Here is a 72,089-nt window from a genome sequence, read left to right on the forward strand (position 1 = left end):
TCTTAGGATTCCAGGCTACTCGTGAAAGTAGCTGTGCAAAACATTTAGCAGATAAGAACCAAAAAGCCCTGTACTGAGCTGGGAGGCAGGTCTGAATTTTACCTGCTAAATTAATGTCATTTCACTAAATTTCACCATAAAATGGGGATAACAAAAGCTTTTACTCTTCTCGCAGGATTGCACTCTCAAGTGAGAAGACAGATTTATAAAAATACTGAAAAATAGTTTATGAAATATTACTTTTATTATTTATATTATCATTTTGAACCATGCCATTATTACTTTCTTTTAAAGATTATAGGGTTGGCATGTGTCCAGTACTATAAGTGGGTTCCTATGGAAAATTTTGATAAGCAGGGATTTAAGAGATGATGCAAAGTTGACCTAAGCCAACTTTGGCATTCAGCATATGACAGGTTCTTCATGTAGTGTGTAACTACATGGTAGTGTCCTATACTTACAGGTAGGTTGGGCTTTTATATCTCCTCCCCTGCAAGTTTATTGGAGGTACCACTGCTCTAGGCTTTCCAACTGCTACTGTACATGAAAGATTCCCCTGAAGACAGACACAGTGATATTCTGACTACAGGATGCAAAAATAACGGGACTCCAGACCTCAAGCACTACACAAATGGTCTTGTTAGATTCATAAATGTCGTTCATGCAAGGACAATGGGACTTGTACAAATCTACATATCAACTACTGATTTGGAACTCTGTGCATTTTACCAGTTGAAAAACATTTATATCTTTATGCTTAATTATTAAATCCTTCCCGGTAGATTTCACTTATGATATTTGAGGTACCAAGTGATCAAGTCTCAAGTATGGACCTCTAATTAAGATACCCCTAAGATGTAGACTAAAGGTTTTGCACGTTTATATATTACATGGCATAATGTATTTAACATAAAATCCAATGCTGACTAAAAATGAGTGTCATTTTGTCATTAGATAAATGAGACTGTATTCCACTCCAAGTACTATTACCAAGGTCTCAAACACGTTTTTCTGTTTTTAAAAAAAGTACCTTAAAATAATACTATCTGTATGACATGGCAGATGTTAAGTAAACTTACTGTGGAAATCATTTTATAATATATGTAAATTGAACCATTATGCTGTATATGTTAAACTTATACAATGCTGTAGGTCATTTATATATCAATAAAACTGGAGAAAAATTGGGGTGCCTTGGTGGTTCAGTGGTTAAGCAGCTGCCTTCGGCTCAGGTCATGATCCTGGGGTCCTGGGATCAAGTCCCCACATAGGGCTCCCTGCTCAGCGGGAAGCCTGCTTCTCCTTCTCCCTCTGTCTGCCGCTCCCCCTGCTTGTGCTCTCTCTCTGTCAAATAAATAAATAAAATCTTAAAAAAAAAAACTGGAGAAAAATAATACTTAAGACATTGTAAGACAGAAACATCATTCATTTTAATAAATATTTTCTGAGTGTTTACTATGTGCCCAGCACTATGCTAGGTCCTGGGGTGATAAAAATGGGGCATAACTTAAGTTCTTACAGTCTAATAAGGAAACGGGTGTTGAACAAAGAAGCACCAAAACTATGGTATGATGTTTGCTATAAAAAATAAAAAAGAATGCTATGAGATCCTTTAAAATATCATCCCAAATGCACAAGCTAATCTTACACCTAAAGGAGCTAAAGAAAGAATGATCTTATTTAGAAAAATTATCTTATGAATTAGAATTGCAGATACAGAGTTATCACAGTTAATTTCTTTCACTTCTAATGTTTTTACATTAAAGATGAAGATAAAGAGCAAAAACACGTCTAACTAGGAAAATAATTTTATGTTCTATGGGATGGCCTGGCTGACTGAAACTGTAAAGGTTAACAACCGAATGTCACAGGAATTAAAGACACTTCCATTGAGTCAATAAGTCAATACATTACATCCGTTCCCCTGAGGAAATCCACTTGCTACATGGACAATTCAAGACACACTAACATTTTTCTGTGGTCACTGAGGAAAATGACCACAACACAGAGAACTGAGTTTAGGGTTTTAAATTATTTTCTTCTGATTTTTTTCACTGTAGTGTTTATACATTTCAGCAGAAAACATCAATATGCTTTAAGTGGAAAACAATTGAAAGGCAATTTCTGATTGTGTGGAGTGAATTCTGATCAGGCTGAGACCTGATTCATATACTCATTTAATTTTTTTATAATTGATTTGAATTGCCTTTTGCTATCACTTAGTATTGTAAGTGTGATGCTTTTCACTGCAGTCTTAGAACTCTGTTAATTTTTTAAAAGATTTTATTTATTTATTTGCCAGAGAGACAGAGAGATAGAGAGAGAGAGAGAGAGAGAGCACTCCAGGGAGCCCCACGTGGGGCTCAACCCCAGGACCCTGAGATCATGACCTGAGCAAGGCAGACGCTTAACCAACTCAGCCACCCAGCCGCCCCAGAACTCTATTAATTTTTATATGCATCTTTATAGAATGCATATAGTACACTCTATTAAATATAGATCATTTGAATATTTTTATGTTTAGTCATTGAAATACAGTATAAAAAACAAGAGTTTACTACTGAAAAGAAAGTTATTAGATGATGTCTATCCATTTTACTTTTTCATAAGATGGTGAATAAATGAATAATGCAATTCTCAATAAAAGAAGCTACATTCATGTTTTTCTTATGGTCTTTAATTACTAAAATGCCTTTTCATACACTTTGATTCATTTGACCTTTAAAGATCCTAGCAAACAATATTGAAACCAGCAAATGCATACAAAGGAAAAGCTAGCAATTATATTCTGATTGATTCCAAACCCCTTCTTACCATTTTTTTCTCTCAACCAGTATTATTAAGTCCCAGTAGAACAAGAATGCATAGAAAATTGTCATAGAATTTGAAATATTTAAGATACCAGTGCAGACATACATGGACACATACAAAAGCAGCATCATTTCCTGGTGTATTTCCCTGACACCTAAGATAACACCACCGCAACACTGACATCAACAGTTTCAGTGGCGCTATATTTTGACAGGTCTGATGATTCAGCAAACTCAATGGCTCCAAGAATCTGTATAACTCCTTTACCTTTTTGATCTCTTGATATATTGAATAATATTTATTGAGTGTCATGTGCCAGAACTCTTCCAGATGTCGGGGTTAGAATAGTAAACAAAGCAAGCACAATTTTTTCCCTCATGGAACTTGTGGATTTTTTTAATCTCACGGGACCACAGATAGATAAATCAATACACAGATACATAGATGGATAGATAGATGAATGATGGATAGATATAAATATAGATGTAGATATTAGCTATAGATAGTTTGATACACATACACCCACACAAAGGTGTTGACTGATACTTGTTCTATTGTCTGATCTTTCCTGTATCCACAGAATTGGTGATAAAAATCACTGATCTGGAGCGTCTGGGTGGCTCAGTCTTAAGCATCTGCCTGAAGCATCTGGCTTTGATCCCAGGGTCCTGGGATGGAGCCCTGTCTCAGGCTTTCTGCTCAGCGGGGAGTCTGCTTCTTCCTCTGCGCCTACTCTCCCCCACTCTTGTGTGTGTGTGTGCGCACGCGTGTGCACGCACGCACGTGTGTTATGTGTGCGTGTGTGTGCATGCTTGATCTCTCAAATAAATAAATAAAATCTTTAAAAAAAAATCACTGAGCCAAAACAGAAGTTGCTAAATACGCTCATAGTTTAAAGAAAATACCCTCTTTGGCCACCAATTTGGGAACAGACTGTGAAACCATTTTTTCTTTTTTTTTTTTAAGATTTTATTTATTTTTTTTGACACATTGAGAAAGGGAACACAAGCAGGGGGAGTGGGAGAGGGAGAAGCAGGCTTCCTGCAGAGCAGGGAGACCCATGCGGGGCTCAATCCCAGGACTCTGGGATCATGACCCCAGCTGAAGGCAGATGCTTAACGACTGAGTCCCCCAGGGGCCCCTGTGAAACCATTTCTATCCTCTTTCTCAATCTATAGGAGAGGATTAGATATGGAAAAAATTTTTGTGGGAGTCGGTGTAGGGTGTCTGTTAGTGAAAGAATGAATACTCTTTTCTCTTCCTTGGTCTTCTCTTTCTATGCCAAGGAAAGGGGAAATTCCAAAAGGACATTTGAAGACTGGAAATGCCTTTCAAAAAGGAAACACTAGCATCATGTTCCTTGGCTTAGATGCTTGATGAGATGAGAACAGCATGTGGGCCTGCTGTTCTCATTAGAAACATGCAAGGAGACAGATTTCTTGAAATTGCTCTTGAAGTTTGGAAGCCCACAGGAACATAGAAATTGTGTCCATTTCTGATCTAGAGATTTCTTAAGACAAGGACCTTGCTAAAATAACCCATGCTAGCAGTGTGTGAAGTGACCATGGTGTAATGAGCTGGGGCAGAAAAATATAGTGAGTAAGAGCCTCCATTCCAGTTTGCCCTTGCCTTTAGAGTCATGGAAGTAAGGACCTCAGTGGTTCTCATGATTCCTCACAAAAGCATATGAAGATTAGAGGTGACCCTGGTGACTCCTGGAGCAGAGCAATTGAAAGTCCAATTGAGACAAGGGGTTGGGGCCTGATAGAGGGGCTATAGTGAAATTTGGTTGCCTTTCCCTGAGGATAGTCTTTATATAGAGAGAGAATGAGCAGAAAAACTCTACTTACATGATGTTTGCAGGTATATTGAAAAGAATTGCTCACCCTTTACAAAAATTCTGCTACAAAGTGTTACAGCATCATATATTTAACATTTATAGTGAAAACTTAAATTGTATAGCACTTAGCAGTTTTCAAACTATCATATATATCACTTCCCTTGGCATAGAAATATTGCTTTTTCTTATTTATACTCTGTGTAGGGGGGAAAGATCCCCTTTGCAATGTTTTACAGGTTAAGAAACTGAAATTTATAAAACTTAAATGATGTCATTAATATAACTAATAAGTGGCAATACTGACAATGGAGTTCATATCTTCCAATGCCTTCAATAGACCACAATGTAGTACGCTACTTTCAATATACTACAGTGTTTCAGTAGGCCTTGGAAGATGCTCTTTCTTCCCCAGTCTCCCTCAAATTCCATTTTAAAACTTAACTCTTCTAGAAAGTGTTTCCTGGTAATACCACTTGACCTCAAATCGTGTATTCTCCAAGCATTTTCTGTACTTCTGTGTTGCATGCAGTAACAATGGCTATTTATTAAGAGCCTACTAACTACTGTATGATCTGGCAATTTCACTCCTGGGCATATATCTGAAGGAAACAAAAACACTAACTTGAAAGGATATCTGCACCCCCATGTTCATTGCAGCATTATTTATAATAGCAAAGACATAAAAGCAACCTAAGTGGCCATCAGTGGATGGATGGATAAAGAAAATGTGGTGTATACGTATACAATAGGATGTTATTCAGCCATAAAAAATGAGAAAATTCTGCCATTTGTGACAACATGGATCTTGAGGGCATTATGCCAAGTGAAATAAATCAGAGAAAGAAAAATACCATAAGATCTCACTTATAGGTGGAATCTAAAAACAAAACAAAACAAAAACAAAAAAATAAAATAATTAAACCTAACTCACAGATACAGAAATCAGATTTGTGGTTGCTTGGGGGGGCGGTGGGCAAAGGTGGTGAAGTTTATCAAAAGGTACAAATGTACAACTATAAAATAAATAAGTCCCAAGGATGTAATGTATAGCATGGTGACTACAGTTAATAATACTCTATTGTATATTTGAAAATTGTGAAGAAAGTAGAACCTAAATGTCCTCATCATAAGAAATAGAATTTTTTTTAAATTTTTTTAGGGATTTTATTTATTTATTCATGAGAGACAGAGGGAGAGAGAGAGAGAGAAGCAGAGGGAGAAGCAGGCTCCCAAGGAGCAGGGAGCCCGATGCGGGACTCGATCCCAGGACCCTGGGATCATGACCTGAGCCGAAGGCAGATGCTTAACCATCTGAGCCACCCAGGCGCCCTAAGAAAAAAATTTTTTTAACTATGTGTGGTGATGCATATGAACTGGTGATCATTTTGCAGTATATACAAATATCATATTATGTCAGACATTTGAAACTAATATTATATGTCAATTATATCTCAACTAAAAAGAAAATAAAGCAGATATTGAACACCTTCTTTTTCTTTTAAAGATTATTTATTTATTTATTTGACACAGAGAGAGAGAGAGAGAGAGTGAGAGAGAAAGAGCACAAGAGGGGGGGCAGCAGGCAGGCAGAGGGAAAGGGAGAAGCAGGCTCCCTGCAGAGCAAGGAGCCCTATGTGGGGCTCAATCCCAGGATCCTGAGATCATGACCTGAACTGAAGGCAGACACTTAACCCACTGAGCCACCCAGGTGCCCCAACATTGAACACCTTCTTACAACACAGATCAGTGGGTTCCGCCCTAGGAATTTCTGATTTACTACGTCTGGGATGAGGCCCTAAACTTTGCATTTTGATCAAGGTCTCAGATGATGTTGAGTGGTTGTTCCAGGGACCACACTTTGAGAACCACTGCTCTACAGAATTACTGTTCTCCATGAATATTTTGAAAACCTGTTTTCTGAAAGCACCTTTCTGAAAGCACCCAATTACTTACATTTTTCATTTCTTATGGATTATTACAGAAGAGAAAAAGACCCTACATCATAATCATCTCCTGACTACTTTGATTAGAGATCTGGGTCTCTATACCATTAGTTACTACTAATAATGATCAAATTTTAATAAATGCTAGTTTTGAAGGCTTATATTATCAAACCATTATGTAGCAGATGATCTCATTTTATTATATTATAATCTATCAACTAGGTAGTATTATTATCCCCACTTTACAGATATGAAAACAAAGCCACACAATAGTAAGAAGTAGGGCCAAGATTCACACAGAAGTCTGATTGACACCAGATTATGAGGTTTTAATCCCTCCCTTTAATTTCTTATCAGATAGTAATTTGTGGAGACCAGAGATGTTATTCTGGTGTTTGCCACAGAGTTTAATGGAACAGAAATAATTAATCAATATATTTATTGAGGATTTTAAAAAAGAGCATACTATGTGCGAGGTGATGTTTTCAGCACTATGCATGCACTGATTCCCTGGGAGCTCATGGAAACCTCTTGAGGTGGATTCCGTTGCAGTTCCCATTTTGTAAATGAGGACACCAAGGCACAGAGAGGTTACCCAACCAGTCCAATCATCAAGAAGTAGTAGACAGAAAAGCTGGATTATCAATGCAGACGATCTGGCTCCAGAGAACCTTCATTCCTACCCAGTTCACTGTACACTCCCTGTGAATTATTTTACTTTGCTTTTGATTAGACATCATTTGATGTGTTGTTCAATCTTTTTTCATGTCTCACTCTTACAGTCTTTCTGTACTTCTATATAAGTAAGGTTCATTATGGCAATCTACAAACGGAGGGAGTTTAGCAAATAATTTGAAAGAGAATGGTAGGTCCATAAGCATGGAGACTACAATTTAGCCATCTTTTCCAGATCAGAGGTCTGACTAAGCTCCCTTTCCTTTTTCTTCTTCTTTGAAACCCTAATGGCAGGAAATATTGGGCATTAATATGAAAAAATATCATGAGGTTTTTCTTATATATTAAATTTGCTTTTCCAAACTGATGTTGAAATTGTTTTCAGGAATGAGAATGGCTTTGAGCTGAGAAGCCATAACCTTTCCATCCAGTGTCCTTGGTCATCAAAACACTGATTTTCAAGTTAGTGTTAGGGGAGAGGGTGACATTCTGTGACCAGAGATTAGAAGAAAACAAAGAAGTCCACAGAAGAGGTTAGGCCTATTTCTAGCCTCTCTCTATGTTATACATGCATGTTATTCCGTGTTACATATACATGCTTGCCAGAGTGGAATCGCTTAAGCAAACATGATTCCTCCGTTCCCCTGATATCAAACATTCAATGGCTCCCCTCTGCCTGGGACAGTGTTTTTCAAATCTGGCTTAAATCAAAATAACTTGGAAAACTTGAAAAAAAATGTAATTTCCAAGGCCACAGATACTGTGTATTTACCAGGCTCGCTAAATGGATTTTGAAGTTCATTCAAAGCTGAAAAACACTGGCCTATTAGAATCAAGGGTGGTGTTTTCAGCTTTGCATTCAAAACTCCCCTTCACATTGTTCTGTTCTGGCATTTCTGGGCTTTTCTTCTGATAAGTCTATATTTGAATCATCTTTATATTTCCAAAACCTTTAGTACATGCTTTACACAGAGCATCAAGTATGTTTATAAATTGACCTTGCTATTTTCGTGTTCTAGTCCACTAAGCTAAGTAGCCATCAAGGTGTTGTGGGAAGTGATATCGGTCCGTGTCTTTTGCTTACTCTGCTACTTCTCCTTTCTTCCCCATCAAATGTATTGCTGCCTGAAAAATGAAATATGAAGGTGACATTCAGTTTTTATTTAGTCATTGAACTTCAGAGAATGGTCACAGTAGAGTGGAGATGTAGAAGGCAGAAATATCCCTCATGTCCAGAATAACAACCCCTAAGGCAGGCAAAAATCATAATCCAGTCACCTCCTCCATCATTTCACATTAATGATTACAGTTCTGAGGTTTAAAATACTGATTCTTTGCTGTTTCAAAAAGCCCTCAATTTCTCCACATTCCCAATTCCATCTTAGATTCAAAAAGAAAGATGTAGAGCCAGCTACTACTTTCTCTCCCTTTAGTCTAGAAGAATGCCAGCGTTCCTAACTCACACCAAATGGTTCCATTATTCTTATTTGCCTGTCTGTCTGTTGAGACCTTATTGCCCCTTGCTCCCTTGAAAAATAACGTCAACATCTATACAATCACTTAACTGCTTCCTACTCTCTGTGTATTGTGAAAATTCACTGATGGAAACAGGAATTCTGCCAATATGAAAACAAAAATAGCACAACATGTACTTTAATATTTGACAAGTTAAGTTGACATGATATGAATATGAATTAGCTAAACCAAGGCATGTGCTCGTATGTTTGTGCATGTATGTGTGTACATTCATTGCACTCATGTGTGTGTGCCTGTGCATGCGCAGGGACCAGAGGATGCTGAAATCCAGCCTGTGTTCCACGTGTACTTTGGTGCAGTGGTGGATATGCCAGGACAAAGGGCTGCCTTTTTTCCTTGCCCAAAGGTTACATCTGATCACCAAACCATGTGTCTAAGGGGCCACCTCTTTTCTGATTTAGCCATTAATAGAGGGTAGCTTTTTCTAATGTTCACAGAAACCCATATAGACTAGCAGTGCCTGTGTGTAAATATATGTTCATACATATGTTCATATGTGTGTATGCATGTGTATGTGTGTGTATGAGAGAGAGAAAGAGACAGAGAGAGATGATTAAACCATGCATTTGTAGACTTGGAGGGCTGGCATTCACGCAAAGTGTTTCCACCTACTGTGGTATGAATAAAAGTTAAGATTCTTCTTCCTCTTCATGATCTTAGGCACCTATGCAAATATCCCCTCCCCCCCACAAATACTGCTGATAATTATCATCATTGACCCAAGGGAATGGAAACTCTCCCTTGCAGTGGTAGTGGGGTAAACATAAAGGAGCAATGGGATAATAGTTGGGAGATTTGAATTTTCTCTTACCCAGCTCTAACACTCAGCTGTGTGACTGTGGGTGAATTCTATAACCTATCAATGTCAATATTCTCATGTATCTACATGAATTCCTCAGGGCCTATTTTGCTGTGCCTATAAAATCCATCTATGCACATATATGTGTATATGTATTTGTCTTCAAAGAAAGAGGAAGAGTGGCTTGCTTGGTATTTTAACATCATTCCTTTTCCTTGTTTGGGCTCCTCTAATCCCATCTATAATAAAACCATTTGCTGTCTTGTAACTTTTCCTCTCTGGGCTATCTTAGGAAGAAAGGCTGCTTGTTCTTTTTTTTTCTTTCTTTTTTTAATAAATTCTTTACTGGTTTTCACTACGTGGAAATGGATGTGAGTTGATTAAAAATAGCAAATACTAGGAAGATTAACAACCTGGAAATCTCAGAAAATGCCAGTTGAAACTTGGACAGTTCAAGAAGCTTTATCTGTCTTCCTTTCCCCCTCATTTCAATAAATACTTATTGAGAGACTGCAAGATGGCAGACATTACTCTAAGCTCTGGAACTGTGGCAGGGAACAAATTAGACAAAAATCATTGCTATTATGAAGTTTACATTCTTTTTGGTAGGATCAAACTATATATATATATAATATATATTATGCATACATATATACATGTATATATGATACATATATAACATCTGATATATATAATATGTATTATATGATAGATTATATATTACTTGATATTTAATATTTGATATATATTATTTCATAGTATATAATACCTGATATATAATATAAATATAAAAATAATGTATGATATATATTATATCAAACAGCGACAAGTGTTATAGAGAAAAATGAAGCAGGAAATGGGAATAGGGTGCGTGTATGTGTAGAAGTTGTAGTTTTAAATAGAGTGGATGGGAAATGCCTCACTGAAAAGGTGATATTTGAGCCAAAATATGAAGGAGTGAATTCTGTGGTTATCTGAGAAATCTGAGAAGGGCAATCTAACACAATGGACTTGAACCAGAAGCATGACTAGCATGTTCTAGTAACAGCAAGGAAATCAGTGTGGCTGGAGCTGAGTGAATAGTGGAAAAGTAACAAATGTCAAAGAGTTAAGACAGGGGCCTGCTGTGTGGGACCTTGTGAATCACCACAAGGGCTTTGGATTTCACCCTGACTGAGAATGGAAACTACCAGAGGACTTTGAACAGATGAGTGATATGATTAGAGTTATAATTTTGAAAAGATTACAATAGATACTGTGCTGAGAACAGACTGAAGGGAAGAGGATTGAAGTACAAAGTTCAGTTAAAAAACCATTGCTATGATTTAGATGAGAGAATGATGGTAGCCTGGATCACAGCAGTAGCAGTAGAAAGTAACAGAGTGATCACATTTTCTGTATATTTGGAGGTATGACCACAGGATTTGCTTATGGTTTGGATGTGGCTGAAAGAAGAAGAATGGCATACAGGATGACTCTAGGGTTTCAGGCCCGATAGCTAAAAGTTTGTAGTGTTGTGTGCTGATACAGGGAAGGCAGTGGGAGAGGTAAGCATCTCAATGGGAAGATCAAAAGATTCAGTCTGGACATGTTAGGCTCAAGATGCCTATTGGACATCTCAGTGAAAAGGTCAAGTTAGTAATTTGACACATAAGTCTGTATTTCAGGAGACATCTGAGTGGGCTAGAGATACAAATTTAAGAATCATCAGGAGATGGGTGGGGGGGGGGGGTGAACTAGGTGACGGGGATTCAGGAGGGCACTTGTCATGATGAGCACTGGGTGTTGTGTGGAAGAGCTGAATCACTCTATTGTACACCTGAAACTCATATAACACTGTATGTTAACCAACTGGAATGAAAATAAAAACTTGAAGAATAAACAAAAAATTTAGGAATCATCAGAAAATAAATAGCAACGAAATCATTTAGACTAATTCGATCACCAAGGGAGGAACTGGAGATAAAGAAGTCTAAGCAAAGACTGAGTCCTGGGACACTACTATGTGTACAGCAAGGGAACAGAAGGAGAGACAAGACCACAGGAATGTGTGAAGTTCTGGAGGCCAAGTCAAGTAATGGTTTTAAGAAGGGAATGATCAATTGTGTCAAGAGCTGAGGATGGATAAGTTAAGAGGCACAGGGATAACTGGATTTAGCAATGTAGCGATACTGGCAATGTAGACAATGGCACTTTCAGGTCAATGGTAAGGATGAAAATGTGTAGTTTAATAAGTAATTACAGAAGGAACAGCCGTGTAACCCACCTAAAGCAAGAAAGAGAACATTGCAGCACCCTGGAAATCCCGTGTAGACCCTTGCTGATCAAAAACCTTTCCCTGCCCCTTAGAGCTAACCACCATCTAGACATTCTCAGTTGCTTCCTAGAAAATTTCTATATCACAGAAGTCACGTGACTATGTATCCCTAAACGACAACTGTTTAGTTTTGCCAGATTTTGACATTTACATAACTGTAATCACACTGTATATATTTGTGTCTTGCATTTTTCACTGTTTTTGGATTAATTCATATTGCAGTTTTTAGTTGTACTTGCTTTATTTTTACTGCCGTATGGATATACTGGAATTTATATATTGATTCTCTGTTGATATTTGGGCTTTTCTAGTTTGTGCCTTGCACCAACATCCGATTTCAGTCTTAGCTGTGGTCAGCAGTAGCACTGCATGATGAACTGGAAGCAACCCAGATGAATCGGTCCCTACAGCCATTTTGGCATTTTTTTTTTTCCTTTTGCTTCAGGTCTTTTCCCAAAGCCTCAGTTGATTGCTTGGCTTGCTAGCAGGAGAGTTCACAAGAGGAGCTAATTTTCCCGTGGTCAGTTCTCAACCAGTGAGGGACAGCAGTCTCTTGGAGGGACAATTTTGAGGTGAATTCTATGTACTTCCTCATAACACAAGTGAGCCCCAGTTAGGAAGAATACCGCGCAGTTTAACAAAGCAAACTATTAGTTTTCCCTTTTTCCTTGTCTTGTTCTTGCTTCTTCAATTTGTATTTCTGAGGATCACCTCTAAAATGAACTACCTGAATTCAAATCTTTTCTCAGAATCTGCTTTCAAGGCAACTAAAAGAAGGACAAAGCTTTTTTTTTTTTTTTAAGATTTTATTTATTTATTTGAGGGAGGGAGAGAGAGAGAGAGAGAGAGCGTGTGCACAAGCAGGGGGAGGGGTAGAGGGCAAGGGAGAAGCAGACTCCCCGCTGAGCAGGGAGCCCGACTCGGGTCTGGATCCCAGGACCCTGAGATCGTGACCAGAGCCGAAGTCAGGCGCTTAACTGACTGAGCCACCCAGGCGCCCCTAGACAAAGCTTTTATAAATAATGCCACTGTGCATATTCTTATACATACCTCTTGGGATACATGTGTACAGACCACACTAGGGCAGGACTCCGCTAACATTTCCTGTGGAGGGCTAGGTAATAAATATTGTAGGCTTTGCTGGCCATATACGATCTCTGTCACATAATTCTTCTTTTTGTCATTGATTTGTTTTCACAAACATTTAAAATGTAAAAGCCTTCTTACCTCTTAGGGCAGATTTGACCCAAGGACAATAGTTTACCAACCACTGCTATAGGATATAGTTTTGTGAATGAAATCACTAGTCAAAGTGTAATCACAAATCACAAGGCTCAGCTATCTTATATACTGTCAAACATTTCTCCAAAGTGGTTGTACACTCTCAGTAGCCGAGCTTAAGAGTAGTTATTCTATAAACTTGCCTACATTTTGTATTTGACAGAATTTTTAATTTCAAGCATTTTGGGGGCAGGGTAGTATGACCACAATGTGGTTTTATTTTGTATTTCCTTAATGAGTAGTCAGGTCGAAAAATTTTTCATATGCTTAATGGCTAATTGTTTTTCTGTTCAACTAGTACTTGTTCAAATCATTTTCTGGTTTTCTTCTGGTGTACTTATCTTTTTCTTTCTGATTTATAGGAGTTCTTTATATATTCCCGATATCAATCCTTTTATTCATTTGTTTGTGTTGTAAATATCTTCCCTCATTCCATGACTTGCACTTTCACTCCATTAATGATATATTTTGATAAAAAAGTTCCTAATTATATTGAGGCAAGATTTATCTATCATTTATTTTATAGTTAGTGAACTCTGTGTTCAAGAAGTTGCTCCCTATCTCAAGGTCATAAAGATATTCTTCTACGTGATCTTGCAGATCTGTAGTTTTTTTCTATCACATTTCATTCTAAAATCTAACTGCAAGGTGTTGTATTTTTTTTTTTTTTTTGGTATAATGTGAGGTAGAGATCCAGTTTCATTTTATTTTCATTTGGATATCAGTTATCCTAGCAGCATTTGTTTTAAAAAATTATTCTTGCCCCACTCCTGAGCTATGGCAGTCGTGTTATAACTTACTTCTCTGTATATATGTGGGTGTGAATCTGATCTCTAGTCTGTCCCACTAGCCTGTTTGATGACCCTGCACAAATACAATACTGTACATAGCAATTTTAAAATCAAACTGTCAGGGGCGCCTGGGTGGCTCAGTTGGTTAAGCGACTGCCTTCGGCTCAGGTCATGATCCCAGAGCCCTGGGATCGAGTCCCGCGTCGGGCTCCCTGCTCAGTGGGGAGCCTGCTTCTCTCTCTGCTTCTCTCTCTCTCTCTCTCTGTCTCTCATGAATAAATAAATAAAATCTTTAAAAAATCAAATCAAATCAAACTGTCAGTTCCCACAAACAAAGAAAACTCGGATTTTGATGATGATTGCATTGGATCTATGGATTAAATTTTGGAGAAATGTCAGTTTATAATATTGAGCATTCTCATATAGGGATATGGTCTATTTCTTTTATTTATTTAGGGTTTCTTTAATGTCTTTCAATAATGTTTATAGATTCCCATGTAGATTTATTTCTTGATTTTGACATTGTAATGTTATTGTGGGTTTTATCTTTTTAACTTTAATTGTTGATTTGCTTATTGAAAGATACAGAAATAAAATTGATATGTATATATTGACATTCTGTTCAGAGACTTTACTAATTTCATATTATTTTTTTATTATGATAAAATACACATAATATAAAATTCACTATTTTAACATTTTTAAAGTGTACAACTCCATGGTTTCTAGTATATTCACAATGTTGTGCAACAATCAACACTATCTGGCTCAGGACATTTTCATTATCCCAAAAGGAAGCCCTGTACCTGTTAGATTCCACCCACCTCCCACAAACACATACTCCCTATAACTACTAATCTGTTTTTGGTCTCTATCAATTTGCCCATTATGGACATTTATAAATGGAATCATACAATATGTAGCCTTTCATGTCTGGTTTTGTTTGTTTAGCATAATACATTATTGTTTTAAAGATTTTATTTATTTATTTGACAGAGAAGGAGAGAGAGCACAAAGAGGCAGAGAGGCAGGCAGAGGGAGAGGGAGAAGCAGGCTCCCCACTGAGCAGAGAGCCCAATGTGGGGCTCGATCCCAGGACCCTGGGATCATGACCTGAGCCGAAGGCAGACGCTTAACCAACTGAGCCACCTGGGTGCCCCTAGCATAACACTTGAAAGTCTCATCCATGTCATAGCATGGATCATTCCTTCATTTCTTTTTGTGGCTTGAATAATATTCCATTTGTGGACATACCACATTCTGTTTATGCATTCATCGGTTGATTGACATGAGGGCTAGTTCCATTTTTTGAATATTGTAGATAATGGTGCTATGAACTTTCATATATAAGGGTTCCATGGATATATGTTTTCATATTTTATGGGTATATATCAAAAACTGAAATTACTGGTTCATATGATAACTCTAACTTTCTGAGGAACTGCCGACTGTTTTCCAAAGTGCATCGTTTTACATTCTCACCAGCAATGTATGAGGACTTCAATTTTTTCACATCCTTGACAGCAGTTGTTATCATCCAACTTTTTCGTTATAGCAATTCTGGTGGACGTACAGTGGTGTCTCATGTGGGTTTGCTTTACATTTCTTTCATGACTAATAATATCGAACACCTTTTCGTATTATTTGATGGTTATCTGTATATATTCTTTGGAGAAATAACTATTTATGTTATGTGCTTATTTTTAAATTGGGTTATTTGGCTTTTTGTTGTTGAGTTGTGAGAGTTCTTTATATATTCTGGATACTAGATCCTTATCTGGTATATGATTTGCAACTATTTTCTCCCCTTCTGTGTGTTCTTTTTTTTGCTGTCTTGATAGTGTCTTCTGAAGCATGCAAGTTTCTTATTTTGATGAAGTCTTACTTAACTATTTTGTTTTCCTGTTGTTGCGTGTGCTTTTGGTGTCTTATCTAAGAAACCACAGCTAAGTCCAAGCCAAGAAGGTTTACCCCTATGATTACTTCTAATAGTTTTATGGTTTTAGCTCTTACACATAGGCCTTTTTCAAAAAATATTTTATGTATTTATTTGAGAAAGCGAGTGAGCACGAGCAGGGAGGAGAAGAAGAGGGAGAAGCAGGCTCCCCGCTGAGCTGGGAGCCTGATGTGGGGCTCCATCCCAGGACCCTGGGACCATGACCTGAGCCAAAGGCAGACATTTTAACCAACTGAACCACCCAGGCACCCCACACATAGGTCTCTGAGTTAATTTTTATATATCATGTGAGGTAGAGGTCCACTTTCATTTGATTGCACAAGGATATCCAGTTGTTTCAGCAACATTTGTTGAAAAAAACTACTCTTTTCCCCATGGAATTGCCTTAGCACCCTTGTCAAAATCAATTGCCATACATGCGTGGGTTTATTTCTGGACTCTCATTCTATTCTATTGAACTATAAGTCTGTTCTCATGCCAGTACAAGATAGTCTTGATTAGTGTGGTAAGCTTTGTGGTAAGTTTTGACATGGAGTAGTGTGAGTCTTCTCTTTGTTATTTTTTGTTCAAGATAGTTTTGGCTATCTGGAGCTTCTTACGTTTTCATGTAAATTTTAGAAGAATCTCATCAATTTCTCCTAAAAGGCTATTGGGATTTTAATGATCGCATTGATTCTGTAAATCAGTTTGTGGGGGCGGGGAAGGGGAGGTAATTAGTTCTTCACAATATTAAGTCTTGAATCCATGAATAGGAAATGTCCTTCCATTTATTTAGGTTTTTAAAAATTTCTTTCAGTGATGTATTGTAAATTTCAGTATTCAAGTCTTGTTTTTTTTTTTTGTTAAATTGATTTCCAACTATATTTTATTCATTTTGATGCCATTGTAAATGTAATTGTTTCTCAATTTTATTCTTGCATTGTACATTATAGGTATGTAGAAATACAATTGAATTTTGAATATTGATCATATATCTTCCAACCTTGCTGAACTTCTTTATTAGCTCTAGTAGTTTTCTTGTGGATTCTTGGAATTTTCTATATATTAGATATTGTCATCTGCAAACATAATTTTTCTTCTTTCCAATCTGGATGTTATTATTTCATTTTCTTGCCTAATTGCCTTTTCTAGAACATCCAGTACAACAATGAATAGTGGATGTGAGAATGAACATCCTCATCTTCTTACTAAATCTTAGGGAGAAAGCATTTTCTTGCACCTTTAAGTATGATGCTAGCTGTGTGTTATTCATAGATGCCCTTTAGCAGGTTAAGGTTATTCCTTTGTGTTTTTTTTTTTTTATAGAAGTGGATTTTGTCAAATGCTTTTTTCTGAGTCTGTTGAAATAATCGTATATATTATGATGTATTATAGTGATTAAATTTTGCATATTGAAGTCATCTTGCATACCTGGGATAATTCCCTATTGATCATTTTGTATAACCCTTTTTAATATAATGTTGGGTTTGGTTGAATTTTGCTGAGTTTCTTTGTCTATATTCATAATTTATAGCGGTCTGTAGTTTGATTTTCATGTGATGTATTTTGGAGTCTTGTTATCAGGTAACACTGATCTCAGAATGAAATAAGAAATGTTCTCTTTTCTTCTATACTTTGGAAGAGTTTGAGATGGATTGGTGCTAATTCTTTTTTAAACTTTATTTATTTTTTTTTAAAAAATTATTTATTTGACACAGAGAGAGAGAGACAGCGAGAGAGAGCACACAAGCAGGGGGAGTGGGAGAAACAGGTTTCCTGCTGAGCAAGGAGGCCAATACGGGGCCAAACCCAGGACCCTGGGATCAAGACCTGAGCCAAAGGTAAACGCTTAACGACTGAGCCACCCAGGCACCCCCTTTTTTAAACTTTAGATAAAATTCACCAATGAAGACACCTGGACCTGAACTTTTCTTTGTAAGAAGTTTTTTGATTACGAATTAAATCATTTTACTTGTTATAAGTGTATTCAGATTTTCTGTTTCTTTCTAAGTTAGCTTCAGAAGTTTGTATCCTTCTATGAATATATCCATTTCATTTAGGTTATCTAATTTTTTGACATATAGTCATTCATAGTATTCTGTAACAATACTTTTTATGTTTTTTAAGGTTGATAATACTGTGCCATGCTTCATTCCCAATTTTAACAATTTGAGTCTTCTTTATTTTTTTCTTGGTCGGTCTAGCTAAGTGTTGTCTATTTTGTTGATTTTGCAAAAAGCCAACTTTTAGTTTTATTGATTTTCCTCCATTGTTTAACATACTCTATTTCATTTATTTATGCCAAAATAACTTCTTTACTTCATTTTGCTTGCTTTATGTTGTTTTTTTTTCCTAGTTTCTTAAGGTATGAGCTTAGGTTATTGATTTGAGATCTTATTTAATATAGTCATTTGCAGATAAAAATTTTCCAAGTATAATTTTAACTGAGTTGCATATAAATTGTAGCATGTTATGCTTTTGATTTCTCTTTTACTTCTTCTTTGACTCGTTGCTTGTTTAACTACACTTTAATTTCCACATATTTGTGAATTTCTCAAATTTACTCCTGGAAGTAATTTCTAACTCTAATCCACTGGTCAGGCAACAAGTTTTGTATGATTTTAGTCCTCTTAATTATATTGACACTTGTTTTATGACCTAACATATGGTTTGCCCTAAGGAATGTTCCATGTGCACTTGAGAAGAAGGTGCATTCTGTTGTAGTTGAGTAGAGTGTTGCATAGATGTCTGTTAGAGCTACTTGGTTCATAAGGTTGTTAAAATCTTCTATTTCCTTCCTAGCTAATCTTCTGTCTAGTTGTCCTATCCATTAATGAAAGTGGGGTTTTTAAGACCTATAGTTGTTCTATCCGTTACTGAAAGTGGGAATTGAAGACTCCAACTATAATTTTTGAATTGTCTATATTCCCTTCAATTCTGTCCATTTTTGCTTCATGTATTTTGGGGCTCTGTTTTTATATGTTATAATAGTTATATCTTCTTGATGAATTGACTTTTTTATCATTACAAAATATGTTTTTTTCTCTAATAACAATTTTTGTCTTAAAGTCTTTTGGTTACTGGTTTCATGGCATATCTGCTGCCATTTCTTTACTTTCAACCTATTTATGTGTTTGAATCTAAAGTGAGTCATTTGTAGACCACATATAGTTAGATTGTTTATTTTTATCCAATCTGACCATCTCTTCCTTCTAATTGGATTTATTCCATTTAAATGTAATGTTTAATGATAAGATTATATTCACTTCTGCTGTTTGCTATTTGTTTTCTATTATTTTATGTGATTGTTTTGTATATAATTTTATATATAATTATATTTTTATATATATTGTGTGTTTATACTATATGTACTGTGTATATATATGTATAAAACACACAGTACATATTTTATATACTGTGACAACTCTGAAAATAGATTCTCCCTCTTTCCCAGGGTTTGCTGTTGCTACTGTGTGTCTAATGACTTTTCTACACTGTCTATAAATTCTGAATCTTTTTCATGTGTGGACTCAAATCTCTTTCCAGTTAGTTTAATAGCTAATGCTCAGCAGAAATTTCCTTAAATGCCTGGAACAAATAATCCTCTCAGTCCTTTCTGAGGGGCTCTGTGTGCATGTTGGGGCATGCCTTGGAAAGTCAGCTAAGAATTTTACTAGTTTACCTCATCTTTCACTACTTGATTTTGTACAGCCATTTTTCACTTATGTCACTTTTTCCTTTCTTTTAAATGTATTATTGTTTGAGGATTTGGCATGCATCCTTCACATTGCATTTATGATCTTATAGTCTCCCAGTATCTTTATAAAGTAGGCAGTATTTCCCTCAGTGTATAATGATAAAATGGGGACTCAACTACATCTTTTGAGTGGCTGATCCACATCTTGAGTTCACATAGGACTTCAGAGTGTGCCCCCTTAACCAGAATCCTGTGTTAATGTTTTCTGAAATAGAAAATCACCTATTAGCATCCTTCTTTCATTTTAGATCGAGTGAAGTATTTTAATCTCCTTCTCACAGCGAGAAGCCACCCGTCTAAATACTGTTTGTATGGATCCGTGAGGGGTAGGAAATTATTTTTGCAAAGTAACAAGACATTGAATTTCCCTCATGTGCCATAGTATTAGGCCCTTTACACTTTCTTGTATTCAAAATATCTAGTCATAACTGCCCTCTCCTTAGTGGCTATGGCTTCAGCTTTCCGTTGTTATATCTTGGACCATATTTTTATTTCCTCTAAACTCACCAATTTCTCTCCTCCTGTATTCCCTTTCCCTTAAGGGCATTGACCCCCGTGGATATGTGTGAAAAAGTTCCTTAGGGATCTCTCTCCTGGAGACTAATTTTATGTAAATCTTGACTGGTGGTTCAAATAATGACTCTGACTCTCCATTCCATTAAGGATATCTATGTCACAGCCAAGATTTATATTCATTTTTATGATTTGGAGGAAGCTATGTAACATTATTGTGTTAGTTGAAGTCCTCTGAGGAGCACACTCCCAGATGCAATTAAATGTAAAATAAAATTAGTGGATTCTGTGAAGGATAAATAGGGAGGAAGCAGGAGTAGGCAGAGCAAGATTACAGGCTGTGAAACAGGAGTGCACAGAAAGGCTTCAGACTATGACACTTATTGAAGGAGAGTAGAATGAAGTAGGATTTTGTAGATAAAGTGTCAGAAAGAAGTGGAGTTGTAACACAGTTTTGGCCAGGTTTATGGGGAGTCGGCAAACAAAACTGTCCATTAATGGAATCCCATGACCCACAGGAATGGGCCTGAAATAGAATCATTGTCATGTTCAGTTAGTGGCCATGAACAGTCCAGGGAAAGTGTGATCTTGGCACTAACATGGTGGTGAATACAGACAAGCTGCCGCTGGGGCTATCACTCAACTGTGCTCCCCACAGTGGGATATCTATCTGGTGTGTATTCATGGCTGCCACAATCCTGCACACTTAGATTTATATCTCACACGGTCATTTGTTTCTATAAAGCATTGGGATTTATTAAACAGATTAAAGGTAGACAAAAACAATAAAGAATTTCTAACAACAACCATGGATTGCCCAAACCCCTAAATTGTTAAATGCTATGATAATTAAAATATAAATTGAGTTTACATAATTATGAAGCAAACTTCAATATAGTAAAAGAAAGTCACTTAAAGCCTTCCATACCTATAAGAAAAGAAACTTACCAGTGACTTGAAATTATATTCTAAGGTTGAAAAAAAAGTTGGTTTTCAAAAAAAGAGGAAATATAAGTAAATGAATTCCATTATTTAGGGATTGGAGAAACAAATATTAAAATTGTATCTATAGCCATGGGGAAAAAATGGTTTCACTGTTTAGACTAACCAGACATTTTCTTAAAAGACAGCAGAAATATCAACAGCATTTTTCCCTGAACTACAACAAACAGTCCTAAAATTTGTGTGAAACCACACCCCAATAACCAAAGCAATCTTGAAAAAGAAGAATGAAACTAGAAGTATCAAAATCCCAGATTTCAAGATATAATACAAAGCTGTAGTAATCAAAACAGCATGGTACTGGCACAGAAATAGACACATAGATCAATAGAACAAAATAGAACACCCAGAAGTACACCCATAATTATATGGTCAATTAATCTTCAATAAAGGAGGAAAGAATTTGCAATAGGAAGACAGTCTTTTCTACAAATGGTATTGGGAAAACTGGACAGCAATACGCAAAAGGATGAAACTAGACCACTTTCTTACACCATACACAAAAATAAACTCAAAATCGATTAAGGAACTAAATGTGAGAACTGAAATAAAAATCCTAGAAGAGAGCACAGGCAGTAATTTGTCTGACATCAGGCACAGCAATATTTTTCTATATACTGGGAAACAATAGCAAGGGAAACAAAGGCAAAAATAAACTATGGGGACTCTATCAAAATAAAAGCCTTCTGCACAGCAAAGGAAACAACAAAACTAAAAGACATCCTAAAGAATGGGAGAAAATATTTGCAAGTGACGTATCCAATAAAGGGTTAGTATCCAAAATATGTAAAGAATCTATACAACTCAGCATCCAAAGAACAAATAATCCAATTTAAAATGGACAGTAGACATGAACAGACATTTCTCCAAAGAAGACATCCAGATGGCCAACAGACACATGAAAAGATGTTCAACATCACTCATCATCAGTGAAATGCAAATCAAAACCAAAATGAGATATTACCTCATACCTGTCAGAATGGCTAAAATCAACAACACAAGAAACAAGTGTTGGAGAGGATGTGGAAAAAAAAGGAACCCTCATGCACTACTGATGGGAATGCAAACTGGTGCAGCCACTGTGGAAAACAGTATGGCGGTTCCTCAAATTTTAAAAATAGGACTACCCTACAACCCAGCAATTGCACTACTAGGTATTTATCCAAAGGATACAAAAATACTGATTCACAGGGGCACATGCACCCCAATGTTTATAGCGGCATTATTAACAACAGCCGAATTATGAAAAGAGCCCAAATATCCATAGACTGATGAATGAATAAAGAAGATATGGTATATATATAAAATGGAATATTCCTCAGCCATGAAATCTTGCCATTTGTAACAACATGGATGGCTCTAGAGGGTATAATACTAAGTGAAATAAGTCAGAGAAGGGCAAATCTGACTAAGTCAGAGAAGGACAAATTCCATATGATTTCACTCATATATGAAATCTTTTTAAAGATTTATTTACTTAAGAAAGAGAGAGAGAGTGGGGGGAGGGGCAGAGGGAGAGGGCGAGAGAGAATCTCAAGCAGACTCCCAACTGAGCACAGAGTCTGATGTGGGGCTTGATCCTATGACCCCAAGATCACAACCTGAGCCAAAATCAAGAGTTGGATGATTAACTGACTGAGCCACCTAGCAGCCCCACACTCATATGTGAAATTTAAGAAACAAAAGAAATGAACAAAGAAACAAAGGGACAAACAAATGAACAAAAAACCCAGACTCAAGTATAGAGAACCAACTGATGGTTACCAGAGGGGAGGTGGTTGGGGAGATGGGTTAAATAAGTGAAGGGGATTAAGAGTACACTTATCATGATGAGCCCTGAGTAATGTATAGAATTGTTGAATCATTGTTGTACACCTGAAGCTAATATAACAGTGTATATTAAATATACTGGAATTTAAAAATAAAAGCAGAAATAGCAACCAAAGAAGAAATAGAAACATTTTTATCTCATCAAAATTAAAATCTTTTGCACTTCAATGGATACTATCAAGAAAGTGAAAAGACAACACTCAGAATGGGAGAAAATATTTGTAAATCACAGATCTGATAAGGACTTGCATCTAGAATATATAAATATCTCTCAGGACTCAGTAATAAAAAAACAAGTTACCCAATTTAAAAATGGGAAGGAATCTGAGTAGACTTTTCTCTAAAGATATACGAAGCCAAAGCATCATTAATCATCAGGGAAATGCAAATCAAAGCTAAGATGAAATACTACTTCACACCCATTATGATGGAAATAATCAAAACACAATAACAAGTGTTGGTAAGATGTGGAGTAGTTGGAACACTTATATACTGTTCATACTAATGGAAATAAGTATGATTACTGTGGAAAACAGTCTGGAAATGTCTCAAAAATTAAATACAGAGTTACTCTATGATGCATCAGTTACCCACTTTCAAAAGAAATGAAAATGTATGTTCACACAAAAAGTTGTACATGAATGCTCATAGCAGCAATAAATAATGCCAGAAGGACAAAACAAGCCAAACTTCAGTCAACTAATGAAAGGATAAATAAAATATGGTAAAATCCATACAATGGAATGTTATTTAGCCTTAACAAGGGATAAAGTTATGATACATGTTATATGTAGATGACCCTTGAAAACTGTATCCTAAGAGAAGGAAGCCAATCACAGAAGGTCATGAATTTAAATGTCCAGAATAGTCAAGTCTATAGAGACAAGAAGTAGATGAGTTGTCACATAGGGATGGAGGAATATGGAAATGGAGATTGATGGCTAAGGGTAATGGGATCTCCTTTTGGGGTGATGAAAATATTCTAAAATTTGCTGTGGTTGGCGATGGTTCTACAACTCTGTGAATATACTCAAAACCAGTGAGCTATACCTGTTAAGTGGGTGAATTTTATAATTATGACTTTTATGTTCAATAAAACTCTTACAGCAAATGACAGTGACAATAATAAACTGATCTGTGATTACAGATGATCCTAAGCATAATCCATTGTAAATACAATACAAAGATGTCAGTAAGATGCATAATAGAATCTGCTTTATTTAACTGCTGAGAGGTGAGTTCAAATGATTACCAAGTATAATGTGTCCATATGGACATTTCAACTCTGAAATGCAATTACATTTAGAAAAGCCATTAGCAATATAAAACAAGTTTCAATGAGCTCTATGTTCAGTAATTATCCTAGAAAAGCAATATGTTATTAAAGTAAAAAGAATCTTTGTTGCAGGCAGAAAGTAGAAATCTTTCAATAAAATAAAACAAAAACGTGTAACAGTAGGGCACCTGGGTAGCTCAGTCAGTTAAGCAGCCGACTCTTGAGTTCGGCTCAAGTCATGATTTTAGGCTTGTGAGATTGAGCTCTGTGTCTAGCTCTGCACTGAGTGTGGAGCCTGCTCGAGAGTCTCTCTCTCTCCCTCGCCCTCTGCCCCTCCCCTGCATGTCCTCTCTCTCTCTCTCTCAAAAAAAAAAAAAAAAAAAGCCCCAGAGCCCAATATGGGACTCCATCCCAAGACCCTGAGATCATGACCTGAGCCGAAGACTGATGCTTAACCAACTGAGCCACCTAGGCACCCCCTGCTTATAAAGATTTTCTCTTTGGGGTTTATCATTAGCTATTGATAAAAAATAAGCTTTCAACCACTATTATGTTACATGACTCTAATTTAATGCCATTGATATAGTCACATAATTCAGTTTTGTTAGTGATGTATAAACATAAGCTTACGTGTGCCATACCTTAGTTTTAACTCATTTCCATATGTGAGTTGCACATGAAAACTGAAGTATCAAGCTCCTAAAAGTTATAGTATCATATGAGAGACTGGTAAGAATCAGCTGAAATAAAACCACATAGTAGAAAGATGGGAGTAGTATTCAGGGGCCTGTTTCTAGTCCAGGATTTAAGCCAGTATTGTCTATGTGAAAAACCAACTCCTCTTTTATGGGTCTCAGGTGTTTCAAATGATGAAATTCAAGTAGATGATCTCTAAAGACCTTTCCTCTATGGCAGATGCTAGTGATGCTCACTATATGTGCTTTTCCTGCCCTTTGGGGCCCACAAGAGCACTTCCCTCCTTTCTTAAAGTTAGTCATTTGCTTTGACCAGTGAAATGAAGGTATCAGTGATATGTGTCACTTCTGTGTGGAAGCCTTTAAGAGCTTGTGATCAATTCTCTGTGTTGCCTTTTCCTGCTGCAGCTACCAGTAACATTTATCTGGTGGAGTCTCCCTTGTGTGGAAATGACGTGAAGCAGAGAACCCTGTGAACACAAAATGGGCAACTAGTGAGACAAGAAATGCACCTTGTTCTTTTTAAGCCACTGACAATTGGCGGTTGTTTGCTCTTTATGGTATAATCTAGCCTTTCCTGACAGATACAAATGTTGGTACCAGAAGTAGAGCACCATAACCAAAAGAAAAAAAAAAATCCTATGATAAATAACGTTAGCTTTGAAGTTCAGTAATGTTTGGAAGAGATAACTACTGTCTGAGGCTGGAAAGATGAGGATATATTGACAAAATATTTGCCAAATAGGTCTTCTATTATATATTGGAATGCAGCTCATATACCTAATGAACTTGCAGCTTCAGAAGAGATTGGAAAGCAGAATGTTATTAGCAGGAGTTAGTTGCTTTTGGCAACATCTGAGAAGAAAAAAATGAGTTCAGAAAAAGAAGAGAGTTAGAGATCAGGGACATTACAATGTTGGAAAAAGTAACTGCTTCTTGGAAGATAAACAATAAGGGATAAAATTAAGAGAGACTTTGAAAGACTCAAGTTCAAGTGAAACTGATCCTTGAAGCAGAGAGCCACTTAAGAATAAGCCTCCACTTAACAAGATTGATAAACCCCTGGCCTGACTGATCAAAAAGAAAAGAGAAATGACCCAAATCAACAAAATCATGAATGAAAAAGGAGAGATCACAACCAACACCAAAGAAATACAAACAATTATAAGAACATATTATGAGCAACTCTATGCCAGCAAATTAGATAACCTGGAAGAAATGGGTGCATTCCTAGAGATGTATCAACTACCAAAACTGAACCAGGAAGAAATAGAAAACCTGAACAGACCTATAACCACTAAGGAAATTGAAGCAGTCATCAAAAATCTCCCAAAAAACAAAAGCCCAGGGCCAGATGGCTTCCCAGGGGAATTCTATCAGACATTTAAAGAAGAATTAATACCTATTCTCCTGAAACTGTTCCAAAAAAAAGAAATGGAAGGAAAACTTCCAAATTCATTTTATGAGGCCACCATTACCTTGATCCCAAAACCAGACAAAGATCCCATCAAAAAGGAGAATTACAGACCAATATCCTTGATGAACATGGATGCAAAAATTCTCACCAAAATACTAGCCAATAGGATCCAACAGTACATTAAAAGGATTATTCACCACGACCAAGTGGGATTTATCCCTGGGCTGCAAGGCTGGTTCAACACCCACAAATCAATCAACGTGATACAATACATTAACAAAAGAAAGAACAAGAATCATATGATCCTCTCAATAGATGCAGAGAAAGCATTTGACAAAGTACAGCATCCTTTCTTGATCAAAACTCTTCAGAGTATAGGGATAGAGGGTACATACCTCAATATCATAAAAGCCATCTACAAAAAACCTACAGCAAATATCATTCTCAATGGGGAAAAGCTGAGAGCTTTTCCCCTAAGGTCAGGAACGCGGCAGGGATGTCCACTCTCACCACTGCTATTCAACATAGTATTAGAAGTCCTAGCCACAGCAATCAGACAACAAAAAGAAATCAAAGGCATCCAAATCGGCAAAGAGGAAGTCAAACTCTCACTCTTTGCAGATGATATGATACTGTATGTGGAAAACCCAAAAGACTCCACCCCAAAACTGCTAGAACTCATACAGGAATTCAGTCAAGTAGCAGGCTATAAAATCAATGCACAGAAATCAGTGGCATTCCTATACACCAACAACAAGACAGAAGAGAGACAAATCAAGGAGTCGATCCCATTCACAATTGCACCCAAAACCATAAGATACCTAGGAATAAATTTAACCAAAGAGGCAAAGGATCTGTACTCAGAAAACTATAAAATACTCAGGAAAGAAATTGAAGAAGACACAAAGAAATGGAAAAACGTTCCATGCTCATGAATTGGAAGAACCAACATTGTGAAGATGTCAACGCTACCGAGAGCAATCTACACATTCAATGCAATCCCCATCAAAATACCATCCACTTTTTTCAAAGAAATGGAACAAATAATCCTAAAATTTGTATGGAACCAGAAAAGACCCCGAATAGCCAGAGGAATATTGAAAAAGAAAAGCAAAGCTGGCGGCATCACAATTGCGGACTTCCAGCTCTATTACAAAGCTGTCATCATCAAGACAGTATGGTACCGGCACAAAAACAGACACATAGATCAATGGAACAGAATCGAGAGCCCAGAAATGGACCCTCAACTCTATGGTCAACTTATCTTTGACAAAGCAGGAAAGAATGTCCAGTGGAAAAAAGACAGTCTCTTCAACAAATGGTGTTGGGAAAATTGGACAGCCACATGCAGAAGAATGAAACTGGACCATTTCCTTACACCACACACAAAAATAGACTCCAAATGGTTGAAAGACCTAAACGTGAGACAGGAGTCCATCCAAATCCTAAAGGAGAACACAGGTAGCGACCTCTTCGACCTCAGCTGCAGCAACTTCTTCCTAGAAACATCACCAAAGGCACGGGAAGCCAGGGCAAAAATGAACTATTGGGATTTCATCAAGATAAAAAGCTTTTGCACAGCAAAAGAAACAGTCCACAAAACCAAAAGACAACCGACAGAATGGGAGAAAATATTTGCAAATGACATATCAGATAAAGGGCTAGTATCCAAAATCTATAAAGAACTTATCAAACTCAACACCCAAAGAACAAATAATCCAATCAAGAAATGGGCAGAAGACATGAACAGACATTTCTCCAAAGAAGACATCCAAATGGCCAACAGGCACATGAAAAAGTGCTCAACATCGCTCGGCATCAGGGAAATTCAAATCAAAACCTCAATGAGATACCACCTCACACCCGTCAGAATGGCTAAAATGAACAAGTCAGGGAACGACAGATGTTGGCGGGGATGTGGAGAAAGGGGAACCCTCCTACACTGTTGGTGGGAATGCAAGCTGGTGCAACCCCTCTGGAAAACAGTATGGAGGTTCCTCAAACAGCTGAAATTAGAGCTACCATTCGATCCAGCAATTGCACTACTGGGTATTTACCCAAAAGATACAAATGTAGGGACCCGAAGGGGTATGTGCACCCCAATGTTTATAGCAGCAATGTCCACAATAGCCAAACTGTGGAAAGAGCCAAGATGTCCATCGACAGATGAATGGATAAAGAAGGTGTGGTATATATACACAATGGAATATTATGCAGACATCAAAAGGAATGAGATCTTGCCATTGGCAACGACATGGATGGAACTGGAGGGTCTTATGCTGAGTGAAATAAGTCAATCAGAGAAAGACATGTATCATATGACCTCACTGATATGAGGAATTCTTAATCTCAGGAACAATCTGAGGGTTGCTGGAGTGGTTGGGAGTGGGAGGGATGGGGTGACTGGGTGATGGACATTGGGGAAGATATGTGCTACGGTGAGCGCTGTGAATTGTGTAAGACTGTTGAATCACAGATCTGTACATCTGAAACAAATAACGCAACATATTTTAAGAAAAAAGAAAAAGAAGAAGATAGTAGGAGAGGAAGAATGAAGGGGAGTAAGTCAGAGGGGGAGACGAACCAGGAGAGATGATGGACTCTGAAAAACAAACTGAGGTTTCTGGAGGGGAGGAGGGTGGAGGGATGGGTTAGCCTGGTGATGGGTATTGAGGAGGGCACGTTCTGCATGGAGCACTGGGTGTTATGAACAAACAATGAATCATGGAACAGTACACCAAAACAAATTATGTAATATATGGTGATTAACATAACAATAAAAAAATTAAAAAAAAGAATAAGCCTCCACACCTATTGTTAAACTCTACAAATGGATATAGGTGTTTCAAAGCAAAGGTCAAATTAAGACCGTTACATTCAATACATCTTTTACATTGGGAGTAATGACTCAGGGAAAAACCTCTAAGAGAGTAGCTCTCATTCTGAACCTCCTTGGCTTAAGTAACTGGCCATTAATTTGAGATATAAAAATGGAAGTATTTCTTGACTGGATTTTTGTTGTTGTTTTTTGGGCGTTGATATGCTAAGCAACGTAAGTCAGAGAAAGACAAATATCATATGATTTTACTCATATGTGGAATTTAAGAAACACAACAGACGAACATAGGGTAAGGGAAGGAAAAATAAAATAGGTTGAAAACAGGGAGAAAAACCATAAGAGACTAGTAACTCTAGGAAATAAATTGAGGGCTGCTAAGGGGAGGGGGGCGGGGAGATGGGGTAACTTGGTGATGGGCATTAAGGAGGGCACTTGAAGAAATGAACACTGGGTGTTGTATGCAACTGATGAATCACTAAATTCTACCTCTGAAACTAATAATATGCTATATGTTAATTAAATTGAATTTAAATAAAAAATTAAAAATGGAAGTATTAAATCCAATAAATAAAATATTTCTAGAAAATATGCCTTGAACAGAACTGTTGTTAAGGTTTTTGGCACATGAAACTGACTATAATAGATAAGAAGACTATTAAGTTTTTGAGAGAGTTATATTGCTAATTGAAGCATGCCACTGTGATTGTTAAGATTTAAAAGGAACCCTGAATTCCCAGCTATTTATGAAGAGTAAACTGGTTAAGAAATCTGTCCTGTTCTTAAGGAGTCTATATAGCATGCCACCCTATTGCCATATGGCAAATTCTGTAGAGCGTAACCAGTGACAATAGAGAAAAATGGGTTGGGAGGCCTTTCCCAGAGATCAGGATCATCAGGATCATCCCCATTATGTCTTGCTTTGGATAATGAAATGAAAATATTTCAAGTTTGTAGTTTTGGGGTTAATCAAATGGAAAACACATGAAATTGCTCAATGAATATTTAATATTTCATACCCATGGACATAAAAGACAATTTCTAGGCTTCTGATAATTAACACTGGGGGGGGGGAATAGCTGTTTAGAGGTTGCTTTTTTACCAAAGAATTTTTAATTTTTATTTCTGTATTTCTTCAAAGACAATTTTAGAGCATATTTGGGTTTACAGCAAAATGAAGAGGAAGATGAAGAGATTTCCTATATACCTCCTGCCCCTACATTTGCATAGCCCCCTATTGTCAATATCCCCCACTAGAGAGGTACATATCCCCCACTAGAGAGGTACATTTGTTGAAACCGATAAACATCATAATCACCCAAAGTCTATAGTTTACATTAGGATTCACTCTTGGTGTTGTATATTCTATGGGTCTAGAGAAATGTATAATGACATGCATCTATCATTATAGTATCATATATAGTATTTCCACTGCCCCAGAAATCCTTTGTGTTCTGCCTATTCATTTTCCTCACCCCCATCAACCCCTGGAAACCACAAATCTTTTTCCTGAATTCATAGTTCTGCCTTTCAGAAGGTCATATAGTTGGAATCATACAGTACATAGCCTTTTCAGATTGGCTTCCTCACTTAGTAATAGACGTTTGACTCCCCCGCACATGTTTTCATGGCTTAATGGCTCATTTCTTTTTAGTGCTGAATAATATTCCATTTTCTGAATGTACCACAGTTTATTTAACCATTTACTTACTGAAGGACATCTTGGTTGCTTCCAAATTTGAGGGACTATAAATAAAGCTGCTATAAACATCCATGTGCAGGTTTTTGTGTAGAACTCTTTTGGGTAAATACCAAGCAGCGTGATTGTTGGATGGTATGGAAAGTTTGTTTCTTTTTAGAGGGAATGGTATGGAAAGTTTATTAGTTTGCTTTTTAATTTTATTTATTTATTTATTTATTAAAGATTTTATTTATTTATTTGACAGAGAGAGACACAGCAAGAAAGGGAACACAAGCAGGGGGAGTGGGAAAGGGAGAAGCAGGCTCCCTGTGGAGCAGGGAGCCTACTGTGGGGCTCGATCCCAGGACCCTGGGATCATGACCTGAGCCGAAGGCAGACACTTAACAGACTGAGCCACCCAGGAGCCCCTCGTTTTCTTTTTTAGAGGGAATGGTATGGAAAGTTTGTTAGTTTGTTTTTTTAGAAGCAGGGAAGGGCAGAGAGAGAGAATCTTAAGCAGACTCCCAGCCTGGAGCCCAACACAGGGCTCTATCTCACCACTGTGAGATCATGACCTGAGCTGATGTCAAGGGTCAGCTGCTTTACTGACAGAACCATCCAGGTGCCCCAAGATTATGTTTAGTTTTGCAAGAAATGACTGAACTGTCTTCTAAAGTGGCCGTACCATTTTGCATTTCCATAAGAAATAAATGAGAGTTCCTGTTGCTCCACATCCTCATCACCATTTGGTGTTATCAGGATTCTAGATTTCAGCCATTTTAAAAGGTGTGTAGTGATACATTGTTTTAATTTGCAATTCCCTGATAACATATGATGTGGAACATCTTTTCATATGCTTATTTTCCATTTGTATATTTTCTTTGGTGAGGTATCTGTTAATGTCTGGCACATTTTTTTTAAAAGATTTTTTTTATTTATTTGACAGAGAAAGACACAGTGAGAGAGGGAAAATATGAAAATATTTTCTCCCAGTCTTTGGCTGGTCTTCTCTTTCTCTTGACATTGTCTTTCACATAGCAGAAGTTTTTAATTTTAATGAAGTCCAACTTGTCAACTATTTCTTTCACGGGTCATGCCTTTGGTGTTGTATCGTACATTGCCATACCCAAGGTCATCTAGGCTTTTCCCTATGTCATCTTCTTGGAATTTTATAGTTTTATATTTTACACTTAGGTCTGTGTCAATTTTGAGTTAATTTTTGTGAAATACATAAGATCTGTAGATATCCAGTTATTCCAGCACCATTTATTGAAGACCATTTTTTCTCCATTGTATTATCTTTGCTTCTTTGTCAAAGATTAATTGATTATAATTATGTGGATATATTTCTGGGTTTTTTAATTCTGTTCCATTTATCTTTTGTCTATTCTTTCAGCAATACCATATTGTCTTGGTTACTATAGCTTTATAGTAAGTTTTGAAGATGTGCCAATCCCCCAACTTGTTTTTTGGCAATATTGTGTTGGCTCTTTTGGGTCTTTGTCTCTCCATTTAAACTTTACAATCAGTTTGTCTATATCCACAAAATAACTTGCTGAGATTTTGACTGGGATTGCCTTCACTCTATAAATCAGGTTGGGAAGAATGGACATCTTGATGATACTGAGCATGGGGTATCTCTCCATTTATTTAGTTCTTTGATTTAATTTATCAGAGTTTAAAATTTTCCCCATATAGATCTAGTACAAATTTTCCTAGATTTATATTTAAGTATTTCATTGTGGGAGTGCTAATGTATAGTATTTTGTTTTTATTTTCAAATTCTACTTATTCATTGCTGGTATATAGGAAAGCTGCTGACTTTTGTATATTAACCTTGTATCCTGCATCCTTACTATAATCTCTTTTTAGTTGCCAGGACATTTGTTGTTGATTCTTGCAGATTTTCTACATAGGCAATCATGTCATCTGTGAATAAAGATGGTTTTATATCTTCCTTCCCAATCTGTATACCTTTTGTATTTCCTTTTCTTGTCTTATTGCATTAGCTAGTACTTTTAGTATAACATTAAAAAGGAGTGGTTAGAGCAAACATCCTTGCCTTGTTCCTGATCTTAGAGGGGATGCTTTGAGCCCTTAGAGATTTTAATAAAAATATACTTCTGACAAAGTACAGATAGTTAATTCAGTTTTAACCAGCAGAAATTCTAAGTTTTCTTAGAATTAATGGCTTTTCCTTTCATGGAGTTTTCTTGATCCAAAATCCTATAAACAATACTTGCATTTCAAGTAAAGGTGGGTAGGTACTTTGGACTAATTGTCCCACTTAAAACAACTAGGATAGCTGGTTAAAGTAAAAAAAAAAAAATCATCTGCTCAGAGGTATTTGGAAGCTAACAAGATAGCATAAAATTACTGTGCTCAAATTTGGGATAGTATGGAAGCTTTGGAGGTGGCTGGGCATATGGAGCCATTTTACTTTTATAGCAAGATTGGCAAATTATGACCTACAGGCCATATCCAACCCACTTCCTATTTTTGTATGTAAAGTTTTATTAGAACATAGACCCACCTATTTATTTATGTATTGCCTGTGGTTACTTTCATGCTATAACAGCAGTGTTATGTGTGTACATCAGAGACCTTATGGCTTGCAGAATTTAAAATACTTACTAACTGATCATTAGGGTATTGAGTGATTTCAAAGGAGGCAACCGAGAGTCTGAAAGGCTGAGTAGAACTTTGAAATACCTTTTAGGGTTAGAGAGATAAAGCTTAAAGTCGAGAACCCACTGATGGGTAGGCAGGATATCTTATTTCTAAAATTGGATTGAGATGATCTCAAATTGCTAGTGTCAATAGCCCCCGGCGGAAGCAAATGCAAATCCGTCCTGGTGAAAGACTGTTTCTTCAAACAATTGTTCAAATATAATGGCCAGAGAAAAATAAAGAATAAACAGGTACAAAAGAAGAAAAGGCTACATGAATAAAAATCGGCAAAAACAATATATAATAGAAACAGACCAAAATGAGCTCTGGAGACACACTTCAAAATCCATCTGAGACTTGATATTAGAGGAGATATTTAATATCAATAACTCATCAGATTTCCTTAAAAGTTTTTCTTTTAAACCAACTACTTGGATGGTTATTATATGGGTAATAACAATGGTGCTTTCTTGATAGCATTTTAATACATTAAATCATTGTTTATATCATGTCTATTCATCTGTCCGTGTCCTATTCTTGTATTCTCAAAGGCACAGAATGTATATACTGTAGAAACTGATTGATGTAAACCAGGAATGCTGCTCTCTCTAAAATACTTATTGAAACCCACCATCAAGTATCCTGTCTCCAAAAGATAATGGCTTTTGTAACTTCCAATGCCTAACCAAAGAGCTTAAATTTCTGATGGACTGATAAGATCAATCATTCATTTTAAATAGGCAATCAAAACCAAAAGCTTACTCACATGAAACAAGTGCAGCTAAGTAAAGTTAAAATATTAATGGAAGCTGGAGCATAAATAAAATTGTCTAAAAGAGACATCATTTCTGTTTGACAAGAGAAAAATGAGATTGTCTGAAATCACGGTGTGGAACCGAATTGTTTTAAGAGGTCCAAATTGCTTTTACATTTATTAAAGGCCAGTGGAAAGTGAACAGAACCAAATATAGCTCTCAAAAGATGCTAATATCAGGAACTTGGCATGGATGTGTGTCTGGCAGGTGTCAGCCAAAGCTGTAGCCACTCAGCAAGGTAGGGTAGTCCAAGCAGGTGAATCCAAGTTCAGGGGCATCAGCCTTAAGTCAGTAATGCTATCCCAGATTAAGGGAGACATTTTGCAAGCATGCAGCATATCACTGCAAATTTTCTGTATTCTGTGTGTTCTCTCAGTGGGCACAGCAATAGCTCTGACCTTTTAAGTCATTCTTTACCGAGCCAGAAAAATGAAAGGCCAGTCAAATCTTTGAGGAGGAATGAAGAGGAAGGCAAATGCTTTTCAGGTGTAGCCCCCTCCATTCTCTGACAACATACACATTTTCAGCCCTAATTAACAACTTGGGCAATTTCTAAAGCTATAAAAAGTAGGTAGTTGTCAAGTACTTTCCCTCTTTCTCTGATATATGTTAAGACTTTACCTATTTAAAGAGAATTTGGAATATAAAAATGAAAACAAATTGTTATGCTCTCAATTACTAAATCATCTTAGACTAATGCTGAATGTCCTGATAATTTGGTCCTGGCCTATAATTTTAAATATATCCTGCACTAGTTTTGGGACTTCTTCCCAAGGGGTTTTTTTTTTTTTTGGCTTTTCCGAAGGAGTTATCTAAGATCTAAGTTCTCCTGGTTATTGACTTCAGTAGTAACCTCTTTAAGTTTTAACTGATCCTTTTGCTTCATGCCTGGAATGGTAATTCCATGATCACGGTGGTATCACCTTGCTGATCATATCACTTCAGTGTGCTTTGATTTTTGGGTTGCAATGCACCTTCTGATTAATTTTTAACCATGTAGCTGTTCCTTTTCTTTATAATGGAGAGAATTTTATACCCTTAACACAGATAATACTGTCAGATATGAGAGACAGTAGAGTGGTTAAGTGCTTGGATTCTAGAATGAAACTTTCTATGTTCAAAACTCAGCACCACCACTTATTAACTATGTGATCTTAGGCAATCTCTTTTAGTCAGTTGCTGGGTAGTTAGTTTCCAGTTTTTTACCACCAAGAAAAAAAATCAACTTGGAACATTTGCATAAGATTTGATTTCCATTTATCTTGGTTATATATCTAATAGGATTTCTGGGTCTAATGGTAAGCATATGTTTGACCTTTAAGTAACTGCTGAACTCTTTTCAACAGTGGGTGTACATTTTACATCCTCACCATTAAGGTACTAAGGTTCCAGTTTCTCTCCATCATCACCAACAATTGTTATTGTTGGTCTTTCATTATAGACGTTTTAATGGGTTTGTGGTGTTATCTAATTGTGGTGTTAATTTGCATTTCCTGAGAAATGAGTATCTTTTCATGTACTTATAGAAGTAGTTTGTGTATCTTTGGTATATTGATATGCTTATTCAAATAATTTGCCCATTTGTAATTGTTGTATTTCTTCTTCTTTAGATGTAAGAATTATTTATATATTCTAGATGTAAGACCTTTATTTGTTATCTCAGGGCTTGGCAAATTTTTCTGTAAAAGGTCAGAGGGTAAATATTGTTGGTCTTATTGGCCCTATGGTACCCACTGCACCAACTCACCTTTGCCACTGTAGCATGAAAGCAGCCATAGAAAATATGTTAGCATAAGGATATAACTGTGTTCTAATAAAACTTTAGTCATATGAAAATAAGCTGGCCTGGGGCACCTGGGTGGCTCCTTTGGTTAAGCATCCAACTATTGATTTCAGCTCAGGTCATGATCTCAGGATCATGAGTTTGAGCCTTGTGTTGGGCTCCGTGGTGAGCGTGGAGCCTGCTTAAGATTAAATAAATAAATAAATAAATAAATAAATAAATAAATAAATATTTAAAACAATAAAAATAAGCTGGTCCATGGGCTGTAGTTTACTGACCCTTAAGTTACATGACTTGTAAAAGCATTCTTGAGTGAGATAGTTGGAAGCTATGCAAATACTCTGTTTCTCTTTTTGGTTTCACCAACTATTTTTAACATCTCCTTGTGGATCTTCCTTGCAACAATTATTACTATACCATTCTAATGGTGATTTGCTATTTCCTGCATTTCTTCTGTATTTATTACTTGGAATTCTTCTATAAAAATGATTTGTTCCTTCTCCTTTATTCATTCAATAATTTATTCATATGATTATGATTTCACATGTATTTGTTTCATTTGGTGGTTATAAACTGATAGTCTTAATGTTTATTTTGTTGTTCAAATTATTTTGTTTAGGAGCTCTTTCAGAGCTGTGTCCCTTTGGTTCCTGTGTTCTTTTGACATGCTCCCATCCTTTGTGTTCTGAGCACTTCCTCACTTCCAGGAACTCCAAGATTCAGGCTCATGTTGCATTTTTCCTACTTTAGCCCTTAAATCAGCCATTTCTTCAATGAGCCCTGTTCTTTGTTTTTGTTGATGTTCTTGTTGTTGTTTACTGGAAAATGGTATTTAGAAACTAAGATGTGTGTTAGGCATACTCCTGCAATTTCACTGTATTTTCTTTTTCTTTTTTAAATTTTTTATTGTTATGTTAATCACCATATATTACATCATTAGTTTTTGGTGTAGTGTTCCATGATTCATTGTTTGTTCATAACACCCAGTGCTCCGTGCAGAACGTGCCCTCCTCAATACCCATCACCAGGATAACCCATCCCCCTCCCACCTCCCCTCTAGAACCCTCAGTTTGTTTTTCAGAGTCCATCATCTCTCATGGTTCGTCTCCCCCTCTGACATACTCCCCTTTTCTTCCTCTCCTGTTATCTTCTTCTTTTTCTTTTTTCTTAAAATATGTTGCGTTATTTGTTTCAGAAGTACAGATCTGTGATTCAACAGTCTTGCACAATTCACAGTGCTCACCGTAGCACATACCCTCCCCAATGTCTATCACCCAGCCACCCCATCCCTCCCTCCCCCAACCACTCCAGTAACACTCAGTTTGTTTCCTGAGATTAAGAATTCCTCATATCAGTGAGGTCATGTGATACATGTCTTTCTCTGATTGACTTATAAACAAGATTAGGATACTTCAGGTTTTATTTATTTATTTTTTATTTTATTTGCGAGAGAGAGAATGAGAGAGAGAGAGAGAGCATGAGAGGGAAGAGGGTCCGAGGGAGAAGCAGACCGCCCGCCGAGCGGGGAGCCCGACGCGGGACTGGATCCCGGGACTCCAGGATCATGACCTGAGCCGAAGGCAGTCGCTTAACCAACTGAGCCACCCAAGCGCCCTGCAATTTCACTGTATTTTCTAAGGCCCCTTTAGTGGACAGAACTATATAGTTATTTATTTATTTAAAGATTTTTTATTTTTTATTAGAGAGAGAGAGAGTACAAGCAGGGGGAGTGGCAGGCAGAGGCAGAGGGAGAAGCAGGCTCCCCGCTCAGCAGGGAGCCCGATGCAGGGCTGGATTCCAGGACCCCGGGATCATGACCTGAGCTGAAGGCAGATGCTTAACCGTCTGAGCCACCCAGGTGCCCCAGAACTATATATTTAGATGTGGAGTAACCCATGTGTACAAATACATTGCTATTTTTATCTACCTATGTCCCTTTATGTATGTATGTATGTATTTGTATTTATAATAAAATACACATGCATTCCACTGATATCTGTGGCTCTAATATGGCACAACATACCCACTCTAGCTCTTCCTGCTTGCTATTTGTAGATTCCTTTTTTAAAAAAAGATTTTATTTATTTTTTTGACACAGAGAGAGAGCCAGAGAGCACAAGCAGGGGGAGCAGGAAAGGGAGAAGCAGGCTCCCCGCTGAGCAGGGAACCCGATGTGGGGCTCGATTCCAGGACCCTGGGATCATGACCTGAACTGAAGGCAGAGGCTTAACCAACTGAGCCACCCAGGTGCCCCTATTTGTATATTCTTTAGCTGACAGTGAGAAATTCATCCTTCATTATCTACAATATATTTACTTATGTATTGAAATCGTATATGTGTAAAGTAGTTTCATAATTGCCCACCCATACCCTCTGAGAAACAACTTTATCAACTAAAGTATAAAATTCAAGTACACTTTAGGTTGGCTAATTGAATTTAAAATAAAAAAAAAAATTCATGTACACTTTTTTTTGTTTAAATTTAGCCTTACATTATTCACACAAAAAACTGTTTTGCAGGAGTGCCTGGGTGGCTCAGTCCTTAAGCATCTCGCTTCGGCTCAGGTCGTGATCCCAGGGTCCTGGGATCGAGCCCCGCATCGGGCTCCCTGCTCCACGGGAAGCCCACTTCTCCCTCTCCCACTCCCCCTGCTTGTGTCCTCTCTCTTGCTGTGTCTCTCTCTGTCAAATAAATTAATAAAATCTTAAAAAAAACTATTTTGCAAAGACACTTAGGTCAGCTCCTTTTTCCCGCTCATTTCAGTGAAATTATATCATGCATTTGTAGACTCATTTGTCATAATCTGCATTCCATCCTGGTTTCCCTCTGACATTGTGATTGATTTTTTTTTTTTTAGGTTTGCATACATCAAAGTTTACTCTTTGTGATGTATGGTTCCCACTTTCTGTTGACTACTTCATTTTCTGAGTTTGTGCCACACTTTCCTGTTTCTCTGCATGTCAAGTAAGTTTTGATAAAAAATTGGCCATTGTAGATTATACACTGTAGTGACACTGGAATTTGTTCATCTGAAGATTTCTGTTTACTTACTCTACCAAGCACTGGACTTGCATGGACTCAAGATACAAAATCTTTCTTCCAGTGATATACAACAACTGACATCGTTGCTTAGATTTTTTGACTTCTAGCTGCTGGATGTTTGGCCCTCTTTGTGTAATTTCATAGTTAAAAAAATTGGGCAGATTTGTTCCAAGATTTTTGCTCACTTTGTGTTCCTTTGCTTCTAGAGTTTTCCCCCTAAATTTTCATTTGTTCTTCTAGCCTTGATTTCTCCCTTCTAACATCTCAAGTCATTAAGCCCTCCACTTTATATCATTTAAGTTGTGTGTGTGTGTGTGTGTGTTAAAGAATGTATTATGTCAAAATCACAGCAAGGCCCCAAATCTGATCACGAAGAGTTCTGTATATGAAGATAAGTTCCCACTGTCTAGATTCTGCCTGACTTTTCAACAGATTCCCTAGGGTTATCTACATGTCTATATGCCTAATTTTAAGATTAGTCTGGAGATTTGGGCAAATTTTGTATGTGCAGTTTGGACATCAGCCTTCTGATAGCTCTCTCCCCATTAAAATTTCCACCTTAAATTTCTGGCTGCTCTGCTGATGGCAGTTCTGTAATCTGCCACCCCTAGCCAGTAGCTGAGTTTTTCCACTACCAGGGTTTGGGAATTGGATAGTGCTTCCAGGAAAAGAATATACAAACTTGAAGTTCTTTACGCAGTAGCAGTTATTCAAGAGTAAACCTTTAAGCAAGTTTCAACCTGCTTGCAGTCTTTCTCCAATATTTTCAAACCATTTTTCTTAAAATAATTTTTGTCCAATTGTTATAGTTATTATCTGCATGAGGAATTATATGATGGCTTATCCTGCCGTAACTGGAAGTTTCCTTGGCTTTATTTTCTCTTACAAATATTAAAAAAACAAACAATTATATTTTCCTCTATATTTACCTTATTCTAATCCTCTTCATTCTTTCTTACAGATCCAGGTATCTGGTTTATCTGGTATCATTTCTTCTCAACTTTAGTCACTTTTAGACCCTTGTTCTACTGTGCCACTGGAGATGAATTCCCTCAGATTTTGTTGCTGTTGCTGTCTTTATCTTTATTTTTGAAGAATATTTTCATTTTTGGGCACCTGGGTGGCTCAGTTGGTTAAGCGACTGCCTTCGGCTCAGGTCATGATCCTGGAGTCCCGGGATCGAGTCCCGCATCAGGCTCCCTGCTCAGCAGGGAGTTGCTTCTCCCTGTGACCCAACCCCCTCTCATGCTCTCTCTCTCTCTCTCATTCTCTCTCTCAAATAAATAAATAAAATCTTAAAAAAAAAGAATATTTTCATTTTTGGTAGGCAAAATAATGCCTTCCCAAAGACGTCTATAACCTAATGCTGGAAACTAATGAATAGTTACCTTATATAGTAAAAAAGACTTTTCAGATATGATTAAGTTAAGGATCTTGATGGGAGATTATACTGGATTATCTGTGTGGGCCAAATGTAATCATAAGAGACTTTAGCAGAAGAAGGTAGGAGGGTCAGAGTTGGAAAGAGATTGGAAGATGCTATACTGCTGGCTTTGAAGATAGAGGAAAGGACCATGGAACAATGTATGCAGGAAGCTGTTTTAAAGCTGGAGAAAGAAAGGGAATAAATACTCTCCTAGAACCTCCAGAAGCTGTGTAGCCTGGGTGACACCTTGAGTTTAGTCCACTGAAACCAATTTTGGACTCTTGACTTCCAGAACTGTATGATAACAAATTTATGTTATTTTAGCCACCAAATTTGTTTTTTTCCCTTTAAATTTTTTATTGTTATGTTAATCACCATACATTACATCATTAGTTTTTGATGTAGTGCTCCACGATTCATTGTTTTCCTATAACACCCAGTGCTCCACGCAGAACGTGCCCTCCTTAATACCCATCACCAGGCTAACCCATCCCCCCACCCCCCTCCCCTCTAGAACCCTCAGTCTGTTCTAACCATGAGAGATGATGGACTCCAAATTTGTTTTTTTATTTATTTTTTATTTAAATTCAATTAGCGTCATTAATTTCAAATGCAGTGTTCAATAATCTATCAGTTGCATATAACACCCAGTGTTCATCACGTCACATGCCCTACTTAATGCTCATCACCCAATTACCCCATTCCCCTACCCACCTCTCTTAGCCGCGAAATTTGTGATAATTTGTTACAACAGCAATAGGAGATTAAGACACAGGTTAACTTTTTTTTTTCACATTAAAGATGTTGTCTTCTGTTGTCTACCGTTAATGAAGAAAAGTCAGATACTCTTCTTATCACTGTTCCCCTCTATGTATTGTGTCTTTTTTTGTCCTAGCTGCTAAACATTTTCCCTTTATCTTCCTATTACAGCAGCTTCATTATGATTTGCTTAATGCAGCATTCTTGGCATTTATGCTGCCTAGAGTTTGCTCAGCTTTTTGGATCTGGGGGTGATTTTTTCAATTACTTTTCAGCCATCATTTTTCAAACACCTTTTCCATCCTCTTCTGTCTTTTCCTCATTGTATGGTAGACCATGTAAGACTGTCCTACAAATTATTGAGGCTCCATTCATTTTCTTCCTCTCAGTGCTTCAGTTGGGTTAATTTTACTGCTTTCAACTTCCCTGATCCTTTCTTCTGCATTGTAAAATCTATTAATTACATCTAATGATTTTTTTAATTTCAGATTTTATATTTTTCAGTTCTCAGATTTCCATTTGCTTCTATTTGAAGACTCCATATCACTTTGCAACTCATCATCTTGTTTTTTATGTTCACATTTTCTTACAAATACATTAGTATATTTATAATGGCTATTTTAATGCCCTTGTCTACCAATTTCAACATCTGGGTTATCTGTGTATCTGATTTCATTCTCCATTATCTTGTTTGGAGGGGGATGTGTCAAATTTTCCTGCTGCTTTACATGTACAGGTATTTTGCTTATATACTGAGAATTGCAGGGTATTTGTTCTTTTTGACTGGTGGATTCTGTTATTTTCCCCAAAGAATATGAAATTTTGTCATAGTAGGGAGTAAAATTACTAGCACATCATGTTGATCATCTGAATACTTGGTTTCTGGCTTTCTAGGGCAGGACTAATTTAGTTTTGCCCTTCTTTGTTAGGCATAGTACATAGTCCTGGGATATGGCAAAGCGTAAGCCTTTCTGAGTTTCTAATGGAAACCCTGGCTGTTTATCAAACTCCCCTAAATTAGCAAGACTTGAATTCGTAACTATGTTTCTCCAACTATTGGCAACTACAAAAATATCTACTCAGTTCCTTGTGCCTTTCCAGAAGTTGCTTTTCTACAGGGCTGCTTGGAGCCTCACCCTATGTGTACAGTGTTGGCAAAGTATATAAGGATAATTTGTATATAAATTTTGGGTCACCTCCATCTGTGGGTCCCTCCATCCCAGAATTCTTCCCATCAATTTTCAAATGCTCTGGAAGCTTTAATTAGCAACACTGTTGCACTCTGCTGGACCTATATCCTTCATTTTCAATGCAAACTAAGAATTGCATACATGGAAAAAGGCCAGTTAGAAGTAAATTTCACCTAGGAAATACTAAATACTGGAACACTGATAAAATAAACAATAGAAAAAATCAATACAATTAGTGAAATCAAAAGTTTATCCTTTGAAAAAGCAATAAAGTTGAAAAACTTTAGTTAGACTAAAGAAAAACCAAGAAGTCTCAAACTATTAAAATCAGAAATGAACGTGAGGGCATTAATACCTAAACTTACTGAAATAAAAAAAAGCATTATAAAAGAAAACTATGAACAATTGTATGCCAGAAAACAAGATAACCTAAATGAAATGGACAAATTTCTAGAAACACTCAAACTACCAAATGCATCAAGAAGAAAGAAAAATCTGAATAGACCTATAAAAAGTAAAGAGTTCATAAGAGAAATAAAAAATCTCACAAGTCCAAGAGCAGATAGCTGCACTGGTTAATTCTACCAAACATTTAGAGAAGTATAAGAGTTATGGAGATCCAATATACAGCATCGTGACTATAATTAATAATACTGTATTGCAGACTTGAAATTTGCTAAGAGGATAGAGTTTATGTATTCTCACCACACAGACTCACACACACACACACACACACACACACACACACACACACACAAAGGTAACTACATGAGATGATGGAAATGTTAGTTAGCTTGATTGTGGTAATCATTTCACAATGTATATACATATAACAAAACATTTCATTACACACTTCAAGTAATCTCTATAACCCAACATGGGGCTCGAACTCACAACCCCAAGATCAAGAGAAACGTGCTTTACCCACTGACCCAGTCAGTCCCCCTCATTGCACACTTTAAATATATACAAGTTATATTTGTTAATTATATGTTTATAAAGCTGAGGGGAAAAGAGGAGTACCAATCATTCTCAAACTCTTTCAAAATTTAGAAGAGGAGGGAACAATTTATAACATTCTATGAGGCCAATATTACTCTGATAACAAAGCCAGGCAAAGACATGAAAAGGAAATGTAGAACATATTCTTTATGTATGTAGATGCAAAAATCCTCAACAAAATACTAGCAAACTGAATCTAGAGCATATCCAAGAGATTATTCATAATGACCAAGTGGAATTTTTGCCAGGAATGCAAAGGTGGTTCAATATATGAAAATTGATCAAATGTAATCACTGCATTAACACAATGAAGGAAAAAAATACATAATCATCTTGATTGACTCCGGAAAGCATCTGCCAAAATCCAACACCCTTTCATAATAAAAACACTCAACAATCTAAGAATAAAAGTAAGCTTTCTCAACACAATACAGATAGTAATGGAAAAAAAAACACATCTAACATCATATTCAATGGTGAAAGATTGAAAGCTTTCCACCTCAGATCGGGAACAAAACAAAAATGCACACTTTCATCACTTCTATTCAATACTGTACTGAAGTTCTAGACAGAGGAATTAAGCAGCAAAAAGAAATAAAAGGCATCCAAACTGGAAAAGTAGTAAAACTGTCTCTATTTGCAGATGACATGATCTTATGTATAGTAAATCCTAAAGAATCCACAATAAACTATTAGAACCAATAATTGAATTCAACAAAATCTCAGAACACAAGATATGCAAAAATCAGTTGTATTTTTATATAGTAGCAACGGGCAGTCTGAAAAAAAATTAAGAAAACATTCCATTTATAATAGAATCCATAAGATTAAAATGCGTAAAATTAAATTTAACCATGGAAGTGAAAGACATGTTCACTTAAAACCATAAATCATTGTTGGAAAAATTTTAAAGATCTAAATAAATGGGAAGACATTCCACGTTCATGGGTTGAAAAACTAAATGCTGTGAGAATGACTATACTTCTCAAAGTAACTTACAGATTCAGTGTAATCCCTATGAAATGCAGATGGTCTTTTTACAGAAATAGAAAAGCTGATCCTAAAATTCATATGGAATTACTAGGGACCCCAGCTAGCTAAATTAATCTTGAAAAAGAACAAAGTTGAAGGCATGTCCTGGCTTCAAAATATACAACAAAGCTACAGTAATTAAACCAAGGTAGTACTGGCATAAAGACAGACCTATAGACCAATGAAATAGAATTGAAAATCTGAAAATAAATCCATCCATCAATAAGCAATTGATTTCTGACGAGGTTGCCAAGACCATCCGATGGGGGAAGTATGGTCCTTTCAACAAACAGTGCTGGAACAACTAGATAGACCCATTCAAAAGCCTTTTAAACCTTACTTCACATCTTGTACAAAAACTAACTCAACATGGATCAAATATCTAAATGTAAGAGTTAAAACTACACAATTCTTGCAAGAAGACATAGGGATAAATCTTCTTGATTTGGACTTGAAAATGTTTCCTTAGATATGATCGCCGAACCACAAGCAACAAAAGGAAAAAAAATAGATGAATTAGACTTTATCAAAATTAAACCTTTATGCATCAAATGACACTTTCAAGAGAGTAAATATCTATATGTAACGCAACTCAACAACAAAAAGACAACTCAATTTACAAAATGAGCAAAGGACATGAATAGACATTTCTCCAAAGATGATATACAAGTGGATAACAAGCATGTGAAAAGATGCTCAACATTATTAGTCATTAGGGAAATGCAAATCAAAATCACAATGATATACCACTTCATACCCACTAGAATGTGTATAATCAAAACCACAGAAAATAATAAATGTTGATGAGGATCTAGAGGAATTGGCGGTAGGAATGTATATTGGCATAGTTGCTGTGATAAAGTTTGGTGGTTCCTCAAAAAATTAACAAAATTACCATATGGCCCATTATACACTCAGTGGAATTGAAAGCAGATACTCAAATCAATATTTGTACAAACATGTTATATAGTTACACTATTCATAGTAGCTAGAAGGTGGAAACACTCCAAATGTCCAACAACTGATGAATGGATAAATAAAACTTAGTATATCATAAAAAGAATAAGGAATGGAATTCTGATACATGCTATAACATAGAAGAGCCATGGAAACACTGTGTGAAAGAAGCTAGACACAAAGGTTGCTTATGAATCCATTTATCTGAAATATCAGTATCGGCAAATTCCTAAAAAACAAAAAACAGATTTGTAGTAACCGGTAGCTGGGGAGATGGGGAAATGGAGAACAACTACTTAATGGATAAGGGGCTTCCTTTTGGGGTGATGAAAATGTTCTGGAACTAGATAGTGGTTATTGTTGCACAACATTATGAATTTGCTAAATGTCACTGAACTGTTCACCTTAAAATGGTTTATATGGTAAACTTAGTTCTGTATAATTTGCCACAGTAATAAAACTTAAAGCAGAAAATAGTAGACCTCATTTAATATGCTTGTGGTCTTTAAATATTCATATTCCAGAGCTCATATTTGTTACTGATGGTAGTGTTAGTCCTATAGCTAACACTGCCATTACTGAAAATGAGACATGACTAATGCCACTGTAATCTGTGTCTGTTACCCCTCGTATGCACCTACATTTCAAGTGCTAATCTTTTCTTGTATTGAGACACATTTGTTGGTTCTTGTGGATTCCTCCACTGAGGAGCTCTTAAGACAGTTTTGAGTTATGGCTGATACATTTCCTCACTGATTCTTTATGACTACTTTTCATCCAGATCCTACTGTCTGATGCAATATATATTTTGGGGTTCACCAACTATGCTGACGGTCCTCTTGAGCAGAACCCATTTCAAGATGACCCAGTTTACTCCCAGAGGACCCACAACTGTTACATGGTAAATGTGTACCTTTGCACCATCATTGGTGGAGGTGAATCTCTGTACACTTTCCCCATGTCTCTCTCTAATCTGTATCATAGGCTTATTAAGCCAAAACTTATGTGCCTTTAGTCTTTTTCAAAAATGCGTTTTTTGCCTTCCTTCATATAACTTGGCAATGGGTGCTTTCTGTTGGCAGGCCAATTTTAAAGATATAATCATTTCACAATATCTTAGGATGTTTGAGTGTACCATCTTACTTAATTAAGCATGTGAGGCTAACTTAACCCCTATTTTGTTGTTCTCTTAACTTTCAAGTCTTTGCTGAAACTCTGAGCCCATAGGAAAAGTCATATTTAACAGCCCTATTTTGTTCGCTAAAAACCCTTCTTGAAGTTTCTTTTCTCCCCAAATTTTGTTTTCTTCTTGTTATGCATATCCATTTAGATTTTGCTCAGCTTCTCTCATCTTACATTTTCACACTCATCATTATGGTTAGCAACCTAAGGAACTTCCTTAAGATCTCCTTTTTTCATCAGATCACAAAGTATTGTAAATAACAATTTTATCTTATATAAATATTTTTTTCTCTGACAATTCTCTCACCACTTTCTTTTTAATAGAAAATAATAGCTTCTGGGACACCTGGGTGGCTCAGTTGGTTAAGTGTCTGGCTTGTGATTTCAGCTCAGGTCATGATCTCATGGGTCCTGATCGAGCCCTGTGGCAGGCTTCCCGCCCAGCAGGAAGTCTGCTTGAAATTCGCTCCCTCTGCCCCTCCTCTCACTTATACAGTCTCTCTCTCTCTCAAATAAATAAATCTTTTTTAAAAAGAAAAAAAGAAAATAATAGCTTCTGGGCAAATTATGACTAAGAAGGCTGGTGGTTCCTTCAGAAACAATATGTCCCATTTTCTCTGGTGATTGGCTGCTTCTATTTCATAAATGCAGTCATAGCTCATTTTGCGTTTTACAGATACTATGTTTTTCACAAATTGAAGGTTTGTGGCAACCTTGCATCAAGCAAGCCTATAAGCACCATTTTTTTCCAACAACATTTGCTCACTTTGTGTCTCTGTCACCTTTTGGTAATTCTCACAATATTTCAAATTTTTTCATTAGTATTATATTTGATAAAGTGATCTGTGATCAGTGATTATAACTCACTGAAAGCTCAGATGATGGTTGGCAATTTTTTTAGCAATAAGATTTTTTTTAATTAAGGTATGTGCATTGTTTTTTAGACATAATGCTATTGCACACTTAATAGACTATGGTATAGTGTAAACATAACTTTTATATGCACTAGAAAACAAAAAAGTCATTTGACTCACTTTGTCACAATATTTGTCGTTTATTGCAATGGTCTGGAATTGAACCCACACTAATTCTGAGGTATGCCTGTACCTCCTCTGACAAATAAAAAACAATTGCTAAATTTATCACATGTGCCGTACAATAACTGTTGGCATTCTAGGAGTAAAGCTCATTTTTAATACTCCAAAGTCTTTATTTTTCTCCTGTCCTAATATCACCTAATACCAAATTGCTGTAAAACACTCCTTAAACACTGCTGTTTGTTTTGTGTTTTGGAGAAAGAATCAGGGTGAGAACTGACAATGTGATTTACTTCACGCTGCATAGGAAATTCACTAATTGAGCCAACATGGAGTGTGCTGTTACTCTCAGTAATTGCCATTATCCAAGCTAAATTACATTACCCATGAAGTCTGAATAAGAACCAAACATTGGCTAGGAGTTCTTTGGAACTGTTTTCTAACTTGGAAAAAAAAAATAGGGTTTCTCCCATTCAACTTCACTTATTTCTTTTGGACCAAGTTATCACGGTCAACCTCAGGATCTACTAGTAAAATTTATGGAGGTTGACAGCCAATCTGTCCTTCACCGCACACACACTCGAGCCAAGTGAAAGAGAGGACAAAAGCAACGGCAGTTTCACAGGTCCAAGTGACTGAGCGTGCCTTGGGCATTTTGCTGATCTTTAAATATACTGTCAGTCAAATAAACCTTTAAGCTTCATGACTGGACTGTACAATAAGCTTTGGTTTCATTTGAAGATTTTCCCAGATTCCTTCCACCCCCTGTGAACACACCAACAACACAAAAGATAAAATGACGTATTTCAGAGAGTTGTCGAGGGTTGAATATTATTCAGCCTTGGATCATCTTATGTAATGGTGCCCATACCCCACTGCACATCAGTATTATCTGAGGATCTTTGAAAACTATACATGCCTATGCTTAACCTTGGTGTTAGGATTAATTTTGGCCAGGGTGGAGGGAGAGGGTTGGGTGAAGATACTACCACTTTAGTACAAACTCTTTATGTTTGATATGATAAAACAGACCTAGGGAAGGGAGATTATAAAGCGAAGGTCACACCAGTGAGCAGCAGGGGTAGTAACACTCCTGACTGTAATTCCTAGGCCCATGCCTCTCAAGTTTTTTCATACCATATCCTTGTCTGAAAAACATTAGAAATTAAAATTATCATTTACTAACTGCTATCTCAAAATGAGTTAAATACTGTGAAGACTAATTAATCAATGAGTGCAATTTTGATGAAAAAATTATTTTGATACTGAAACATTTATTATTGCTTTGAAAATATAATACGAGTCTCCATTTAGGCTGTTTTCTTGCTGCAAGCTTTACTAACCTAGATAATGTAAAAAGGTTATTTTGAAGATAAATCTTACTAATGCTCATTTCTCTCTCTCTCTCTCTTTCTCCTGACAGAAGTACAGAGGAGGAGTTAATTATACATCTCAGTTTATTGTAAATACTCATTATTGGTCCAGTCAAAACCTTTTTCAAGTTATTTGTATATATTTATTCTTTTTTATCATCACTCATAATTCTTACTGTTGCTTATTACTGGTTAAAGTATATGTTTTATGTGAATATGTTCAGCTATCCTTTAATTTTGTATATACTGTCTAGAAATCCTTAATTTTGAATCAAACAACTTTATCAAATTTTTTGCCTTATAATTTACACTTTTGAGGTTGTATTTAAGAAGATCTTCCCTGCTACTAGGTCACAAAGATATTATTTAAGATATTTTTTCTGTTAAATACACAGTTAACTTTAATATTAAGATCTTTAATAGATGCACCTTTATGTTACATGTGAAACATAAATTTAATTTCATTAGTTTAATGAGCAAGTTTTTCCAAAACCATCTATTAAAAAAATACATCTTTTCTCCACTGATTCATAGTGTTCCCTTTAAGTTTGTGCGCACACACACACACACACACACACACACACACACACACACACCACATCACTTCATATCACATTAGCCTGCCTCAGAGTGTTCAATTCTTCTCCACTGGTGTCTTTTCCCCCTTTGGTCAATACCACACAGGTTTTTGGCATGTCTTCTTTCATTAGCCTTAATTTTATTTTTTTAAAAGATTTTATTTATTTATTTGACAGAGAGAAACACAGTGAGAGAGGGAACACAGCAGAGGGAGAAGCAGGCTTCCCGCTGAGCAGGGAGCCTGATGCGGGGCTTGATCCCAGGGCCCTGGGATAATGACCTGAGCTGAAGGAAGATGCTTAATGACTGAACCACCCAGGCGCCCCATCATTAGCCTTAATTTTAAAGATTGAGATGAAAATCTTTATCCTCCATATAAATTTTGCCTTGTTTATCATGTTCCTCAAAAAACAAAAATCCAGCTGAAATTGTGAAGAGTATTTCCTTCAATTTTTAGATCAATTTATAGATATTGTGATCCTTATAATATCAAGCCATCCCATCCAAGACCATGAATTACCTCCTTTTTAAAATTTAGATCATTTTCTATGTCCTTTATTACTGTTTTGAAGCTTTTGTCAGAGAGTTTTTTTTCAAAATAGTTTTAATTCCTAAATACTGCTTTTATTATTATTGTAATAATATTTTATTTAAATTATATTATCTACTTGCTTATTTCTGGTATAAAAATGTTCTATATTTTGTAGGATCCTCTGAAAATTAGCAACCTTTCTTTCATCCCCTTATTAGTTCTAACAATTCCTTTGATGAGTTCTATGTTCCTTTCAGATTTATTTCCATAATGTGCAAGCACTGCTTTTCTCAAAGGAGATGATATGCTTGTTACTCTTACCCATCAACCTTTCTCATTCCTGGAGCAGAACATTATATTTGTAGATATTTTATTTTTTAATTACTCAAATATGTTTCTTGAGCATTTTTTTATACTCTAGAAACTGTGAAGAATATAGAATGGTGAGCATGACCAACATTGTTGCTGCCCTAATGGAACATATAGCCTAGTTGGGAAGATAGACAATCAGGCAAGCAATTACATTAAAATAGGTTTTACTATCATAAAGTAAGTAAAGTTGCTACTAGAGCATATTGCAAGGGCAAGTAACCTCATTTAAGTGATCTGGGAAGGTTTCTTGAAAGGAGTGTTTCAGCTAATATGTGAAGAATGCATAATTATCATCCAGCCATAGGTAGAGGGAAAGAGTATTCCATGCAATATGAATTTCCTGGGGCAATATAATTTCCATGAGACTTACAATAACTGAAAGAATTTTATTACGGCAACAGGGCAGGCTGTGAAAGAATATTTGCATAAGATGAAACTGATGTGTTAGGAAGGGGCCAGCTCATAAAATGCTTAGCAAGGACTTTTATATTGAGAACAGTGGAGAGCTACTGAAATGCCTTTGGCAAATAATTGACATAATTTGATTTATAATCTAATATTGGAATTACTCCCATTTAGAGGTAAGGTACATAATGTGGGCCTGTAGCGACTCCCCTTTCTACAATAATTTCTCAGTTAAGAATGCAAGGATTATGGCATGGCACTTTGTCTAGGCCCATTTCACAGATTAAACAATATAGACATGTTATTATACCATAAAACAAGATGAATGGATACAGAGTGTTTCCAGGGTTAGTTAATTCAGTAGCTTAGCAACTTCAGGGCTCTATGTTAGCTTCTCTGCAATTCTCTTGTTTCTAAATTTATGTGAAGCTTACATGATATTGTCCAAAGGCAGAGAGTTTTTCCTCAATAAGTGTCTTTTATATCACAGAAGAAAATCACTTGAGAAGTTTCCTTGGAGACATTGCCTTATATCACATTGGCTCGTGTTGGATCACTTGCCCATTCACCGAATGACCCATCACGAATGACTATGACTGTCTTAGACTAATGAGACTTCAATCCCTGGGTCTAGAGAGGAAGTGAGGTCATCTCATCTGAGTATAAAAATCAGAATCCTATCAACAATAAAGAGAGGAGGTGAGGGTGGATTTTGGGTAGGCAACCTACAGTGTGTGCTATGCTATACCACAGCCAAAACCCCTGTATAGTATGGCCCATCCTTAGTCTCCTGTCCTGATCTACTCCCTCACCCATCTATACTGGTAATCACTATTTTACTTTAGAGTCTTTACGCTAGCTGCTTCTTTTGCCTAAGATATAGAGGAAAAGGACTGTGGGTAAGTAATCAAGTAACTGTGGGTAAGTAACACTCTGCCAGAAACCATTATCATGTCCTTTATTTTATCATCCAAACAAGTTCACTGATGTAGGAATGGGAAACTCAAGGTGGGGCCCACTTTATCTTGCCCTTCTTAAAGCTCCTCACTAATGATCTCGCTCACAATCTCTCTCATGGTCACCTAATATAGTGGTAGAATATTTTATATATATTTTAATGCATTCTCACATAGCAACTCAGCTGATTCTTGTGCAAGATCCATAAGGTAGGCAGAAGAGCCCAGAGAGGTAGAGTGACCTATCTAGAGTCATCCAAATGACTCTTGGATCAAAAATTATTTCACACAACTATGACTCCTTATGCATTGGTCTACAGATTCCTTTAATTGATAATTTGCTACTAACTATGATCATACTCTCATTTTTTTCACTTGAGAAACATTGTACTAGATACTAACAAGGTATAATTTGGACAAAAAAGCTGAAAGAAACTGTAGAAAGAAAATGAATTTAGTTGAGAGGGAAATAATAAGCAAATTATGCCCAGTCTCAGTACTTAGTCAGTAGGAAATCTGAGCCCACAGTCCAGTTAAGCCAGCCATTTGCATAAAACTCAGCAGGAAACTCCCGGAGTGGCTTTGCACCTGCTCCAAAATACTGGCAAATGAAGTGCTTTGCAACAGGCAAACCAGGGTGCACTGGAATTAGGCTTCAGAGGATCACTCATGCCTAGCCGGTTTGCAGGATAATGGCAGTAAGCCCAGATGGTCTGCCTACTGTGTTGCTTGTATCATACAAGTTGGCTGTGGACTCTGACATTCAAATATCCATTGCAACATCAATTTCCATTGTCAGTTCCCCCACCAAAAAGAAGAAAGCCGACAAAAAATAAAGCCATCCTTCTCCTAACTAAAATCTAACGAAAATCAGATTGAAATGACCATTATCTCTTATCATGAATTATGTACTTTGGTTTACCTGATTATTGCTTGAGGTATCATAATATGTTTATATGATGAGACCTGAGAAGTCATTTTAATTCAAACACACAATCTGAAAAGAAACTAATTTTCTTTGTTTAAATGTGTGCTTAAATGTTTATGTCTGTTTGTGCAGGTGTTTTGTATTTTATACTTCCTATGTAGAAAATAATTTTTGCTGTTTTATTTTTTCATCTAAATGAAAGCATGTCTAATAGTACATTTACAGGGCTATAAGTGAGCCTAATTAGAAAGATGCAATCAACATTATGAGTCTTATGTTCAGTTTATGTGCTTACCAGTGTACTATCCAGTACCTCCCTCAAGCCTCATACCCAAACCCTATTTCCATCCCTATACTTATTGTCTACATTGTATCCGTGTTAAAATAATAGCTTACTGTTTTCCTTTACCATTGGAGTAAATGCTTTCAATGGTCTATTTTATTATTTAAGAGAAATCCTTTTTTTTTCTAAAATTCAGTATTGGAAACTAGTATTTTGAGGGATGGACTATTTAAAATGAAAATATTCAATGGAACAGAAGAGAGTCTATAATCGACCCAGGGTTGAGTTTGCTCTTAGGCAAGTTATTAAATTGCTCTAAGTTCCAGTTTACTCATAAATAAAGTGAAGATTTTAAAACTTCTTTAAAAGGTTTTAATGATTGAATACTTAATGAAGCATAAAGGAACACTTCTAAATTCACCTTATGAGGCCAGAATTACCATGATATTAAAACCCAGACAAGGACATTACAAGAAAAGGAAACTACAGGCCAATATGCCTGAAGAGCGTAGATGCAAACATCCTCAACAGAATATTAACCAACTGAATTCAACAATATATTAAAAAGACCATTCACTATAATTAACTGGGATTTATTCCAGAAATACAAGATGGTTCAACATCTGCAAATCAATGTGATACACCACATTAACAAAATGAAGGGTAGGGGCGCCTGGGTGGCTCAGTCCTTAAGCATCTGCCTTCGGCTCAGGTCATGATCCCAGGGTCCTGGGATCGAGCCCCGCATCAGGCTCCTTGCTTCTCCCTCTCCCCCTGCTTGTGTTCCCTCTCTCGCTGTGTCTCTCTCTGTCAAATAAATAAATAAAATCTTTTTTAAAAAAAAAGGTCACAAAAAAATGAAGGATAAAAATCACATGACTGTCTTAATAGGTGCAGAAAAAAGTATTTGACAAAATTCAACATCCACTCATGATAAAAACTCTCAACAAAGTGGATATAGAGGGAATGTACCTCAACATAAGAAAGTCTGTATATGACAAACCCACAGCTAACATCATACGCAATGGTAAAAAGCTGAAAGCTTTTTCTCTAAGATCAGGAGCAAGGCAAAGATGCCCACCCTCACCACTTCCATTTGTATAGTCCTGGAAGTCCTAGCCAGAGAAATTTGGTAAGAAAAAAAGAAATAAAATGCATTCAAATCAAAATGGAAGAAGTAAATGTCTCTATTTGCAGATGGCATAATACCATGCATGAAAAATGTTAAAGACTCCACCAAAATATGGCTAGAACAAATAAACAAATTCAGTTGAATCACAGGATACAAAATCAATATACAAAAGTCAGCTGCATCTTATACACCAATAATGAACTATCAGGAAGAGAAATTAGGAGAACAATCCCATTTATAATTGCATCAAAATAATAAAATACTTAGGAATAAACCTAATCAAGAAGGTGAAAGATCTTATGCTGAAAACTATTGATGGGATTGAACTATTGAACTATCGAAATTGATGAAAGAAATTGAAGAGGTCGCAAAAATTGAAAAGATATTTCATGCTCATGGATTGGAGGAATTAATAGTGCCAAAATATCCATACTACTCAAAGTAGTCTACAGATTCAGTGCAATCCCTATCAAAATTCCAATGGCAGTTTTCACAGAAATAGGACAAAAAAATCTTAAAACTTGTATGGAGACACAAAAAACTCCAAAAAGCCAAAGCAATCTTGAGAAAGAAGAACATAGATGGAGGCATCATGTTTCCTGATTTCAAATTGTATTATAAAGCTACAGTAATCAAAATGGTATGGTATTTGCATAAAAACAGATGCAGAGATCAATGGAATAGAATAGAGAGCCCAGAAATAAACCCATGCATATATGGTCAATTAATTTATGGCATTGGAGCCAAAAATATATAATAGGAAAAAGATGGTCACTTCAATAATTGTTGTTGGGAAAACTGGGCAGCCATATGCAAAAGAAATTGGATCTCTATCTTACACCATACACAAAAATCAACTCAAAATGGATTAAAGACTAAAATATAAGATCTAAAACCATAAAATGCCTAGAAAAAAGAAAACAGAGTGGGTAACCTCTTTGACATCAGTCTTGGCAAAATAAAACTTCTGCACAGCAAGGAAAACCATCAACAAAATGAAAAGGAATGGGAGAAAATATTTGCAAATCACTTATCTGATAAAGGGTTGATATCCAAATTATATAAAGAACTCACAACTCAAAAAACAAACAATATAAAAAATTTACACAAATTACCAATAAATAAAAGAAAAAAGCAGACTAACATCTCAGGAGAATAAGGGGCAGAGGCTTTAAACAGATAATTTATATACAAGAAAATAGAAATGACCAAAGTCAGTAGTCAGACTTTATTGATAATCAGGGAATCTGTTGAATCCTGAATTCTACTCCCTCTACCACTGGCTTTCATGTAGTGATCCTAACAGGAGAGGAAATGTGAGTTCATTAATTTCAACGAGCTGAACTGTATGCCTTCCAAAAGGTATGTCAATATCTTAATCCCCAAAACCTTTAAATATTACATTATATGGGAAAATATCTGATTAACTTAAGTATCTTGAGGGTATCCTGGATTATTGGGGTGGGTTCTAAATGCAGTAACATGTATCCTTATAAGAGAGAGGTAGAGGGAGTTTTGACACACACAGAGAAAAAAGCAGTGTGAACAAACAATCAGAAATTAGTGTGATGCAACCAACAAGCCAAGAAATATCATGCAATTCTGACAGTCACGGGATGCAAGTGGGGACATAGAATGGATTCTCCCTCAGAGCCAGAGGGTGTGTGGCTCTGCCAGCGCCATGATTTTAGATTTCTGGTTTCCAGAACTGTGAGATAATTAATTTCTGTACTTTTAAGCTACAAGTTTGTGGCAATTTGTTATGACAGTCCTAGGAAGTGAATACACTAAATATTTGGTTTATCTAATCTGACCAGTAGAAAGGATGGGCAGATGCTGTGATGGTCCTTAAATGCAACAAAATTGACTTCTCTTTTCCTTGATACCACCCATCTAAAAACAATTGTTTCCTCCTCAGTTTGAAAAACATTAAAGATTGATAATATCCAATATTAGCAAAATATGAAACAAAGTTCCATCTCATATGCTCCTCATTGGAGTATATATTAGTACCATCTTTTAGGAGAATAATTGCCAAAGCCTATTCAATTTTAAAGTATGCACAGTAATTCCACTTTAAGTCCATTCTGAATAATATTTCCACTCTTCACAGTGAGGCGCCTACAAGAATATTCACTGTAGCATCAAGAAAGAGGAAAACATGTATTTACCTATATGTCCAGTAAAGGAAAATAGGTAAATCAAATCTGGTTTAGAATATTACATGTTGGTTAAAAAAGAAAGCAACAGGGGCACCTGGGTGGTGCAGTTGGTTGAGCATCAGACTCTTGGTTTCAGCTCTAAGGTTGTGATCTCAGGGTCATGAGATTGAGCTCATGGTGGTCTCCATGCTCAGCACGGAGTCCGCTTGGGTTTCTCTCTCCCTCTGCCCCTCTCCCCAACCCACCCCTGCTCTCATGCACTCTCTCTCTCAAATAAATAAATAAATCTTTTTAAAATTTTTTAAAAAAATTCTTTACAGATTTTTATTTATTTATTTGCCAGAGAGAGAGAGAGAGAGAGAGAGAGAGAAGGAGGGAGAGAGAGCACAAGCCGGGGGAGTGGCAAGCAGAGGGAGAGGCAGGCAGAGGGAGAGGCAGACTCCCCACTGAGCAGGGAGCCCAAGGCGGGACTCGATCCCAGGACCCTGGGATCATGACCCAAGCCAAAGGCAGACCTTTAACCAACCGAGCCACCCAGGCACCCCAATAAATCTTTTCTTTTAAAAAGAAAGCAACAGATTTATATAACTGACATGGAATGATCTGTCAAACGTATATTTTTATTGAAAAAAATCAGAGCATAATATGTATAGTCTAGTAGATATAATTATGAACAGATAGACCTTAAATCCATCTGCCATACCACTGTTCCCACCCTAGTCCAACCTACCATCTTCTCTGTCCTGACCGTCAGTGGTCTCTCAGCCTCTTCTGCCTCAACCTACATTTTCTCTCACAGGCATTTTCCCCAATAACCAATAAACCTCTTTTAGTTCTCAACTTGGTGTCTGTTTCTCAGAGGAACAAGACTAACACGCCATGTCCAGAGTGGCTTCCTCCAGCCAGTATTTCATTCCCTTGTTTATTTTCTTCTGAGTATTAATGTCTGAAATTACTGATTATTTGCATACTCATTTGTTGTCCTCCCATCCACTCTGAGCATCATGAAGACCATATTTTTTCTTATTCATCCTGTGTCTCCAGCATAGTGTGTGGCACTAATTAGGTGTTCAATAAATAACTGTTGAATCACTTAATCTATTGATCAATCGCTGAGTAACAAAGAGGGAAACTACAAAATCTTGCTGGGGATATTAAAAAGAGGTAACAATACCTAAGTTTACCTATAGAGAGGAGAGTAAGATTAAGGGGCAGTATTGAAGAAGGAATTTCAGCTTTTACTCTGTGTACTTTAAAATTTCAGCAAATGTGTGTTTTTTTCTCACTTAATTTATAATGTCAAAGAAATTAAGATAAAATAGGTAAAAAAATAAAATATCAACAACTCATATCAATGGGAGGAGAAACAATTCAAACTGAATTCTAGTACAAATCAAAATAATTCATTCTTTCATTCAACTTTCTGATAATCTTGTCTTAATGAGATTTTAAAACTTATTATAAACTGTAATATTCCTTTATTTAATGAATATAAAATAACCTGCATGCTCACTTCATAAACCCATAATCTAAAGAGAGAATGGGTGATGATTAGAAAATGTAAGGAAAGGACAAGCAATGTTTCTAAAGTCACTGTGTGACAAGACACAAAATAGTGTCTTGCCTTTCCTAATCCTCATTTGTGATCTTATGATGATTAAAGAAAGGCTCCCCAAAAGAATTAATGATAGATTTTAAGAAAGGCATCTTGTCAGGTGAGCACACAGGGATGTTTTTATAAACATATGACACCACAGAGTATTAGCTGAGGTTCTACAACTTCAGCAAAAGAATGGAGTAGGTAGAAAACGGGTGTCTGTATAACCAATTCAATGATATTGAATGCCTACTATGTGTCAGGTGCCGAGTTAGAAAATTTGGATGTTAAGAAAGTCAGAGTTCTTAAACTCATAAAAATTATTAGTTTAATGGAAAAGTCTGGTGTGAGCAAAAATGCATAAATATCTTATGATAGGGGCGCCTGGGTGCCTCAGTCCTTAAGTGTCTGCCTTCGGCTCAGGTCACAATCCCAGGGTCCTGGGATGGAGCCCCACATCAGGCTCCCAGCTCAGCGGGAGGCCTGCTTCTCCCTCTCCCCCTGCTTGTGTTCCCTCTCTCGCTGTGTCTCTCTCTGTCAAATAAATAAATAAAATCTTTAAAAAATATTAAAAAATTAGCATCTTATGATAAGGGCAATAGATGTGCAATGTCAATAAATGTAATAGCAGCATGTACCAAGGGCAGTGAGGGTAGAAAGGAAAAGTCCCACTTGCATTCTTTGCATAAGGATGTCAGAGAGCAAAGTAGTAGGAGCTAAAGCTAGAGAAAGAAGCTGAGGCAAGATATGGAGAGACCTTGGATATTATGCTAAGTGAGTTGGGCTTTTTCTCACGGGCCATTGGTCTCTCAACTTTTGATTGTGCATCACAATCCATTAAAAAAATAACAACATAAACATCTAATGAATGTACATTTTCATGTATTTATGAATAGCTTAATGAATATATTATGTACATTATAAAGCATCTAAAATAAAATGTTCAAAGATAAGGTAACACTAACATAAAAAGAAGGTAGAATATTTTCTTCCAAATAGCATAGTCTTGATCATCACTTTTTTTTTTAAAAGGGAGAAGCAGACTCCCCGCCGAGCAGGGAAACCAATGCAGGACTCCATCCCAGGACCCTGGGAACATGACCTGAGCCAAAGGCAGACACTTAACCAACTGAGCCACCCAAGTGTCCCTTAATTATTTCTAACTTAATTATGTTGTGGCCAGAGAATATATTATCTCTGATGTAGATTATTTGCAATTCATTGAGACATATTTTATTGCCTAACGTAAGATCTACATTGCTGAACACTATGTGAACTAACAAGGGATATATATTTCTGTAGCTCTTCGGTGTATGTTGTATTGTATGAATGTCATTTAGATCATATTTGCTGATGGTATTATTCAAATAAGCTATATCATTACTGAATCTTTGACTATTTGTTTTATCAATCTCTGAGACAGGGTTGTGGAATTTTCCGAGTACGATTGTTGGTTTTTCTGTTTCTCACATTAGGTGCCTACACATTTATGGTTGTTATGGCTCCTTGATTATTTGACACTTGAACATTTATCCCTAGTAATACACCTTGAATTAATTCTCCTTTATCTAGTATTAGATAGCCACATGGGTTTTCTCATGTTTAGTGTATGCATGCTTTATCACCCCTCCTTTTTACTTTCAGTGTTTCTGTGACTTTTTATATAATCAGTACTTTTTTTCCTTTTTAAAAAAAATTTTATTTAAATTCAATTTAATTAACATATAGTGTATTATTAGTTTCAGAGGTAGAATTCAGTGATTGCATACAACAGCCAGTGCTCATTCCATCAAGTGCCCTCCTTAATGCCCATCACCCAGTTACCAATCCCCCACCCTTCTCCCCTCCAGCAACCCAAAGTTTGCTTCCTAGAGTTAAGAGTCTCTCTCTTTTTTTTTAATAGATAACATAGAGTTGGGTCTTGCCTTTTTATCCAGTCTGACAATCACTGCCTTCTAAGTGGATTGTTTCATACATTTATATTTGCTGTAATTATTGATATGTTCGGTTAAAACATACTACTTAGTGTTTGTCCCTTCTGTTCTTTTTTTCTTCTGTTCTTTCTGGTCCCACTTCTTTTGGATTGATGTAATATTCTTAGTATTTAATCTTATTTCTCCTGGTGACTTTTTAGCTCTAAGATATTTTTAATAGTTATTCTAAAATTTAGAATGTGTATCTTTTTATCTTCATCTGTCTTCAAATACCAGACAAAAATGTTTACCAGATGAAAAATCTTCAAGCAGTATAATTTCATTTATCCCATTTCCAGTCCTTCAGGTCACTTGTTTTCATAGAAGTCATTCTATATATGTTATATACCCCACAACACATTGTTATTATTTTTGATTTTCATAATTTTCATAATCTAGTCAGTAACTTACATGCATGTATACACATACTGTTGCATGTGCAAGGCAGTTTGTTGGGAAGCAGACTCTTGGATATTCCCATTAAGAAATTTTATTGGGGATGTTCTCCATATTAATAACTGCAGAAGAGAAGGAAGTAGGATTTGGCAGAGAAGTTGGTACGCGAAGCTATATCAATAAATGCCTTAGCCTCTCCCACTGGGGGCTTTTGAAACTGGGATGAACCTTCAAATTTGTCCTGTGATTTCAAGGTTTTATATTCCCACATTGACACCAATAATTGGATGCAAGATATTCCCAGAAAGAAGCTGTGATTTTGGAAAGAGTCATCTCCAATAAGGGCAATTTCTGATGAGGGCTGAAAACTGAAGGCTATCGGTCAAGAGCACTCTCAGTAACTTGAGAAAAAAGTCCTTTAGCTCTGAACCTGAAGAGGATCTTGATAATGCATCACATAGCCCACTGCGGATATTTAGATGACAGATAGAATAGAAATTTTATATATACATTTTGTTAGCACTTTGACAATGATGTGCCTAGGTGTGACTTTCTCTTGATGTAACCTACTTGAAATTCCCTGATCTTGGTTGGAAGTGCGGGGACTTTTATCAGTCATGAAAAAATCTTAGTCATCTCTTCAAAAATTTTTTGCTATTCCATTCTTACTCTCATTCCTTTGTCCAACTCCCATTACACATGCTAAACCATTTGGCACTGTGCACATCTTTCAGATGTTCTGTCAGGTATTTTTTTTTTCTTCGTTTCAGTTTGGATAAATTTCTACTGACTTTCTTCAAAGTCCCTGACCATTTATTCTGCCATGTATGTTCTGTTATTAAGCCTGCTGAATGAATTTTCAAATCCAATGCTGTCTTTTGCATTTTCCACTTATTTTTTTAATTTAATTTTCCACTTAACTTTCATTTCCACTTGGGGCAGGCACCTGGGTGGCTCAGTCGGTGGAGCATCGAACTCTTGATTTTGGCTCAGGTCATGATCTCAGGGTCATGGGATTGAGCCTCACATCAGGCTCTGTGGTCAGTGGGGAGTCTGCTTGAGACTCCGTTCCTCTCTGTCTGCCCCTCCCCCCTGCTCATGCTCGCTCTCTCTCTCAAATAAATAAATCTCTTAAAAAATTATTTTCACTTAATTATTTTATATTATTTTGCATTCTTTTGCTTACATTCCACCTCTCTTCAAACATGTAGTTAACTTTTTTCTCTAGACTCTTCCACATTATTTTTTTTTAAAGATTTTATTTATTTATTTGACAGAGAGACACAGTGAGAGAGGGAACACAAGCAGGGGGTAAGGGAGAGGGAGAAGCAGGCTCCCTGCTGAGCAAGGAGCCGTCACCGGACCCGATCCCAGGACCCCGGGATCACGACCCCAGCCAAAGGCAGATGCCCAACAACTGAGCCACCCAGGCACCCCTAGACTCTTCCACATTATTCATCACACTTACTTAAAAATCTTTCTCTGCTAATTCATGTATCTGAGTGAATATTTGTTGTCTACTATTGCTTGATTTCTCTCTTTATTATGGGTCATGTATTCCTACTTCTGTACATTTTTCATATTATTTTGATTGTATGGCAGGTATTGTGTGTAGAAAAAACAGTAGAAACTAAACTATATTTTATTAACCTTGAGAAAAGGGCACATGTCTTCCTGTGTGAGGCAATAAGGTAGTGGCCTGAGTCCATCTAAGCTGTGATTGAGCTGAATCTGGGATTTGTTGCAAATTCAGTTCTCCAGAGATTTAAAATACATTCAGTATTGCTTGGACGTTTTTCTTTGTGTTAAGCCCAGCTTCCTGCTTGCTGCAATGTGGGTATATATACCCTGTTTTTAAGCTGATTTACCATCTTTTCATGACAATCAGTTCTATTTAATCTTCATATCCACCTTGGCTCTCTGTGCCTTAGTAGAACTTTCCATTCTGCTTCTCTGACGTCAGCTGTCAGCGGGCCATTAGTGCTTCACTCAGCAAAACCTGCATTTGCCTTGATTGGAGTCTCTCTCAGTCCTCTTAACCTTATCTCTAACTCTCAGCATGTCTCCCCCATGCGTTCAAGGAAGGCCCCATGGAAAACTTAGGCAGGTAAGTGGAAATTGGTTTTGTGATTACAACTTCTCTGGATTCTTATCTCTTGCTCTAAGCCACAATCAGCTGGCCAATAAACATTTGTTAAGATTGGCTGGTGTCTCCTTACCCCAACTGTAGTGAATTTGCTCCTCTTCGTATAGTGCCACCAAGGTTATAAGCTTGGCAGTCATATATCTCTTCTCTCCTAGGAAAGAACTACCCTTTATTGGAAATTAGTGATTTTAGTTTATTTTGTTAGTTCTCTGTGTGATACACACACACACACACACACACACACACACACAAAGGGAAAAGAGAGAGAGCCAGAGAGAAAGAGGAAGAGAGAGAGCTTATTCCACTTTTTCTATTTGCTGGGCTACCAGTGGTGGTCTCATAAATTTCTACATCAAGACTGGACATAGAAGACACGTTATTACTCATTATTAAATATGTTCTCACAGTATATATTTTCTTTACCAATACCCTGACTTAATATTGTATTACAAATTCTCAATCACATTTGCAATTTCCATTTAGATTTAATTTTTTCTAACATGCACTGTTTACCACAACTTTTGTTTTCTTTCCAATATTATATGTTCAAAATACTTGCATGTCTGATAATGGCTGTTATTTGTTTCTGACAAGTGAATGATATTGATTGGCATAGTAAACTCAGATTTTATTCCTTTTTCAAAATAGTCTTTGATATTTTCTTCCTGCATCCTAACTCCTTGCTACTCTTAAGGTGGTCTATGGACCAATAGCTTTGTCATCACCTGGAAGTTTGATAAAGTTGTAGACTTTATAATCCTATTCCAGATCTACTGAATCAGAATTTGCTTTTTAAAAAGACCCTCAGGCCATTTCTGTGTACATTAAAATTTGAGAAGCACTGCTCTAGTTTTCTCCTTTTGTGATGACAAGCCTGATACTAGTCTGATTCTTTTCCTTTGTAATTATACCGATCTTCATGAGTGAAAGTTTTTTATATACTTTTCTTTGCTTTGAAATTAAAGAATTTCACCAGGAGTTTGTCTAGTTGTGCATCTGTTTTCATTAGTCCTGCCTCGTAGCCTTTTTGATGTGGTTTTGGAATATAGGTGAGGTTCAGTGGGGTGGGGTCCAGAGCCGATGACCAAGAAAGAATTCTTGAGACGTCTTAGGTGCAAAATCATGGTTTGATTAAAGCATTGGGACAGGGCAGAAAGAGTTGCTGCCCCGGGGTTGTGAGGGGTGGCTGATTATATACTTGGGAGTTGGGGGAGGTAAGGAAAAGAGAGGTTTTCCAAAGAACTTCCATATGCTAAAGAGGATCTACAGGATACCAGAGGCCTTGCCATTGTCAAGTTAAGATTGTTTTCCCCTCTAGCAAGGTATTAACATTAAGATAGTTGGGAGTTTCCGGGAAGAATGTCATGCATATCCCACCCAGGAGTGGGTGAGGGGGAATTTGCAGGAAGTCAGTTTTTGCTTTGTATTTAGCTAGCCTTCTGCTCCCTCATCATTTTCAATCTGTAAAATTAAGTATTTCTATGTATAAAATATATTTTATTATTGCTATGCTTCCATCTAGTCATTTTTCTCTTGTATAAGACAATACAGTCCAGGTATTAGTGTATAGACTAGTTCTATTCAAATCCTAGCTTTGTCACTTAAAGACTCTGTAACCCCGGGAATTTTGCTAAACTTGGCTTTAGTTTTCTTATCTATAAAATAAAGATTATGATAATAATAGTACCCACTCGGGGCGCCTGGGTGGCTCAGTCATTAAGCGTCTGCTTTCGGCTCAGGTCATGATCCCAGGGTCCTGGGATGGAGCCCGGGTGGGGCTCCCTGCTCAGCGGGAAGCCTGCTTCCCCTCTCCCACTCCCCCAGCTCGCGTTCCCTCTCTCCCTCTCTCGCTGTCTCTCTCTCTGTCAAATAAATAAATAAAATCTTAAAAAAAAAAATAGTACCCACTCCATATGGTGTTTTGTTTTATGTTTTGAGGTTTAAATTAGTTAATACATATATATTCCTTAGGAAGAGTGCCTGGCAAATTGCACATGATCAGTAAATGTTAGCTAAATCTCAGATCTTTATACTGTATATTTCCATCTCTTTATGTTCTTGCTCTACATGGTATTTTTCCACTTGATCTTCCAGACCACTAAATAATGTTTCAGTAGTAATTATTTACTGATTTCCAAAAATAAAAAATCACAACTTAAAAGATAGTTCCAGGTTGGGGCACCTGGGTGGCTCAATCAGTTAACTGTCTGCCTTTGGCTCAGGCCATGATCCCGGAGCAGGGAGTCTGCTTCTCCCTCTGCCCTTCACCACACTCGGGCTCTTGTTCTAGTTCTCGCTCTCTCTCAGATAAATAAAATCTTTATTTTTAATTTTTTTCAAAGATTTTTATTTTTTTATTTGACAGAGGGATAGAGAGCACAAGTAGGCAGAGCAGTGGGGAGAAGCAGACTCCCCACTGAGCAGAGAGCCTGATGTGGGGCTCCATCCCAGGACCCCGGGATCACGACCTGAGCTAAAGGCAAACGCTTAACTGACTGAGCCACCCAGGTGCCCCAAATAAAATCTTTAAAAAAATAGTTCCAGAAAGTCTATTTTATGTAGTTCTAACTGTATTTTCTTTGGGAATTCTCCTTTTTTTCCTTCTTCTTTTATGTTTTGTTACCTTGCACTCTATTTCAATGGGATACAATTGTCTTACATATTTAGACTGACTTTTGTTCCTTCATGTCACTCATTCTTTTAACTGACTTTTAATTTTTTCTCTGCCTCCTCATAATTTGGGACTTTCATAGAATCATGCATGTTAAATCATTACAGTTCCCTAACATGCAGTAAACCAGTAAGAAATGGCTGACCCTGAAGTGTCTGCTGATTTTCTCCCTCTGCCACAATGTGTGAAGAATGTCTCTCTGCTCTCAAGTCTCCCCATTTCTCTTCCAACTATAGGGACTAGAAATAGGTCAGGTCACTGTGGCGCTTCAACCTTTTAGGAGCACTTAAGTCAGCAGAATCTGATAAGCATCCTGGGGACCATCTGAAACAAGGCATCAGGCATTCCTTTTTCTAATGGATTTCTACCAGAAGGGTTCCCTCAGATGACTGTGAAATCTAGTCTTCTCTCTTTTCCACAAGAGGTAAGCCTTTGACTCTGCTGGTGGTCCCTAGGCTCTTGCACAATGTCAAGGAGAATGAAGTTTCATTTTGAAGAATGAAATTCTCTTCTTCAACAGATCTTGAAAGCCTCAGAAGCGTTTTCTAGGCTATGACAGCATGTCTGCCCTGAATCCACCTTTAAGGACATGTGTGCACGTGCATGCACACATGCACATTTTGTATTTTATACACCTCTGTATGTTAAAATTATATATTTTTAAGAGCAATAGGTATTATTACAAATGTAAATAATATATTTTTAAATGAATGAAAGGTTATGTGGGAAGCAGACAACTGCTAGAGACTATTCTCTTAGAAGTATAGCTGATAAGAAAAGGAAACAAATAGGTTAAAAGAGAAAAAATAGGTTCAAGAGCTGTTTTGCCTGGTTTGTTTTGGTTTGGTTTTAAAAGATGAAATAGGGTTGGGGTGCCTGGGTGTCTCAGTCGTTAAGCATCTGCCTTTGGCTCAGATCATGATCCCAGGGTCCTGGGATCGAGCCCCGCATCAGGCTCCCTGCTCGGCCAGAAGCCTGCTTCTCCCGCTCCCAATCCCCCTGCTTGTGTTCCATCTCTCTCTGTCAAATAAAAAAAAAAAAAGATGGAATAGGTTTGAGCATGTTTGTATATTAAAGTGCAGGGACAGTGAACAGAAAGGTGTTGAAGATACAGAAGAGAGAGGAGATGAGAATATATTCCTTTCTCAACTAATCAGGGTGCCCACATTATAGTCACAGTCTCAACAATTGGCTGTTAGACACTCTCTTTTGTTTCATCTCATTTGGATGAAAATCCATTTTTTAAACTTCCAAATCTATCTTCGTGCCTTAGTAAATAAATTCCAGTGAAAAACTTTTCCAACATATCTAGATTATAATAGGTATGTAGAAAATGGGATTTGTGTTTAAATAAGTTAAACAAATTTTAGACGACTTTTTTTTCAGTAGAACTTATTACTTTAGTATGTTATATGAAAGCTACTCAGTCTTTCTTGAAGTTATTTGATCATGCCGTTCCCTACTTCTGCCAAACCTGAGATCATCTTAGGAGGCCACCATCATGTAACATACATTGGGAAACAGTGTTTAAATCACTAGGTTCTTGTCAATTTTTTAAATCAATCATCTATTGTAGTTGAATTACAAAATCTCAGTGGTATATAATAATAAACATGTATTTCTTTCACAGCTGTATATCAGCTACTCTAGGGCTGGCTGAGGGCACAATGGATTTTGTTAGCACGATTCAAATACTTGCATTGTATCATATTTACTCTTGTCCCATTGACCAAAACAAGTTATGTGGCCAAGTCCAAAGTTAAGGAACTAGGAAGTATATGAATCTTTTTTGTGGAGAGATTGCAAAGTTACATGAAATAAGATGGAGCTATGGATTGTGAGGAAGAATTTGGCTTAGTAACTCAATCTACCAGAGTTCTCAGGATTATCATTTTGAATCTGTAGGAGTTCTCAGGATTATCATTTTGAATCTGTAAGAGTCAGGCCACCTGAGTTTGAAGTGTTTTTCACTGGAGGGTCTATTGACATTTTTACATGGGGCAATCCTTCCTGGTTGTTGTCAGATTTTAGCATTGCCGGCTTTCACCTACTAAATGCCAGTAAGCATCTTGACAAACTTTTCCAAATATTCCCTAGGGGATCAATGACATCACTAATTGAGAAGCACAGTTTGAGTCTACTGTTCACTAATTTTGTGACCTTGGGCACATAATTAATCATTTCACTCTTCTAAGCCATTAAGAAGAGGTTAGAATTAACAAACTGTAATTTCTGTTTCAGCATTAACATTTGACAAATTGAAAGATAGAAAATAGGGATGACTAGACAGAATATATCTGAAAACCAGAATATATGCTCCAAACCATTTCTTCTACCTCCAAATCATCCTGGGAGTGTATGATTCCTTTCTCATACTTTAAGATGACAGTAACAAGCTAAAGAATGTCAGAGGAAAGCAATTAGAATGGTTGTTGAGGACTGAACAACGTCATATTAGTGACATTTGATCCAACTGGGCTTGTTTAGTCAAGAAATAAAGAATGAACTTGGTTAGAAAAGAGAATTGGAGCCTGAGGATAAAAGCCCCATAACAATTTCATTCGCTCACTAAATCATTATTGAGTGCCTAATATGTGCTATATGTCATGTTGGCCCTTTTCAAATTGATCATGGAAGACAGATTTAATATGCATTGTTCAGGGTCATTGGTGAAATGGTAAGTAGATTAATTTTGACTTAAAGTAAGAAAGAAGGGCATAATTATTAGGGATTCTGTAAAAGAAATGGATGATTTCGGCAGTCAGGAAGGTCCTCATAATTTGAGATGTTCAACTTTCCAGAGGGTAGGGAATTAATCTTATCCATCTTTGAATCCCTGGTAACTTCTCACATGTTGAGGACCTAGTGCGTGTTCAGTAGGAATTTGTTATGTAAACAAATGCATCAAATGGGTGACAGAAATAATTTCTTTCTAAAGTTATCCAACTCAAAAATTCGGTGATTTTAAGAGAACATGGAACCCCACAAAGTCATTTTCTCACCTCAGAAAGTATGTTAAGAGGAAGTATCTCTTCAAAAGAAGTTTGAGGACAAAACAGAGGAAGAAACTAAGTTACCCAACGGTAGCCAGATTCGTGTATATGGAAGGGGATAAAAAGTAGCGCTGGTCTTTGCATGGTGATGTCTGGTTGCGGGCTGACAGTATACATATGAGTCATCATTCCCTTTTGCCTACTATCTACTTTGAGAAGTACTAAGATAAATTTTCTAGAGAAATTACCCTAATCCTCCATTTCCTTCATTACTTTTGAATTGCTACAACAGATTGTTTCTTGTCATTAGTTTCCTTCAAACAAATAAACAAAGCTAAATAGAAGCGTAATATCAGAGAAAAACAAGTCAATTACAGGCTTCGGTTAGTTAGGTTTTGGTTAATCAAGGTTTTATCTTACTAAAAATGTAGGAAAGGATGTTCTTATTGATTGGAAGTAAACAGTTGCCAGATATAAGCCACCGAGTGGGAATGTATGTTTGAGTCACCCATGACTCTGCAAGGAAAGTCTTAAGCATTAGAAGGGCGCTTCTTGATATAAGTTAATCATTCATATACAATTTGTATTTCAACAACATATAAATTTTAGTGCTAAAACAGAAAATGAAGTCTAAGATATAATCTTGCCAAATTAACTATCTATTGCCACCTGAGGTTAGGGCTGAATCAGAAATATTTTGAAATTAAGATACTTCCTGGGTGTCAAGTCATCTTAATGTATGCACATTTATTCAGCACTTACCACAACATTAGAAACGTGGGCAATAAAAAAGTAGATGAAATATACTTCTTGTTTCTGGCTATGGTGAAATAACAAGAGACTAGATTTGTCCTCCCACTAAAAATAACTAGAAAATTGGACCAAATATGTGAAATAACTATTTTCATACATTGGACAACAGGCAGCACAAGGAAAAGAAATGAGGTGAGCCCTATGATAACACTGACTTTTTGCCTGAAGGCATATTCCACACCACAAAGCAGTCGGGAGACTGTGTCGAGAACAGGATGGTTTCCCTGAATTCAAGAGACAGAGATTAGGGAAGCTGAGTGAGCTGGAACATAAAGGGCAGAGTCGGGCGCCTGGGTGGCTCAGATGGTTGAGCGTCTGCCTTCGGCTCAGGTCATGATCCCGGGGTCCTGGGATCGAGTCCCGCATCGGGCTCCCTGCTTCTTGGGAGCCTGCTTCTCCCTCTGCTTCTCTCTCTCTCTTCTCCTCTGTCTCTCATGAATAAATAAATAAATAAATCCTCTCTCTCTGGCAAATAAATAGATGAAATCTTTAAAAAAAAAAAATAAAAAATAAAGGGCAGAGTCCCAGAAAAAAGAATTCCAGCAGTTTACCTGATGAAAATATTCTTCAAAAATAAAGGCAAAATCAAAATACCCAAATAATAAAAAATGAGAAAAATTTTCACCAGTAGACCTATGCTAAAAGAAATTCTAAAGGAATTTCATCAAGCTAAAGGAAAATCATACTTGATAAGAAATCAAATCTAAAAAAAAATGATGAGAATCAAAAATTGAATATGTTGAGTCAATATAAAAGATTATATTTTGCTCTTCTTAATTCATGTAAAAAAAAACAATTGTCCAACGAAAATATAATAAGGTATTCTGGGCTTAGATGTGTAGAAATAAAATCTCCAACAGCAATAACAAAAAAGATAAGAGGGGTTAAATAAAAATATACTCCTGTAAGGTGTTTAGGCTGTACATAAAGCTGTATAATATTAATTCAAGGAAGAGAATAAGTAAAGGACATATAATGTAATTAGTAATCGCTAATATACAAAGTATCAATAAGAACGGATTAACTAATTTCATGAAAATTAACTGGATGCTGGAAATTAACTAATTGCTTGCAACAATCTAGAGAGCATTTATTCTAGAATATAAGCTGAATCTCAGCAAGAACAGTGAGTTCTGTGGCTTTTTAATTTGCTCAGTTCCTGTTCTCCTACCCTGCCCTCAGTGAGGTTCATAGTAAACCTGAAAACCAAAAACCCACAATCATGTTGAAAACCAGCAGTCTGACAGCCACTGGAGGGGACAAAACAAAGTTGGAGCTCCTTTCAAATCCTCATTCCCAGAAAATTATTATTGTTTTTTTGTCTGGTGGTTTCCTGGAAGACCCCACTTGCAAGGCAGTCTATTTGACCTGACCAGAAAGTAAAACAACAATAACAACAACAAAACCAGCATTCCCTGGGTTATTTGTCAAAACACTTTTTTTTTAATTGTTTAAAATAACAGACGCCTAGGGTGGTGCATATCAGTTGGGGCAAAAGAGGGTAGCCAAAAACCTTAAAAGGAAAACCTAAGGAATGAGATATCCATAGGAACTTTGGAAAGCTCTGACATATCACCAGGAATCTAGAAGAAAATGTGAATGTGTAGGGAGGGCTGTGTGCACATACTCAACCAAAATCTGAGAAGATTCTCAGCTCTCACTAAATTCCTAGTACAAATCCTTGCTACAATTAGTGATCCTAGCAAGGCAATGGAACTAATATAGGAGCAAAGTTTTCTTTCTTTTTTTTTTAAAGATTTTATTTATTTATTTGTCAGAGAGAGAAAGAGCATGAGCAGGGGGAGCGGCAGGCAGAGGGAGAAGCAGGCCCCCCGCTGAGCAAGGAGCCCGATGTGGGACTGGATCCCAGAACCCTGGGATCATGACCTGAACCGAAGGCAGATGCTTAACTGACTGGGCCACCCAGACATCCCCAAAGTTTTCTGTATTAATGTTATTGACTTGGTACTAATTTAAAATAGTGTTATGTTAATTAATTTTAATACTCTGAACAAGCACTAAGAAAATGATCCCCCCAAATACAGTAAAGAAATGGCAAGGGAATGAAAATGCTACACAAGAAAATGTCTATTTAAAACAAAACCATAGGGGTGCCTGGGTGGCTCAGTCAGTTAAGCATCAGACTCTTGATTTCAGCTCAGATCATGATCTCAGGGTGGTGAGATCGAGCCCCATGTCAGGCTCTGAGCTCACTGGGGTGTCTGCTTGAAGATTCTCTCCCTCTGCCCTCCCCCCTCGCTTGTGTGCTCTCTCTCTCTCTCTGTCTCAAAAACAAAAACAAAAAAACCCCACATATTAAATAATTCAATTTATAGGAAATGTCCAGAATAGGCAAATCTATAGAGACGGAATTTCTTCTGGGGGTGATGGAAATGTTCTCAAAGTAAATAGTGGCAATTTTTATGCAGCTCTGTGACTATACTAAAACCACTGAGTTGTGTACTTTAAAAAGGCGAATTTCATGGTTTTTAAATTATATTTCAATTTTAAAGCACAACATACAAATGTAAAACACTATGTAAATAGCCCATAAAGGAGAACAAATGGAATTGTAAATACTTTATCCAAAAGAAGATAGGAAAATAGAAAAGAGATACCAAGAACAGATGGGAGAAATAGAAAACAAATCCTAAGATGGTAGACTAGATACAATGTCAGTAATTACAATAAAAGGAGATGAATAAACTCTGTAGTTAACAGGTAGAGATCCGCATAAAAGATACAAAGGAAAACCCAAACATATGCTGCTTATAGGAGATTCACTTTACATATGAAGACACAACCAGGTTGAAAGGAAAAGAATGTAAACAAACAATATCATTATAATGCTAGAATGATTATCATTATCAAGACGGACCATATACTGGATAGTAATACAAATGATTTCTGAAAATATCAATGGATTAAAATAACACAGGGTATTTC

Source organism: Callorhinus ursinus, unplaced genomic scaffold (genome assembly GCF_003265705.2).
Source record: "Callorhinus ursinus isolate GAN/ISIS: 27379988/994484 unplaced genomic scaffold, GSC_fseal_2.0 scaffold65, whole genome shotgun sequence".
Lineage (NCBI taxonomy): Eukaryota > Metazoa > Chordata > Mammalia > Carnivora > Otariidae > Callorhinus > Callorhinus ursinus.